The sequence below is a fragment of the Coenobita brevimanus genome, chromosome 51 (assembly GCF_032717465.1).
Source record: "Coenobita brevimanus isolate Jiangsu-jjx chromosome 51, ASM3271746v2, whole genome shotgun sequence".
Lineage (NCBI taxonomy): Eukaryota > Metazoa > Arthropoda > Malacostraca > Decapoda > Coenobitidae > Coenobita > Coenobita brevimanus.
The window spans coordinates 34478152-34550240 of record NC_137004.1 but is presented as its reverse complement, the minus strand read 5'-3'; the positions used below and the strand labels follow the sequence as shown (position 1 = coordinate 34550240).

At 41.5% G+C, this 72089-nt stretch overlaps 3 protein-coding genes across 3 annotated transcripts; 1 reads left to right on the top strand and 2 right to left on the bottom strand.

Moving 5' to 3' along the window:
* The first annotated feature begins 40808 nt into the window (after nt 1–40808).
* LOC145400107 (hematopoietic prostaglandin D synthase-like) lies at nt 40809–46108 on the top strand. The gene is made up of 4 exons (XM_080272617.1): nt 40809–40962; nt 43259–43442; nt 43698–43824; nt 45891–46108. Exons 1-4 carry the CDS (start codon nt 40830–40832, stop codon nt 46053–46055), a joined length of 609 nt encoding a protein of 202 aa, XP_080128743.1. The 5' UTR covers nt 40809–40829; the 3' UTR covers nt 46056–46108.
* A 6102-nt stretch (nt 46109–52210) lies between these two features.
* LOC145400206 (putative glutathione S-transferase 5) lies at nt 52211–54737 on the bottom strand. Its single transcript, XM_080272721.1, has 2 exons — nt 54609–54737; nt 52211–52375 (listed from the first exon to the last, which is right to left on the bottom strand). Exons 1-2 carry the CDS (start codon nt 54735–54737, stop codon nt 52211–52213), a joined length of 294 nt encoding a protein of 97 aa, XP_080128847.1.
* A 2079-nt stretch (nt 54738–56816) lies between these two features.
* LOC145400205 (hematopoietic prostaglandin D synthase-like) lies at nt 56817–59867 on the bottom strand. The gene is made up of 3 exons (XM_080272720.1): nt 59724–59867; nt 57266–57449; nt 56817–56829 (listed from the first exon to the last, which is right to left on the bottom strand). Exons 1-3 carry the CDS (start codon nt 59854–59856, stop codon nt 56817–56819), a joined length of 330 nt encoding a protein of 109 aa, XP_080128846.1. The 5' UTR covers nt 59857–59867.
* Nucleotides 59868–72089: the final 12222 nt, after the last annotated feature.

Below are 72089 nucleotides of genomic sequence, written 5' to 3'. Positions count from 1 at the left end.
TTTGATTTTCTTTATTCTTTTGGCTATCAACATTTTAAATTTTCCTCGTCCCTCTGACACGTTTCCTCATCTGGCGACAAGCGTTCGATAATGTTCCTCATCTGACGACAAACACTCCTTTAAAATTTTCCCCAACTCCCTGATAATTTTTTTACCTGTCAAGAAAGATATGTTGATTTTCCTCATCAGGCTACAAACGTTCGATAACTTTCCCCACCTCGCGACAAACCCCTTAGAAATTTCCTCATCCCTCCGATAATTTCCTTCATCTCGGGCGACAAACGTCTGATAATTTTCCTCATCAAGCGCACAAACCACCGATAACTCAGCCAGACGAACCATCCAACTCCCCCAGAAGTGAGAGAGCGCCGACGATGCCCAGTGTCGAGTGCTTTAGTTTCATTGCTCTTGTTAAGTGTTGTTTGGGTTAGTTTTCTCTTCAGAGGTTTCCAGCGAACGACGTGCCTCATGGCTGCCGCTGCGGGTTATTATGAAACACGGCGCTTTTCAATCAGCTGCAAAGTTTGAGAAAATATTGACCGCCTGGAGTAAAAAGTCTCCGGAGTTTGATGCATCGATTTCCCGGCTTTTAACCACGGGAAGGTGCTGGAGTGGGATGCCTTCATGTGGTGGCACCGATATAACTGGGTGGCTCCACTGCCTGGTTATACAAACGTGCCTCAACTCCTTTCTTATTCCCCGAAAGAAGGATGGTGAGCTGCAGGAAGAGGGCGACATCAGCCTGCAGTCCACTGGGTTTACATTCAGATGAGCCTGGGGTTGCAACTGCCAACTGCTACTCTTGCTGCTACTACTACCAACCACGGGAAGGTCATGAAACCCTGTTACCCGTGTGTGAAGCTGTAAGTCCGTAGATTTTTATTTTGCGAAGCTGAAGTTTAATAATTCCTTGCTATAAAATGTGTTTCTTGATTTTTTTTTTTTTTTTTTGGTGATATTATGTCCTCAATCAATTTCAAAATGCCCTTCGAAGTCACATTGCTGCATATAAACTTGCTTCGCCAATTTCCCTATTTACTGTGTTCTTGTGCTGTGACGAGGGGAATAGCTGCAGGTGCTTGATTTGCAGAATTAGTTGTATGGAAGTAGAACTGTTATTTTGCTTCACATCCCTGACTTGTATCAAGAATTGTCTGCATAACAGAGATGCAAGAGAAACAAATTATTCATATTATACACACCCTAAATAGATATATCAATGAATATTCAACAACGACTCGTTCCCCTCTCTCTCTCTCTCTCTCTCTCTCTCTCTCTCTCTCTCTCTCTCTCTCACACACACACACACACACACACACACACACACACACACACACAAAACAACTATTAGGAGCTCCATCCTTGCTCGGTTTCTATAATGAAGCAGCGAAATTACTTCAACTCATGCCCACCTTCCCACGCCGTGCACGCCACCCTCATTGCACCCTCAGCTTTATGCATCGAAAGCATTAGTCTCTCGGAAGAAAACATCCACTATTTTCGACGAAGCCAATTTTCACTGTTAAGAGCCCCCATTACCCCATAATAGCGATTTCAGAAGTGATGATTACACGGACTTTTGAATAATTTTTGTTTGAGCACTTTTCGTGTCTAGTTTAATTCAAATTTTCGCCTTTACTAATCTCTTTGACTAATGGAGTTTGTTTTTTTTCTTTTCGTGTAGAGTGGTGATTATATTCCTAAGGGGCTGCTTGTAAATACAGTAGCCTATATCGTTTCGAACACCTATGCGATGTACGAACTTGGTAATATACTCGTACGAAGATTAATATATATAAAACAACATCGACTTTGGCTTCTTTTCCTGTTAAGCGAAAATTTTACAGCACTTTCTCCTCAGCCTGGGATCCCCGAGCTTAGATCAGGGTCTTTGTGGCGTATTTATTCTCTTATAAGATTACTTGATTCTTTGTTTATATTTTTATCGGTATTCGTACGACCACCTAACACTTCGCAGTCAAAGTATATTGTTTCTTAGAGGGAATAAATAGGGAAATACGAAATTATCAATAACACTGATTAATTGGTATGGAGATTTGTTCATTCTGTAAATTGATTAGGATTCTGTATAAGTACAAAATTAGAGTGAATAGAAAAGAAATGAAACTCGTTAAAACAAAACTGTCTGTGGCAATAGTTATCAGCTATGGAGAACTGCTTATCCTGTAGCAGTATCAGGATCTTTTATAATAGGTAAAGATATTTAAAAAAAGTAAATTATTCAGGAGATTGCGTTACCTATGAATTCACTGTGGTCCTTGATAAATTGGAGCGTTATTATTAAAAAGAAAAAATAACGAAAAACCAGACGATCTGCGATATTACTAATATCTGTTTATCCTGTAAACTGGTCAGAATCCTCTATAAAAACGGCGCCTCTTATAACCTGACACAGAGGCCTTTGTGAGGGCGCTACAAAAAGAGGGCTTGACGGGGTGGACTGTAATCTTCACGTCAGCACGAGAGCCAGCAGCGTCAGATTAGCGATAAGCCCCAGCCGCCCCACTCCCGCCTCAGTCTTATTCCAAGCATTAGCCCTTCTCACCCGCGTCCACCAGCAAGAGGCAAGCTTCGTGTTCCTCTTACCAGCCTCCTTCAACTTTGGTCCTCTTGTTTTGGGAGTGGGCTTGTCAGGGGAAAAATTTATTTGGACATACCATACTCATGAGCACGCACGCACGTACTTTTCCTCCCTCTCTCTCTCTCTCTCTCTCTCTCTCTCTCTCTCTCTCTCTCTCTCTCTCTCACACACACACACACACACACACACACACACACACACACACACACACATATAAATATATATATATATATATATATATATATATATATATATATATATATATATATGTATATATATACAACCAATAGACAAACAGACAAACAATTAGTTTCACTAATATCCACTGCATAACCGAAGCAAACTAAAAGTTCCCTTCGCGCACTTCCCTCAGCCCTGTGGGGGGAGTTCGTGGGAGGTGGGCTGAGAACACGATAGCGTTGAGGAAGGTTGAGAGGAGGAGCGAAATGAGGGAGCTGAGAACAGGAGGAGGAGAAACGTGTGAGGTAGGGATCTCGTGAGACTCGTTAGGTAAGGTTAAGCTTGAAGTATAGTGAAACCGAAGAGAAATATAGATGGATAGATAGGTAGGTAGGTAGATAGACAGATAGATGGATTGATGTGAAAACTATCGGAAGGTAAAAAATATATATACGTGTTAAGAAGAGAAAGGATGAAAAGAAAGGCGAAAGAATTTTAGAGCGTAAACGAGCGATGTTAAGAGCATAGAAAAGAAGACTGACGGAAAGAAATATAAAAGAGGAACTAATTAAGGTACTGAAGAGCTAACATTAAGAGGACGTGATGAATATGGTGGTGATTGAAGCTGGATGAGAATAAAGATGTGAGGAACGAAGGTGGAATGAAGGTTGATTATTGCTGGAAGGGAATGGGAAAGTGAAGTCTTGAGAAGTAAGGAAGGTTGAATGATGCTGGTGAACAAAGATGAAGAAGTGAGGAATGGAAATGGACGGAAGGAAATATGAGTAAGGGAGGTGTTGTCAAGAGGGAGTGGAGAAAGGGCAAATGGTGAAAAAATGAAGGGAGGAAGGTTGAGACATGGTGGCAGGAAGAAAGAAATGGGGAATGGAAAAGGAATAAATGAAAATTGGATTAAAGGGGTTTTGCTGCAAGAATATGGAGAAGCGAGGAATGACTATGAAATTAAGGAATGCTGAAAGCTGCTAGTGGGAGTGAATAAGGAAATGAAGAATAACGATGGAGAGAAGGCTGAGAAATGGGGGTGAGTGGAAAAACGAACAATGTCGAAGGAGGCAATTAAGGAAGGAAGGAAGAAAGGAAGGAAGGTAGGTAGGTAGGTCGGTAGGAAGGAAGGAAGGACAGGAGGAAGGAGGGAAGGAAGGAAGGAGGGAAGGGAAACTGAGTAAAGAATGACAGAGAGAATGAGAAAATGAAAAATAGTGACAACGAAGGCTTGGGCAATTAACAACACTGAGAGACCGAAGACAAAACTACAAATGGCAAGTGGTGCTGAGAGAAAATTGATAAGAAAGGAATAGAGACCGGAGGAGAAGTAGATTAGATAAAGGATTGGTGAGGAAGGAACAGGATGACAGGAAGAAAGGGCTCGAGGAATGCGGTCGAGGGAGAGGGAGGGACGGGGGGGAGGGGACAGGAATGATGCTGTGGAGGGAACTGTGGACGTGATGTGCACCTTGATGTCCTCGAGATGTCCCACACCTCGCCACAACCCTGTCTCCCAGGACCTCCCTCTGATGTCATACAAGCTGATGAGTCGGCTTGTGAGACTTTGTATTCTAAGTGCAGCTGTTGGCTTCGTTACGCATTCCTTGTTTCGACTTATTATCCATTTTATACCTTGATATTCTGCTTTATGTCAATCATGCATTTTTAGTGCCGGCATATATTGCATCTATAACACACACGAGAATTTTGAGGTGTAATGTGCAGAATAAGTCGCTGCAGATGAGATGTTACAAAGCCTCCAGTGCCATTCAAACTACCACCCTTTGGCCCGTATCCCAGGTGACATGGGAGGAGTTGCAGCACCTCTCCCTTGCTGATTTATTTTTTCATATTACACGTTAGCATTCTCTCATATGTTAATCATACTCTTAAAATTCCGATACAGTTAGCATCAGTAGCATTCATGAGCGCTGGGCGGAATAAATGACTGAGAAAAAGGCGTTACGAAATCATCAAAGCCACTTATAATACGACCCTTGACTGGTGCTGGTGGCTGTGATGCTGCCGGACGCTAATAAAGAGTGATTACAGCTACAGTAAAGATATCTCAGGATTGAGCCCTAGGATACAAAAGCTTGCCTAATATTTCACCTCTTCTGTTTCTCGCTTCCCTCGCCTGGTTAATACAAAGTTTGCCTAATACCTCTTGTTTTTCTCGCTTTGCTCGCCTGGTTAATATTCCAAAGCTGAGAGAAGCTCGCTGTGTGTCTCTGCCCTTGGGATATTTCTCTCCCATATTATGCATCAGGGAGGACAGTGATGGACTTGCCTTTCACTACGACATTTCCTTTCTTACTAAATTCTTGCCACCTCCAGTCGATTTCATTCAGCTTGGGAAGGGCCTGTCCTGGCGACGAGGTTAGCCATAATCTGTGCTTCACTGCAACGAGTACATTTCAGTTATATTTCTGCCTCCCTCAGACTGCCCTTATGCTGTTTAATAGGGAACCTTCATAGCGAAAAGAGTAACGAGAAAAATTGAAAAGTAAACTGATGTAAAGTTTTCTGACCCTCGAGAATGCCTCCTTCTCTCCATGGCCTCGAAAGTGAGTGAGATTTTATTATGCATATTTAATGAACGGACGATCCCGATACTCGGAGGAGCCGGGGTTGCGCATGTGGCACTAATTTGCTGACGAATCCCATTAGGTGTATGTCAGTAAAACCTCGCTCCGATTCTGTTTTAGGTTACTCCTCTTCCTTCTTCGTCTATCTCCATTTGGATCTTTACGTCCTCGTTTCTGAAACAATTTCGCCTCATTCACCGTTTCCTTCACGGTCTCCTTCACTGTCATCATTTTCTTCACTTCCCACGGACATTCTTGACATACACTGTACTTAACCCTTTCAGGACGGTGACGTGGGTATCTCACAATCTCGAGACGATTTTCCTCAGTTTATCCATATTTTTAACTGGAGGGGTTAGAAAGTCACATTAATCCCTCTACAACTAGGACACTCACTTCAGCTGAGCACAACGTCTGGTAGAGGAAGGGTAATTATATATAAAGGCTTCACCGTATCGAAAGGAGGTTAATGCAATAGGTCCATTTTCCCATTTCTTAAGTCTTATACTTCAATGGTTTCTCTCGACTCGGCATACTGTCAAATGTTTCTTTCTAAATACGGTAGCTAAGAGTAACGAAAGGATTAATATTTTCTTTTCTTTTACGCTCTGAACGCTAAGATTTACAGGAGCTGAACAAAATCGCGTGGTGATTGCCAAGTAAAATACCGACGTGAGTTCATTTCACCGAAAAGAAAACATTCTCCTTCCATCACCTCTCAATATCCACCTCCTTCTTCACCAATTCATTCCTTATCAAAACTTCCTTATTCTCCGACTCCCTTTACATCTCTTCCTTCCCCATCGCCTTCATTTCCTTCGTATTCTCCATCTTCATCTTCATCTCCATGTCAACTTTCCATCTTCTCCATTTTCACCTCCGTCTTCTGCTTTCTCTTTGTCCCTAACATCATTTTTTTTTCTTATTCTCCCCTTTCGCCTTCCATTTCTTTCTCTGTGTTCTTGCCAACATTTACTTCGGCATCTCTGTCTCCACCGCCTCCTTCTTCCTTTCTGTCTTTGCCAATAAATCCTTCGGCTTTTCCATCTCCACCGTTTCCTACCTCTCTGTCCCTGTCAACATTTCCTTTTTACTCTCCATTTCCACATCCTGTTCAGTTTTGTCTCACTCCCAACATTTCCTTGACCCTCAACTTCTTTTTCCCTCTCCCAGCAGACATCTCTTGCTTCTCTATTTCCATCTTCTTTTCTTTCTTTCTGTCCTAACCAAAACTTCCTTCGTATTCTCCATTTGTCTTTCCACCCCTTCCACCGCCACATCCCTCTTCCTCTCTGTCCTTCTCAACATCGTCCTCTGTCTCCCTTTCCACCTCCTCCATCTCCATTTCCATCTCCCACGAGCATCTTCGGCATGGCCTTAATAGGTCCATTTCCCCATAATTCCCGGACACTAAGTAAGTTACCCTCTCCTCCGCTGGGTCCATCAGGGCGAGAGACGGGGCAAGGCAGCTTTTGTGAGACCAATAGGGAAACACGTTCATTCGATTCCCCGGGTATAGGACACTCGGGATATTCAAATTTCCCTGTAAGTTCAGGGGCTGGAGGTGGTGGGGGAGGTTGGGTGAAGGGTCGATGGAAGGAGGGTAGAGGGAAATGCGACTGATAGAGAGACAATGCAAGAGATAATACGAGAACTAGGACAGAGTATAATTAAATGTGTCGGCTGTGAGTGGGAAAAAGGTTCATTTTTCCTGCTTTAAGAATAACAGATGCGTTTTCTTTATTTACTAGCAACATAAGCCCGTTTCAGGCACTGGATCTGAATTATAAGTGACACGACATTCTATGCTTGAAAATACTGAAGCGTTGTCTGACCATCCATGGTTTTTTTTTTTTTTTTTTTTTTTTTTTTTTTTTTTAAATAGTAAGCCGGACAGATCATCGAGGATATGGAGACGTGTTCAGGCTTGCCTCGATCAGCACTGTGTAATAACTGGTAAATGTGCAGCAAATCCACCCTTTAAGTCTAGTGATGTAAACAGATTCACCTAACCCTTCACCAGCTCATTTGGTCACTGTCTTCTTCCACAGTGCTATTAACCATTTGGAGGCGCCGAAATTTCCTCAAGGATCACCAACTGTAATCACACGTAGTGTAGAATTACAGCAACTTTAATATATATTCTCTCTCTCTCTCTCTCTCTCTCTCTCTCTCTCTCTCTCTCTCTCTCTCTCTCTCTCTCTCTCTCTCTCTCTCTCTCTCTCTCTCTCATGCATATAGATAGATTGATTGATTGATTGATTGATAGATACATAGATATAGATAGATATGTATAGATAGAAATAGAGATAGAGATATAGAGACAGACGGACACAGACAGACAGATAGATATAGTTTATTGTTTGCATTAGAGAAGATACCTCCATGTCAGCCACTCGTAACCTCTGTTTCCTATCGAGCCTTTTAGAGCAACACCCACTTAAATTCCTTGCCTAACTCTACTCTCTGCTCTCTTTACTACCCTACTTTGTCTTTTCTGTCGATGCAGCTACAGTAAATCTTCAGCTCTTCCACCAATTCCTTCTATGAAATTTTAGTGGGCATCATCATGTATTTTTTCTTAGTGTTAATATATTCTTGAGCCAGAATTAGAAAAAAATGCACACAGATCAGCATAATAAATTAAATGTGACTGAATCCTTTCATACTCTGACTATATAAGGCTTAAGACTGGAAAGCTTGACGCCTTCAGCCACACTCTCTTCAGAATGAATGTTTAACAGGCCAGCACAGAGAGCAATACCAAAAATCGAATCCCGATAAGGAATTTGTTTTCTTTGGCCCTTCCTGCAGGCGGCGGAGGCGGGGCGGTATTGGCAGGTGGGCGCCGCTGAGTGCTCCCTCCTTCCTCTCTTAGCCACTTCACTCCCATGACCTCTTAGCTCAGTGTATTCTCGCCACCTCCAGACGATTATGCTCAACTTATGAATGACCTCCCTAATTGGAGGGATTAATGAAGGCTGTTTATAACCCCTCCCCCCTCCCTCCCCTTCGAAAAATATATTCCCAGGTGAATGAAATCGTCTGGAACTAGTATGTAAAGTGCGTCATCGGACTGTATGGCTTAACCACTTTTCTAAGCAGACGTAGAGTTCATTTTATTCATGCTGTCCTCAGATGGTTTCATTCGGCTGATGGGCGTGGGTCAGTGATCTTTTGTCCTTCTCTTATGACCCCTGCAGCCTGAGGATGCATTCTGTATGTTATTCTAGCATGATTTTATGTAACTTAGAAAATACTTGTTGAAGGGATTAATGAAGGCTATAAATATCTCCTGCAATACGAACTCTTCCTCCAACCTGAAGTGCATCGTTTGGAGATGGCAAGAATAACAATAATACTTCCTCGGGATGAAGGGTTAACTTCGTTGCCAGTTGGCTTCTGGCACCTGTCACTCAAATAATAACCTGTACATCGTCATGCAGTTTATCTTTTTGAGCTATGCAGCATTATAAGGTCTTTTTCTTACAGTGTTTTAACCCCTGTGAGTTCAGTTGATAAAAGGCGATCTTGTCCTCAAAGAGTTATTGGTGAGACTGAAGGCATAAGTATTGTCAAGACCGGTTTTATGTACGTATGTATGTATGTATGTATGTATGTATGTATGTATGTTAACTAAATCTCTCAAGAAAGTGTAATCTGATCTGGAGCGAATCTGGCATATGAACTGTGGCTAGGTCAAGGACTAAATTGATTCGATGTTGCTGCAGACCTATCAGAACTTAAGGTCACAGATCAATGTCGCATTTCGGACAAGAGGTCACTACTATCTGAACAGTTTTGTGCTAGTTACTGACTGGTTTTAAACTCTGCAGAACTAAAAACCTTTCCATAGTGAATATAATTGTATAGAGACAGCATACACCCCCCCCCCCGAAAAAAAAAAAATGGTGTCCACGTACTGAGAGAATTACATACATATATTTTGTCTGTCCTCCTTTACATGACGTTACATATAATTGGTTCAATATAGGAATGCCAAGATATGAATTAGTTAACGCTTCCGCAATGCACTCTGGGATTGGAGGAGAGAATACTAAGTTTTCACCATAAAAGTCATTCTTCTATACAATCTGCAATCGCTTCTCCTGCAACAATCATACTCAGAAAGAAATTCTCAAGATTTATTGCGGTGAAGGCGCCAACACCTCTACCTCTCCCGCCTCCACCTCGGCTGTTTCCACTTCTTCTGCTGTGTTCGCCTCCACTTCCGCCATTTCCTCCACCACCCCCAGTGTTTCCGCTTCCACCTCCGCCAGTCCCTCCTCCACACCGCCTCCATTGTGTCCGCCTCCACCTCCGCTGTGTCCACCCCAACCTTTGCTATGTCCACTAGTTTTATCCACCTTCACCTCCACTGTATTCGCTTCCACTTCACCTTTCCTGCTTCCACCTCCACATCTCGCGCCTCCACCTCCACCTCCCCCACCTCCGCCGTGTTCGCCGCTCTTTTCTCTGTCCATGATAACTTGACAGGAGATTGACGGATTCGGGCAAAACTGGACCCGGCCTCGGTTTTACACAATGGACTCAGTGAAATCGAAAATTGGTGAAGTCCGACGCATCAAGGCCACCTCCACTATCGGCCGTATCCTCGTCGGCTTAGGAGATATCGTAACACTCTTCTCTCAGCAATTTGTTCTGCCTATATATAGTGACTGCTCCGGTATTTGGGGTTAGCGACACTTGTTCCTTCTGAAATTGACATCCTCATTACCGAGTGCCTTCTCTACCACCCTCCCGCCTCCTGACTTGGTCCAGATGGTTTGCCTTTGCTTGTAAAAGACCCCTACCTCTTTTAGTTCAGATATAGCCCAGTTTTGTCAGATTGTAGGGTTGATTTGACTAGTAACCAAGGAGACACATTGCTATCCCATGACTTAGACTCACTGAAGTTAATGCAAGCACGAATTGGTACTGAAGTTGTGTGGAGGTTCAGTTCCATCAGATGAAAGTAAACCGACTATGACAATCCAGATTGCCTTCTCAACTTTTTTTTAGGATGGCGTTTGTGTAATTGGTAATTGGTAGCACACTCGGGCCACAAACGAGAGCTCCGATCGTAGGACCTTGGAGCAGTCTTTTTTTTTTTTTTTTTTTTTTTTTTATACCTAAAACTTTAATTTGATTGTAAGCTTGGCGGTTGCGTGTTGCAGTTTAGGGAACGACTGGAACTTAGCATAAGCTGAATGTCTGCTTACATGACCGTAGTGTATTCATGAGACATTCATCTAAACTTTCTTATTTTTTGTTATCTCGGAAGACACTGTAGCACTTCTTCATTGGCGATTTGCTTTGCCTGTAACACCTTAGCATCTTTTCTTATGTTATTAATACAAATCGTGTCGATAGTAATATATGTAGATTACGCGCAAGGGAATATTATGGCGTTTAACGCAATTCGCCAAGTTAGATGTGCTCTCTTCCGCAAAAGGGATTGAGGTTCTGTATAATTCCAGCTCGGACGTGTAAGAGTGATATGTTTTGACATGATGGTCAGTGGAAAAAGAAGAAGTTTGGTAAAAACATACCGTAGATGGAACAGAAAATTGGATATAGAACCAAACACTGCCCTCTTCCTTACCCACACCTATCTCCTAGTTCTTCTCATTAACCACTTTAGTCTTACTCCCTTTCTTTTTCTTTTTTTTTTCCTCTTGCTTTCTTAGCCGCCATGCATTGTTCTCTCCCCAGTCACCCTTATATGTTGCCAGTCTGCCAAAAGTCACTGTTCTTTTTCCAGTCTTTCTTAAATAGTACCAGTTCATCATAAGTCACTGTTCTCATTTCCAGTCTCTTCTCCTCAGTCACCAGTCCCTCTCTCTCACAGTCACCAGTAAACCCTAAACCACTCTTCTCTTCCATGTCTCTCTTAGGGTCACCAGTCATTCCTCCACCACTCTTCTCTTCCATGTTTCTCTTAGGGTCACCAGTCATTCCTCCATCACTACCCCTTTCATCACTCCGCCATTCCTTCTCACTCCATCTTTCCATGTCACTTCCGTTATCCTTTGTCACCCCACTTCACCCACGCTTCACTCTACGTCTTCCTTTGTTGCACCTCCTTCCCTTGTCACTCCACCCCCACTTGTCACTCTACCTCCCCTTATCACTCCACCCCCACTTGTCACTCTACCTCCCCTTGTCACTCCACCTTCCTTTGTCACTCTACATTCCCTTGTCACTCCACCCTCCCTTCTCACTCCTCACCCAATCATCACTCCACCTTCCCTCTTCACTCCGCTTTTACTCCTCACATCGCCACTCGACCACTTCACCATTCCCTCTGTCACTCCACCACCCCAGCCATATAGTTACTCTGTTCTCCATCACTCCATCACTCGCGTCATTTCACCACTTTGCCACTCCATCATTGCTGCCACTCCATCATTCCTGCCGCTCCTTCACTCCTTACACTTTACTCCTGTCACACCATTACTCCATCACTCCGTCAACTCATCCTTCCTCTCTTTCCATTACCTCCTCTAATCGATCATTCCTACCAGCCCATCACGCTTGTCACTCCATCAGTCCACGACCCCATCACCACTATCACTCATCACTCAACTACTCCATCACTCCTGTCACTCATCACTCCTCCACTCCATCTGTCCTATCACTTGATCACTAAGTTGCTTCATTTCTCCTATCACTCCATCAACTCCACCACTCTATTACTTATCACTCCATCATCTCCCCGCATGCCACTCTGTCACTCCGTCACTACCACTTTTAACGTCCACCACTCCGTCACACTCTCTCTTAACTCCACCACTCATGTCCCTCCATCTCCATCCCTCCATCAACCAGGTCACTGAAAACTCGGAGTCCAAATTATCACCAAAGTCCATCATCTCACAAATCTGATATTTTAGGGGCTTTTACCCAGCAACGAAATCATGTATATATTCTGTATCCATTTCACTAGCTGAAGACATTCCCAGAACCACTTGATATTGGATCTTGGTCACGGACGAAGGATTTGTTTTTAGGTGGGGAAAGGGGGGATGCAAGAAGAGAGCTGGGATGCAGAAGGTGGAAGAGGCGAGGAGAGGAAAGGAAAGGAAATTAACGAAAAGGAAAGAAGGGGAGAAGAAATTAACGAAAAATAAATGGGAGAAGAGGAAATTAACAAAAAGAAAAGGAAATGAGAGGAGAAGAAAGGAAGGGAGAGGAGAGGTGAGAGAAAGAGAGATGTGAAGAGAAGGGGAAAGGAAAGGAGACGAAAGGAGAGGAGAGGACAATGAAATGTGAGAGATGAAGTGAGGTAAGAGGATGAAGAGGACTGTGAGATACAAATGGGTGAGGTGATATTATGTGAAATGTAAAATGAGTATGGCGAGGGGTAGGAGAGATGAAGAGAAAAAGAAAAATATTTAAACATTCGCGCAAGAATAAGTAACAATTGAAAGATTTAATATGACACTGGAGATGACCAAGTGAGAAGCAAGTGGAAGTAAGAAGTGGTTACAAAGAAAATTATTCGAAGTGAAGCGTCTCTTGTAAACCCAACACTATAAAATTGTTAAATATTACTTTGTGTTTCGGAATGTAAGTGCTGGCAAATTTTTCGCCTTCAGAGCTGCCGTTTTCAGGAAATTCGTCTGCTAGGGGTCTTTCACCTGAACTTGGCCCAGATTTTCGTACTTTTGTAGTTCCTTCCATGTAGTTCGGTGATAGAAAGACAGTGCTAGGGCTCAACAACCATTCCAGATCACTTCATCGTGACTAGCATCATGTCATAGTCTAGTGTACAGTAAAAATCTTGTTATAATTCAGGGCTGATGATGGAAAGATGGCAGGTTTAGGCCAAGTCAGGGTAAATACAGCACAGTGGGGAAAATAAATGACGACATGGGGTGTATGAGGAACTAATCACTTTATAATGACAACACTTTGGTTTCTAACAAATACAGGAAATGTTTACGGAATTCATGTATGTGATATTATTAGTTCCTCTTTCATACTTGTTTAATTTATTGGGTTCAGTATGAGTGATGTTTCTCTCTCTCTCTCTCTCTCTCTCTCTCTCTCTCTCTCTCTCTCTCTCTCATGCATATACATCGCAGGCAGTGACAGTCGGCAGAACTTATACAGGAGGAATGCTGACAGGAAGGGGAAGGGGGAGAGGGAGGAGGGGAGAGGGAGAGTGGAGAGAATATACCGAAGGGAGGGAGAGAAGTGAGAGATCAAACCAGGGGGAGAGGAAGAGAGAAGAGAGAATGAGGAAAGAAGAGGAGAGAGAGGAGAGAATAAATCGAGGAGAGAGAGGGAAAAAGGGGAGAAAATAAACCAAAGAAACAAGTGGAGGAAATAGGGGGAGAAGAAAAGGGGAGAGGGAGCGAGTAGAAGAACAAGGGGGAGGGAGAGAGAAATGAGAGAATAAAACAAGGGAGTAAAGGCACTGAGTGAAAACAATAAAGAGGAGTAAAGAGATGAAGAAAGATGTACAGGGAGGAAGAAACGATAAACCAAGGAGAAGGGGTGGAGGAGAAGTGGAGTGGGTGTGAAGGAGGGGAGAGAGGAGAGACTGAACGGTAGGGTAAGAGAAGAGAGAAAACTGAGGACAGGGAAGAAGAGGGGAAAGTACTCTGGAGGGAGGAGAGAGAGAGAGAGAGAGAGAGAGAGAGAGAGAGAGAGAGAGAGAGGGAGGAGGAGGAGGAGGCAAATGAAAAGAGAGAGAGAGAGAGAGAGAGAGAGAGAGAGGAGAAAGTGAACTGGGGAGGAAGAAAGGAGGGAAGACAAATGAACTGGAGAAGGAAGGAGATGACTGAGAAGGAGTGAGGGAGAGAATGGGTAACTAGGAAGGAGAAGAAGGTGAATAGAGAGAAGGGATCGAGGGGGAGGATGAGAAGGACGAAATGAGAGGGAAAGGGGAAAGGGTTTGGAAGGAGAAGTAGAGATGGAAGTAGGAGTCGGATATTAATTAGGAGGAGGAGAAAGGGGAGGAGAGAATTAGGGAGGAGGGGAGAAAGAGGATGAGCCAATTGGAGAGGAAGGGAGAAAGGATGAACTGCGTGTGGGACGGAGGAGGGACATGCATGGGGATGGAAGGAGGGGGAGAGAGCAGAGGATGAAATGAGGAGGAGGGGGAGGAGAGAGAGAAGTCTGGAGGAGGGCTGGGGAATCATTCAAGCAGCTTGATCTTGTCACTGGCACATACGCGCGCGCGCATGCATGCATGCATACATAAACACATACATACATACATATTCACACATGCACACACATGCACACCTGTATACGCATGCACAAGCGTTATAAACACGCAAACATGGACGCACTCGCTCAGACAGGCAGTGAGACGCTACTATAAAAGAACAAATTGTATATACACACTCTCGTCCTCGCGCGCACGAACATTCACACACACACACACACACACACACACACACACACACACACACACACACACACACACACACACACACACACACACACACACACACACACACACACACACACACACACACACACACACACACACACACACACACACACACACACACACTTGTACACACAAAAGCATAGATAGCCTGGCACAGACAGGCAGTGGACACAAATTTTCAAGTACGCAATCGTTTACACACACACACACACACACACACATCTGACTAAGTTATCGATCGCACTAATATTACCTCACAAGAATTTTGGCAATTAAACGTTAGTTTGTGGAACTTGCATAACGGTAAAGACCATATAGTACATCACCAAAAACTGGACACAGGTCAGAGTAACACAGGCACACCGACACACATCAGCAGTGAGGACTTGTCAGAAATACCTCCGACTTTTCAAACAGAACTATTTGTTCTCTAGAAGCTCTTGCATTCAACTACCAGCATCACAGTACGTCTTTAAAGCATCATTACCTGAAATCATAGCTGCATTAGCGATAAATACTGTACTATTTTCAAGGTAAAAAAAAAAAAAAAAAAAGAGCCTATATGTGGCGGCGCTGTGTGCCCTATGTGGAGTAGTTGGGGTGTTCGCCTGAAGTTAGATTTCCTCAAATTTTCCTGCACCTTGCAGTGGAACACACCCTTGTCCGACTCAGGTGAGGCACTGTTCACCACAAGGGACTGTCGGATCTGTGCACGGTGTATCTAGGCTACTTTACTGGACCTGCAGGACGGCCCCATAGAAGAAGTTGTTTACTTGTGGTCGACGGGTCTTCTCGACCAGTCAGACCTGGGTCAAGCAGCAACAGGAGCAGCGGCAGAAACAACACCTATTATCAAAATCTAGATTATTTACATGCATAGATAATTCGTATGTGCCTAATCCTGATTATGAAGTAATAAATAGATGCTACTTTAGTTACAATGAAATGCAATAATTTTTCTAAAGACCGGTTCACATGGATTATTTTTTAGCAACTATACATGCCAAAAGTATCACAAACTGCGAAAGTTTAATTATGGTGAAACATGCAGTTCTAAAACGAATAGCATACATGATTAGCGTGATTAACACATTTATGAGCAAGGTAGAGTGAGCTCATTAGAGTCAATGTTAGCGTATGTCCCTCCCACCACCAGGGGCAGGAGAGGGGGGAGATGAAGCGTGGGATGTGGGGGGGAGATGGGAGGAGTGGAGAGGCTGTGGGAGGGATGGAGGGGCGGTAGGAGGGAGAGGGGCAGAGGAAAATGAGGAATGAAGAGTGGGAGGGGGAGGTGGGTGGAGGGGTTGGAGGGGGTGTGGTAATGAGAAGGGGGAGGCGGATAGGGTGGAGGGGGTAGTGAAGGGATTGGAAGGGGGGGGCCGTGGGAGGTGTTGGGAAGGGGATAGGTGAGGAGGGGGGAGGGGATAGGGGAGGGAAGGAGATGGAGGCAGGTGGAAAGATTGAAGGGGTGAGAGAGGAGGGGGTTTCGGGGGAGAAAGAGGATCAGTTGGAAGAGATGGAGGGAGGTTGGGGGGAAAGGGAGGATGACAGGTGGAGGGGAGGCTGAAAAAAGAGGAGGCAAGTGGACGGGATGGAGGGGGAAGGAGGAAGAGGGAGAGTTGGGCGGGGTTGAGAGGGGTGGGAGAGAGAGGGTGGAATGGTGAACGGAGAGGAAGATGGAAGGATTGAGAGAGAGAGAGAGACAGACAGAGACAGAGAGAGAGAGAGAGAGAGTGTGTGTGTGTGTGTGTGTGTGTGTGTGTGTGTGTGTAAGGGAGGGGGAGGCCTGGTGTTATGAAGCTCATGTTTAACGCACCATTAGTCCCGCACTGATTTACCTCAGGCTGGTTCGGCATTCCCCTCCCACCCCCTCCCCCTGGTGGCCTACAACGGTCTATTTTCACCTCACGGCACCGAGCCACTCCAACAGTTTGCATACTAAGCCGTAGCTGCATGACATTCCATGAGCCTTGGTTATGAGGCAAGAATGAGTCTCCTTAGATACTCGTCAAAATCAGTCTGACTACACTTTGGTATATGCTGAGCTGAACCGAAGTAGAAAGCTTTATTAGGTCAGAAAAACGCTTTCTAATCCTGGTCCACGCTCAGGACGCGTGAAAATAGGTGGCATATCGTGAATATTAACCCAGTACTAAACCGACTACGTAAATGTTTCGCATTGTACAGCTACAACATAATTTTCAACATATTTGCGTTAAGTAACGAGACAGTGACCAACGACTTTGAAGGCTAAGGGTTGCGGTATTTGGAGCTCTTCAGACTAGCTGTCTATATATTTGCTAGACGCCTAAATCCTGTAAGGGATACTCACAGACAGATCCCCTCCACATCACTCTTTCTGCCATTTGGCTGTCTTCCCTGCAACTCGCACTCCCCTCAAATATCTCTCCACTCCATCTCTCCTCCCCATCCTTGGACTTCCCCTTCTCCTCTCCCTCTTCTCCCTACTCTCATACACTCTTCTAGTCAGTCTCTCACTAAGGAAACTAGTATTATACAAGAGTTTCATAAATGTTGGACTTGAAAGTGGAGCAACGTTATTGTCTCCGGCTGTACCAAAGACGGCTGAGTATATCCAGGGAAACGGTATTCAGTATGAGCGAGGACTTCCCCTTACTCACCCGGCGGCTGTGGTTAATGTTATTAGGCAGGATGGTATTACAGTTACCTTCCTACCATTATACTGTATGCTCTGTACAGCCCAATGCTTCAGACTATTCTAGCAGTTATGGAGCATTACTACTGGTTAAGCTGGAATATGCAGCATTCTCAAAATTTTAATCAGTAAATGGAACTTTTGTCATCGTATCTCCTCTGTTTTAAGTTTGCTTACGTGTTATGTTCCTAACACTCTTGCGTTTCGTCATTAACACAATTCACATGTACAGTATAATTGCTCTTTTCTCCATTTTAAAGGACAAATACAAGCACAGTATAAATGAGCTTTTCTTCAAATGGTTAATTCCTCAGTAGAGATGCCAATATGGTGTTTGAAATGACAACCATAGGGCTGTTAGAGCCTATCTCGTTACGTCACATCGAGGAGCTTTGAAGAAAAATGACCAAGAAGCGAGATTCTAGTTGGTGTAAAGGAATTTTTGACTGCAGCTTTACAATCGAGGACAATCTTTCTCCATTCCTCCACTGCGTCTGCTTCACGCCTGTGACATGTCTGTCAGTTTCCTCCCTGACACAGCATGGCTAAGAAATTAATTTATGGACAAAGAAATATATCAGGCCTCTCACCCGCCAACCAAACTCAGTTCAGTTCCTGCAAAGTACTGTGACTGTGTTGTGCCATGTTGATTTTTTTTTTCACTTGTGTTGATCCTGTGGTCTCTGGCTCACCTGTTATTCTCATCGCAAAAGTGCAGTACGTCCTCTGATTTGCCCTTTTTGAGGTGTTTTCTGCGGTCATAATCCTACATCCGGTCAGCAGTGGCATGCTACCCCATTGATATTATTATTGTTCCCGGGTTTTGAACCATCCCCGTAGGTCAGTGAGTTACCGGTATCGTGTTAACATGTTTACAGTTTTGTGGACAAATATCTTTCAGTGTTTACTTATTGTAACTGACCGTCCATCCCCACTCTCGTTTTCTAGTGTTTGAGAACCTTCGAGGCGACCTTGGATGTCATTGTATTGGACGCACAGTGACACTCAATCACCTCACGTAATATTAGTAGTCCCCCCCCCCCCCGCAAGTTTTGCACATACAAACAGACTTCAGGTTTAAAGCAACTTCATCATATCTAAAAACTCTCTACAGAAACTTTGTTCATCATTTATTTATTAACCTGTTTCCATGTTTTGTCTCCTATACAGACCCATTCAGTTAATTACGAACAGACACAGCTCTGCCACATTGCGCGAAACTAGAAACCTACCGGAAAACGCGCAGTAGGAGGAAACTGTACAGGCATCGTTAAATATACATATGATCAGTTTTGTCTGATTTTTATTTTTCTGCGAGGCTTACTTTGAGCATAGCCAAGAATATGACTGGATAAAAGCTAGCCTAGGTTTGTCGTATAAGCGATATACCGGTAAAAGCTAGACCTGCGATATTTAAATTCAACATGTTTCGTGCAATATTTAATTAGTTTTCGCATATTTCGTGATTCTTTGTCTAATATTTATGGTTATCAACTTTCTAGCACCTTCTGCACGAAAAGTTGAGCGACCTTTGTGAATATAGTTTGGCAGCTCCTCATTAGTACAGAGTTGACCGAATGGAGCAGCCCTAACAGACATGTTGGCCTGATGAGAAACCTGTTGTTCCGATCTCTGTTTTATTTCGTAACTTTTATCAATCCTGTCTAAATAACCGTTAACTACCTACCAGCTTAGAAAATGAGAGGGGTATATATGTTAGGATTTTGGAAAGGGTCAAATGAGGCTAATATTTCATATATAATGTATTAAGGTACTGTTTATGTATATATGTAAATAAATTTATTTGTGGACATCGTTTGCTCAGTACCTCAGACCTCGTAAGCCATGGTTACCACAGAGAACCCTGATACTCACAAGTGTTATAAAACGCTGCTTTATAATCCTGTGGTGCAAGTTCTTGTACATTTATATTTCAGCTCCTTAGGTTGCCTTCACTTGAAAAATGTAACAGAAACATGTACTATAAATTATGATTATCATGATGCCTAATATCCGCAGAGCAGGATAGATACCGGTAAACATGCTGAAAACAGAATACTAACACTCTCAGGCTCGCACCAGTATACTCCCTCTCAGCTGTTTCGCTTGGTGTCAGCAGGAATGCTACATCAGTTGTCCAGACCATGATAGGTTAGCTGATATTTTTGTTTTTTTGAGGGGTTAGGACGAGTATATGTAAATCAAAATTTTAAAATGAATTCTTGCAAACCTTGAAAAGGTTACGGGCAGAAAAGTCTTTCTGGGAGAAGAGCTGGAAGAGAGAGGTAAGAGTGTAGGGAAACAGGTCAGGTACATTCAAAGAAAAATGTTCGCCTACTGATTCACTGCTTATACTTCACACTTAGGTCATTTCTAACACTTCTCTCTGATCCATCGCGTCAAGGAGTCACCTATAGGTAGAGAAACGCACCAATAGTCTTTCAGCATAAGAACATTAGCCTACAGAGGAAAGTGAGAGGTAGAAGAGGTAAATTGTTAGGTGAAGTTTTGGCTCCAGCTAGGCTGTAAGCACCTGTTTCTTGTCCTCTAGTACTTGAGCCAGCGATATCTCTGGTACTGGAGCTCTCCTAGTGATATCGGGCAGTACTTATCGGTGACTCCATCAGGTGCTGACGCTAAGACCACTTTGCTATTGCCTGCTCACCACGAAGCCGCCTGCATCTGACAGGGACCATAATATGCCATCATCGAGTATCGCGAAGGATCTTCTTCTGGTGGTGCATGGGAGGTGGCACGATGACAGTGACCCATACCTAATACCCACGACAGAGGACGATGCAGAGAATTAGTACCATGTTGGTGGTATTATTTCTTTTGATTACATCTTTGAATGGATGCTTTGGCTAATCTGCTTGATTAGCTCACATCCTCGCACTATCATCTTTGATGGATACTTTGGCTAATCTGCTTCTTTGGTGCTGTTTCTGCCCTTGTTACTATTTGATCGATGCTCTTTACCATGGTAGCGGCAGCGGTGAGTTCAGTTGAGTGTGGATTATTTCTCGTAACGATGTAACAAGTACTGCAGGGTAGACAGTAATGGTAAGACTCGCAACTGTATTGACTATTTCACAGAGGGTATTAGCAATCTTAGTTTTATGGATGGGTTAAGCAAGATGAAATAATCTGGTTTGCCCTAAACGTATATTTTTGTGGAAGCATATTATAGCTAGTCTTGCAGTAATAGTTAGCATTCCTGCTTTTACCGGTGGCACGAGTCCGGTCTTCATAGTTGTGTAACACTCACATGTTCCCGAGGATAGGTTGATGCACAAGATCAGCAGGCTGTCGTTTTGTGCAACTGCCTTGAAGTGTGTACACGTGCAGATGCCTGTAAACACGGGCTTGCGGCCTGTCGATTATTCATCTTTGCTTGAGTGGGAATGTCTGGAAGTTACAGGGAGGAATTTTTTAGTGCGCTGCGAGGTAGGCTGTCGAGCAACATGAGCGGCAGTGGTGGTAAGCGCTGAAACTAAAACTACAGTGTGGCCGGCAGAACCACCTCAATACAATGGTCTGTTGCTACCTGACGAAACTGAGCCACCACCACAACAACTGATATTAAGTCAAAGTTGCACAAAACTAACAAAGCCTTAGTTATTAGGTTGAGATGAGTCTCCTTGGTTTCTGCTCAAATACTGTAGACCCTCGCTACTTTTCCCATTCACTCCAATTTCCTCTTCATTTTAACCATACTAATACAGAGTTTTTCAGAGTTATACAACTGTGATGTCCTGTCCTGTCATTTCTTTATTTCTTAATTTCTACTTGTTTCTTTTTTCACATTTTGATGGGGATATATTTGTATTTGTTCTCTGAAATGTTTAGATCCGTGACACAACTCTATTACTGACAATTGAGCAGAAGATACAAGTGGTGGTTTTGTGGTATGCCGAAAATTCAGTCTCAGAGCACGTGTTGGATTAATATTAGTATGGTTTATCCTCATTAGGGAAGTGAGGCATTTCACATACACCATCTCAATCGAGCATACGATTCAAGATGACATAAGAGGACTGACATTTGCAACTGGCTTATTGACAATGGAGCGCCACTCAGACTGGATATGGCCTGGCTCAGTGATGAAACTCATTTCCATTTCATCCAGATAACATCATAGCCTTCCAGAAATGTTTTGTTCATGCTCATAAGTTTTGCGACCCAGCTCTTGGGATCGCCAGCGGTGGTATATCTTGGATCTGTCCACTACAGAATCATACACAACGTCGATTCTGGCTTGGCTCTTGGTTGCCGATGCTGTCCTGCTACTGTTACCCTTGTTATCTCTCGCCTCTGTGTGTGTATTTACCTAATTTACCTAATTGTGATATACAGGAAATGAGCTACGCTTGTGTGTGTGTGTGTGTGTGTGTGTGTGTGTGTGTGTGTGTGTGTGTGTGTGTGTGTATGTGTGTGTGTGTGTGTGTGTGTGTGTGTGTGTGTGTGTGTGTGTGTGTTCCAATAATATCTCATGAACGGCTTGAGCTATCAACATGAAACCTTCAGGGTATCAAGAGATGGCCAAAATCTTGGCCGGGTCCGAAAATGGGCACTCGGGGTCAAGGTCAAGGTCACTAAAATGGCTGCCAAAGGTCAACTAGTTTTATCACATACCTTTAGCACCATTATATCTCATGAACGGCTTGAGCTATCAACATGAAACCTTCAACGTATCAAGATATGGCCAAAATCTTGGACTTGGCCAACACCATACTCTGGCAGGTGATTAGTATTCGGCTCCCGAATGCTTTCCTTTCATTCTGGTATGTATTTTTGTCCTCAGAATGCTTCATATGTCGAATATCATAGACTGCTGGTCAAACACATATTGTGATACGGAATTCGTGGCAGGGCTCCTGGCGGCACTCTTCATATAGCCTACCGTACAATCTCGTCTCGTACCACAAAGCCAACAATTTTATTTTCTGCTCCACTGTTAGACATGGCTTGAGTTTGGGAGCTAAAAGTGTCGGGAAACAAATACCAAAAGACCACCGCCGAAACCTGGAAAATTAAAATGTAGACAAAGATGTAAAGAAATGATGAGCATCAAAGTAACTTGATTTGGGAACACTCAATAAGATTAATTATCGTACTGCTTTCAAACTCCATCAATAATCTTCATCTCACTTCCTTTAACGTGTGTTTGTGCGTGTGCTTTGCAGATCCTTTCAATTTGCTCGCCACGCTGAAGCTATCTCACTTTACCAGATAAACGCACCAGCAGCATAAACGTTATGAAAATATCTTTGTGTTCCTTTTCCGGTAAATCTCCTTTAGTCACCGTGCCTGCTGTTTGCACAGTAACAGCATATGTGTAATACAGGTGGAAACTTCATTATCGCCTACCTGTACCACGCTTGTATATTTTGCGGGCTGCCTGCGGCACAGAAATTATGGAAGAGTTACGTGTTGTTCCAATAGGTACAAATATACCACAGGAACTGTTTCAGAGGGCAGATTTTCATATTGTCACCATATTAAAAGCAAGTTTTATTGAATGGTCACCAAAATTTGTCAGAATTTGTACTAACAACATAGGTGAATGTAACCTCAAATCTTCAGTGGTAAAAATAATTACAGTGACATAAAGCATGCCGGATTTATTTTTCACTTGTTATTCTTGCAGGGGTGATATTCCCAGTATTTACACACGTGCCTTCAATCAGAAACAAAAATGTATGTCTAAATTAATGTTTCTGTTTAAAGGAAAGTGTGTTTGTGTGATCGCGTGCGAGTGCAGGATTGCGAGCGAGGTTGTGAGGGAGGAGAATGAGAGATGGGAAACAGGGATTGGTGGGAGAAATGGGCGTTGGTAATTTATTCACGTGATATCCTCCGATGTGCGTAACCCAGTAATCAACAATATAATTTTTCACCAAAGCGCTGAAGCCAAAGTATGCAAATAATTCCCACCACACGCCCACACGCGAACACGACAGCTGTGCATATAATTATCATACGCTGAATAATACATAATAACTGGTTGAGCAGTGTGGTATTATCAAGCTTACTGGTGACGTTCATTTGTGCCCCCATAATCAAGCTCATTCTGCAGCTTCTTACTTCTCTTAAGCTTATCGTCTGTTTTTTCTTCTTTTTCTTTCTTTCTCATCTAAAGCTTACCTACATCAGTTGTTCATATTCTGCATAATAAACATTCTGCAGCGTTCAAATCATACCAAAAGATTTCTTCATTCAGCACCTTATTTCCCCAAAAGCTTACCTGAGCCTGATTATTAATTCTCTTAAATTTGCAGTTTATTGTAATTCAGAGCTTAAAATAATGCTTTTACTATGCACTGTCTCCATTCTTGTGCATACTTCTTCCCCAAAACATACCTACTCTAGCAAATCATATTTTTAATTCTGCAGCTTTCTTCTCTTCGCAGGCTTACTTACACCTTCTGTTTATTTCTTTATTCTGCAGCTTACTTCTTCAAAATTTATCTTCTGGTTGCTCTTCGTCATTTTACAGCTGATTTTTCCTCCAAACGTACCTTCAGCTTACGTTATATTTCCATTCTAAAAATTCCATCTCCTCCAAAGCTCACCTACTCCCTCATGTTCTGCAGCTTTTTTCATCCAAAGTTACCTACTCCCTATTCATGTCCTTCAGTCTACAGCTTACTTCTCAAAATTTTATCTCCTGCTGAGTCATCTTCATTCTGCTACCTCCTAACTCTTTCGTGTTTTTTTTTTTCTGCCATGTCCAATCATTACTCATTACCGGCTTATGATTACCTCTGTTAGTATCCCTATTATCAGCCAGAGTTTATGCTACTGGCTATTCATTTTGCCTGTCATTCATGATCGTCATGCTCATCATCGTCAGCCATCAATCACTCATCAGTAATCCCGTCGTCGCTGTCAATCTTCCATCATCATCATCTGTATCCACCCTTCATCATCAGCCATATTATCATCATAACCATCATCATTATCCTCTACATCACTGTTATCTAATGTGATTAGAACACATAATTAGAAACGAGAAAGCAGAGGAGTTAAAGAACCACGAATTGAGTTCCTCCTGATATGGACCAAACATCTTACCAGGTTAACGAGACCGTGGAAGCTCAGACAAGTCACTATAGTTGACAGGTATGATAACATCGTTCCCCAGTAATGCTCTAAGTCCCTCCTCATCCACCTAGCCAATATCTGCCCCCTGATGCACGTGTCTGTCTTACCCAAGTTATAACCTTCCCTTTATAGCAATATCACTTCTCGCTCAGTGTCTAGCTCTCCAAGGCATCTTTTTCTTGTGCTGTATATAATCCCTTCCTCTCCACGTGGCCAATATCTGCTCCTTGATACACATTGTTGTCTCATATATAATTAATTTCCAGTTATACCTACATCACTCGTCAGTCAAGCTCAAACTCACAAACATATCAGGCATAAAAATAGAGACCTTTTATTACACCTTGTTATCTCTTATAAATATGTTATTAGTTTCCCGTCCCTCCCACATCACGTGACTCTCCAGTTCAAACTTTCCAACGTATCAAGCACATCAATAATTGTCCTTTAATATACCTCTCTGTCCTGAGTATTCTGTTAGTTTCCCGTTACTCCTATACCTCCTGTTACTCCAACTCAGACTCTGTAAAATACCACTATACCGTCCTCTGTGTTATTAAGTTCCGGTTATACTTATACCACCTGTTACTCCAGCTCAAGCTCTCCATTATATCACTATGTTGTTCATTTTATGTTATTTGTTTCCCGTTTTACCTATACCACCTGTCATTCCAGATTAAACTCTCTAATATATCACTATAATGTCCTCTATATGTTATCATTTTCCCGGTATATCTGTACCACCTGTTACTGCAGCTCAAACTCTCCAACCTATCAGATATGTCAGATGCCTGTGTTCCCTTGTGCCGCGTCCAGTCCCATCCCGTCCACCTGGTCAATACCCTCACCTTAATACACGTGGCTGCCCTGTCTGATCCCGCCTCTGTCAACAGCATCCACTGCACGTCTTGATATTGACATACGATAGCTCTCAGGCCCCGCAGACGCTCATAATATTTCCCCTCGCGACCCAAAAGGAGAGAGGATCCTGGTTTTCCTCTGGTTCATAAATGTGGATTTTTCTTGAAGTCTCTATTTACTGGGGGCTTGAAGGTGCTGGGTTTTAGCTTGGGGAGAGGGGAATACTAGTTTCCCTGGGTCCAAGAAGCTGGGGAAGAGAAGGGGCTGGGACGACGGAGGTAGGATCTTTAAGTCCAAACATTGATAGGGACATACACTTTTTATTTTTCACAAAGCCTCTTATCCTCCTTAATGGATCTCTTTTATATGATTTGAAAGTCTTATCCAGCTTTTTTTTTTCGGGATCTATAGTTTCAGTTATGTGTGGAATTTATAAACTGGCTAATATAAATTTTCTCATAAGCATCATCTGAAGCATACAGATACCATTACCGATATAAAATTTATGTATGTTTGTGTTTTTCAGAGTTAGACAATAATACAATTTGTATCTGGATCAATCACAATTCAAACAATCTGATGCGACAGTGCGGAGAAAACAGTGAAGCGGGGACGTGTGTGAGAGTCTGAAGGTGGGAGGAGTGAGGATGGATATGATAACTGGGTGTGAGAAAGTGAGGTGTGGAAGGTGATGAAACAGGAGGTCGGGTTGTGTCAGTGAGATGAAGTATATATATAGCAGCACGTGGCAAGGGTTTGACATCCCATTTTCAGCTTGATCGAATGTTGACGGTGTGACTACTTGTATCAAACAGGTATTTGTGGTGTGGGTGAGGCAGGTCGGACGGTTTAGTAGGTGGTGTGGGTGAGGCAGGTGAGATGGTTTAGTAGGTGGTGTGGGTGAGGCAGGTCGGATGGTTTAGTAGGTGGTGTGGGTGAGGCAGGTCGGATGGTTTAGTAGGTGGTGAGGGTGTGGCAGGTGAAATGGTTTAGTAGGTGGTGTGGGTGAGGCAGGTGAGACGGTTTAGTAGGTGGTGTGGGTGCGGTAGATGGGATGGTTTAGCAGGTGGTGTGGGTGAGGCAGGTGGGATGGTTTAGTAGGTGGTGTGGGTGAGGCAGGTGGGATGGTTTATTAGGTGTAACAGGTGGTGTGGGTGAGGCATGTGGTGTGGGTAAAGTAGGTGTTGTGGGGAAGCAGGTGGTATTGATAATGCAGGTGGTATGGATATGGCAGGTGGTGTGGGGTGTGACAGGTGGTGTGAGTGAGGCAGGTGGTATGGGTGAGGCAGATGGTATGGTGATGCAGGTAGTGTGATCTGAACAGTAAATAAAGAAATGTTCCCTTTTGCTGCAATGTCTCATAATGCTTTGCTACCTCCAGGTGACTCTCATAAGGATATCCACATCAGTCCGATATGTATTTTTCATTTATTTCAACAGTATCATCCAGCTCTAAGAGGGACGAAATCAATTAAGGATAATATTCAACCCCTCCAATTCGAAACTCCTGTCGCTGAAGAAAATCATCCGAAGGTAGCTGATGATGATGATGATGATGATGATGATGATGATGATGATGATGATGATAATTAGTGACTGGTAATGGAAGATTGATAGCGACGACGGGGTTATTGATGGGTGATTGATGGATGACGATAATTATCATGACAATCATGAATGACAGGCAAAATGAATAGCCAGCTACATAAAATCGGGGTGATAATGGGGATACTCGTAGATGTAAGTAGAAGCCAGTAATGAGTAGTGACTGGACTTGGTAGGAAAAAAAAAACACACGTGTAGGATTTATAGCACTCGTATTTGTTGATGCTGAAGAGCTGCTAGAAGATTCGTGACGGAATATTGGGCTTGTAGTACCAGTAGTAGAAGTGGTAATATCGCACCACATGGGTCTGAAAGTCATTGGTAACTGTTTTATATATCGTCATGATGTAAAAACAATATCTATGTCCAACTTGATGCCTTTGGATGAGATATTCTCTGTTGGTGAGACATGATCATCAACAGTTATTAGCATATTTATTGTTGATAAAACCTTTCTGTTAATATTTCTGTTCAATCTACCACAAGTTTACAAGAAACAGTTACATAACTATTCACCAAAGAATATGCAAATGCGACCTGAACTTTGCATGTACTTTATTAATGATGGACAAAAAACATGAACACAGCCAAAAAGATATCATTGCACTCATGGCTAGAAGCAGAGACAATAAAATATAAGAGCATGTGGTACCAACATCTCTTAGTTTAGAAGGATGTGCAAGTGACTTTTTTTGGCTGAAGGTGGGTGAACATAAATACTCACTCAACTAGCAGGAAAGAAACTGATTAGGGGATGATGTTAACTCTGGAAAAATAAAAAATAAATAAAGGAAGGAAGGCATCAGAATTCAGTGAAAATGGGAAAACTGATGCCATTATAATCCAGTTAACAAAAAAAAAAAAAAAAAGTATCAGTTTCTTCAACCCGACGACCAATTTTTATTCTAATCAGACCACCACCAGTTATGATCCAATTTATTAAGGCTGTCTGGTAGTAAAGGAGTTAATAGAGGCTATATCTAACCCTTGCAGTCCAAAAATCTATGCTAAGGTAATATAATCGTCTGAATATGTCAAGAACATAATAAATCAGCCATGTTCGTCGACCGCGCGCCTGTGTCCCGACAGTAAACCGTCAGAGGGGGTACAGAAATGAGCGTGGAGAGCAAATGAATGGACGGGATGGGCTGGCATGGTCATGAGTAGTGAGGCTGGAACAGGAAATTATACCCTGAGAAAATAGGTTTACGGATCTTGCAGAACTGGTGGCTTGAACGCAGTGATGGTGTAGTTCAAAATATCTTCCAAGAGTGAAGGTACTGTAGAGGGTAAGGAAAAAAAAAAATGGGTGTTGGGGGACAATGGAATGGGTGGGGTATGTTCGGACTGTGGCTGAGGGTGGGGAGAAGCCTTGAGAGTATACATTATAAACATGGATGCTGTATGATTAATTATTGGAATGCGATTTCAAAATCTTCAGCAACAAAAACAACAAGTAATGCACAAACTGACGCTCATTTCCATAGAAATCTTATGGAAGAGTGACTTTTCTCAAAATTCGATTATTTAAGAGTGACAGGGAGCCAAAAAGCACCAAATTGAGCAAAGAAATTAACCAAGCGTATGAGCCGGCACCTTTAGCAAGAGTCTAAAGGTCGTGGACTGATCATATGCACACTCTAGAATAAGATGGATTACTTTAAATTCTGCATTGATATCAGACAAGTGTATTGGCACACTTTTTTCAGCTGAATGACAACATTAGCAAATTTGTTGGCTCGAACGCTCCTCACTTTCAAGTGTGGATATACCATAATGACGATGATGATGATGATGATGATGGATAATAATAATAATAATGATAATAATAATAATAATAATAATAATAATAATAATAATAATAACAATAATAATTTTGTTAACATTAACATTATTATTATTATTATTATTATTATTATTATTATTATTATTATTATTATTATTATTTATTATTGTTATCAGTATTATTATTATTATTATTATTATTATTATTATTATTATTATCATTTGAAAGAAAACAGCATTGCATATCCCTACTCCAACAATCAATATGTCAACCGAGGTCATGGAGTGTGATTGCGCTACACTCCATCAAGGGCATTAGTTCACGTTGCTGATGGAATATTTTATAAGTACACAAAGACGTCCACAGCCTGGCAAGTGCGAGACAAGGACGTGAAACATTGCCTTCATTAGTCATGTGAGTGGATCAAAAGTCTTACACAGACTTAGTGCTCGATTTCATGGTTCATTAATGAAGATCCGTAACACCTCTTCCTAAGCGATTTCATTTGCTTATTATACGTTACTATTGTCTTTTTTGTTGTTTAAATCATTCTAGTATCGCCATACTCTGCGTAAGTAGGGTACTTAATCATGTTAACCACCTAGACCCAAAAATAAATATTAGACGAAGGGATGCTAGGGAACGTCTTTACTGAATGAAAATACATGCCTTGGTATTCGATTTCATGGCAGGTAATCCTTTCAGTGTCAATCCTTACAGTAAGATGGTACCGTTCATATATTCTTTCTACCATCAGACGATTTTATTCAGCTTGATGGGAAACATAAGTTACGGGGAGAGGATAGAAAATAAATCTACTGTAGGGCTAGAGAAAAGAAAATATATCTGCTACAGGGGGAGAGGATAGAGGCAAGGACATGAGCAAGGAGGATGAGTGTGGGTGTTATTAGACTCGGTGAGTGAGCTTGTCGGTGAGTCAGTGTTTGTATGGGTGACGAAGAGGGAGCTGAGGACATGCTTAAGAGTGAGCGTGGAAGAGTGAGTTAGCGTGGAGTTGAGGAGTGTGGAAGAGTGAGGAAGTGTGGATGAGTGAGGAAGTGTGGAAGAGTAAGGAGTGTGGAAGAGTCGTACATGGGTGTGGAAAAGTATGGAATATTAAGGAACAGTGTGAAGAGTGGGAACGAGTGTGAAGAATGTGGGAGAGTGACGGAAAGTGAGAGTGAGAAAAAAAAATGAAGAAGAGTAAAGAAGGGTGAAGAGAGAGTAAAAGTGAGGAAGTATGGAAGAATGAGGAAGAAGGAAAAAGAATGTGGAAGTGACAAGGAGTGAGGAAGAGTATGGAAGAGTGAGGAGGAGTGATGCAGAGTGAGGAAGACAAAAGAGAAATAAGAAAGAGTATGGAAAAGTCCGGATGAGTGAAAGAGTAAGTGCATATGAAAGAATGAGAGTGAGAATGTGGAAGAGTGAGAAGTGAGTTAAATAGTATGGAAGAGTAGGGAAGAGTGTGGAAGATCGAGAAACGTGAGAAAATGAATGGTGTGGAAGAGTAGGAAAGAGTGAGGAAGAGTGAAATAGAATGTGAAAGAGCAAGGAAGATAGAGGAATTATTTGAAAGATTGAGAAAGTGATGGCAAGCGTGAGGATGAACGTGGCCTCTAGAATCGGGAAGTGTGCTGAGCGTGTCGGTGAATTAGAAGTGTGTGCCACTAAGCGTGAGTGTGTGTAATGGCTGACAGTCGGGTTAAAAACGATGATCTCGTATGACTGATCATTTTTGGCTGAGACTGAGTGCTATGTGTGTCGCGTTTTAATAACGGGGTTTCACACTTTAGTGTAGTGTAGTGTCTCAATGTAATGTACTGGAACTTAAGGCATGGATGTGGGTAGAGAAGTTGGCGCCAAGAGTGGACATAGGAGATTTCGTAGTGCCTCTTCTTGAACGATTTATTTTGCTCATTATATCTCAGTATCCTACTGAATGTTATTCATGCCAACTATGTCTACTGTATATGAGCCATAGATTTTACGTAAAATAATTTTAAGTGTTTGATATGCAAAATAATCGCTGCAGAAGAGGTGCAAAGAAATTCCCATAGCCACTTAAAACAGGACCAGGACCCCATGTGAGCATTTGCGGTATTATTACAACTGTGAGGACGTAGAAACAAAATAGCCCCTGGTACTTGTGTATGGTAGTCAATTATAAAGCACCTGTAAAGATAGGAAATGGTTACAAATATGTCGTTTTATAGTCGCTATCGGCAACGAAATGATCAGACTTCATTTATTATTCAGAGATGCGTTTTATTCAAGATTTCAAAAGGTGGTGGATGAAATTGATCGTGATTATGTTGCCTTCCACCACTTACACCTTGCAATGAATCCGTACACGTGAGAGTAATTTTGGCTGACCACAAAATATACGTGCTTTAATCCCTTCAATACTAGGGTTATTCTCAGCTATATATATGTAAAATCATGCGTGGAGAGTCTGAATGGTAAATCTAGTGAGTCCATGGCAGAGAAAAGGTTAATTTAGATATCTTGTAATCCCCTGGCTGCCAAGATATCTCTAAATCGAACAAGATGATGTGGGTTTAGGCTGCATGATATTTCTGAATGTGTCTTTAGCAGCGGAAGTTAGAGGCATGAATGGTGAACCCGGCTGTGAGTATTTACTTGAATAAGGGAGACAGTTATGTAGAATATACATCAAGTAATTGGCCTTATCTTATTTGTATTTCGTCATACGAAGGAATCAGCACACCATACATTTTAGAGTATATGGCTGTGTTCTGGCAGACAAGGAAGCCGTGTGTTCTTTATGACCTCCGGCTTCGATGCAAAGCTCCCAGATACACCTCAGTCACGTGGAGGAGGAGGCGTTGCTTCTCTGTTAACTGCATTCACATTCAACGTCACACACTTTAGGCCGTATTCTCGCCAGTTTAGGAGATTTATAGAACCTCTTATATAACAATTTCTTTTGCTTGGAACAATATGGAGAATGCGAATAGAGAAGAGGGACAGTTAAACACCTTAGCATATGAATCTGACTGCTAAATATACCTAGTTAAAAATCACAGCCCTTAACCTTCGGCAACAATAAATTCATCATTATGAAGGTCTTAAGTTTCTTCCTAATCTGTGGTTTTAATGCTTTCAGTCCAAGAATATATATATATATATATATATATATATATATATATATATATATATATATATATATATTTATGTATTTTGGCGGACCAAGCGGCGGATCGGATTCGAAGCTGGTCTACGGTGAAACCAAGCTACCCCGTTTTGGCGGACCAAAGGATACGAAGCTCGGCCCAATCCAAGGGCATAGAAACCAAGCGCGTCTTCGTATCTCACCGAAGCGTGATTGGGAGCAGTCTTGGTGGACAAACAAGAAGGAGAAGACTCTGGTGTAGCAGTTCACAATGGCCAGCAATGACAAGTAAATATATCATGAAATTATCCATACTTACATCTGGTTGCTGGTGACAAATACCAACGACATAATCATATAGAGGTTCAGTTGATATAATTAAAAGGGCAGACTGTGAATTGTGAATTAATATTACATCAAGCAGGTTAATTCTCGAGATATTTGCACTCTTGCAGGGGAATGAAAAACAATTTTGATTTGTAGAAACTCTCTGTGATGGTCTTGCCTAATGCAGGTCTGCTGTAATCTCTAGAATGAAAGTACAGGTAAGAATAGGCGAAACTTTGTTATGGCTGGGTGGACGTCTAATGAAAACACCAAAAGTTTGGTAGATATAAAAAAGGACAGGAAGGGGAATTCACTCCAATTATTAACATGGTAAAAGAAAAAAACCTGGGTAAAGTATCAGGTAATTGTTTAGTTCAAAACAGTTGTGTATTTTTTTCTTTCTTTTGAAATTTTTAAGTGAGGCGGGTTTTCATCTTAACACTGTTTGGTTGCAAATGCACATTTATGGGTAAATTTATAGTTTCAACCATCCCTATTTTACAACATTTAACTATCATTTTCCACTATTTCCGACCATTCTAAGGCACTTTTCTTCTCTGGCATTTCCGTCGCAAATTATTTTTATTTTACTCTTGAAAACAACCAACCAATCTTAACCTAACCTGGAGAAGTTCAGTAAAAAAAATTTGCAACAGAAATGTTATAGAGAACCCCACCCCCACCCCCAATTTTGGTAGCTTAGGCCAAAAAGTAGCGTGGAAAAACCTAGAAGGCCGGCTGGTTGAAAGTAAAGATTCCCATTTATGGTGGTAAAATACTTGTCCTGTGTTGAAGATCCATGCTTAAAGTACGGAAAAAAAAAATTGTAAAGCAACAGGTAATTGTTAAGTTCAACACAGTTGTGTACTTTTTTTCCCACCCTTTTATAAATTTTTAAGTGAGCAGGGTTTTCATCATAGGTTTTTCGGTCTAAATGCACATTTATGGTGGTAAAATACTTGTCCTGTGCTCTATCGAAAATGATCAGTTCATTTAAGAAGAGATTGTGGTCTGTTTACACTGCAATCGGCAAGTGTCATTTTTCGGCTTTCTGTTTTGGCGGACAGAAACCAAGCGCCCCTAGACGAGCTTCGAATCCGAAGCTGTAGCTTGGGCCGCCAAAATGCGGCTTTAATATATATATATATATATATATATATATATATATATATATATATATATATATATATGACCAGTCTGCCTACGCCAGACTATTTTTATTAGTTTATGAACATATCGAGCTGAAAGAGTTAGCAACAGCCTCCACTATAAGAAGAATTTTGTTTTGCACTTCTTGATATACATTAATGAATTTCTTTGCCATTCCTGGTATGATGCCTCGTACTGGGTATGTACGTATATATGCAAGTTTCCTTACAGGAAACTCTCACACGTATTTTCAACGCACAGGAAAATATTTTACACAGTATCCATAATGATATCTACAGCAGTCCTTCAGCAGAAGCATAGGAAACGGTCGCCATAATATACACGCTAATTCGCACACAAAGGACCGTGTTCTCGTCAACTTAGAAACTTTGTAGCACCTTCCTTTTTTACTGTTAATCCTTTTTTATACAAAACAGAAACAAAAGCTGCATGCCAGCAAAAAAAAAATCTCACAGAAAAACGGAACAAAAAAGATAAAGTTCAAGATGTGTTGATATCGAGATGCCTAAACACACTGCATTTAAAGGACTGGAGTCATATGCAGAGAGAAATACAGACGGAGAAAGACACTTCTAAAAATGACCTATTATAAATTCGAAGTAACAGGTAAAACTCCTGCATTAAAGAACTGGACAGAAGTGGGGTGAGAGTGATTTACCAGAAGGATGCTACGAGCCCACCGGAATGGAGGAGGGATGCGAGCAGACAGCGCGGGAAAGTAGTGACCATGAAACATCGACAGTAGGGAGATAATTGTGCAACAGTGCGGGAAAGAGAGAGGGTGTGAAGGGAGTCAGTGGGAGGAGGAGAATCGATAAAGGTAAAAGCCCTTCCCTTCACACTGCTTAGAAGAACTCTTTACATCTTAATATTATCTTATGCGTTACTAATATCTTTCCATTACATGCCATGTGCTTAGAGAGATACCAGAGACTCCATAGCGAACGAGATCACGACCCAGAGTTTGACTGTTCTGGCCTCCTCATCACACACATGGCCAACGACATTCTTATCATGCTGCATCAGAACCACCGCCCTGCCCTTCATTATGACAGTGAAACAACCGACTAGATATCCGCGCTGATAAGGTTACAACAGTGCTCTAACTCACATGTTATCAACTGAACAGGGTGTGTTTCCTTTCCATCTACGACCCCATAATTTGCCTTTTTAACGAGCAGATTTTCCGTCTTCTTTGTAGGTGATTAAAGATCTGCATCTTCATCATGCAATCTTGTATATTCAGTCAGATGAGTATGGGCCTGGATCTTCTCAATATAGTCATTTAAGTCAAGGGTGAATACACATCCCTTAATGGCATTATGTGAGCATTAGCGTGGGCGACCAGCCGCAGACCACAAATATCGACTTGATAGCAATAAATTAGTCAGCCCATGCGTTTCAACCATTCTGGATCACATCTACTACTGTAGATCATCAGGCGTCCATGTTCTAGTTATATGGTTGCTATCTTGTGCATTATATGGTTTCCTGGTATACTGTTAAACTTATGGAGGTAGCACTACAACGAGTGAGTGGCTAGTGGGGACCAACACTAACCACAAGTTCGTAATAATTCTTTTCTGAGACAGCTATATGGGCGACAGTGGACACAAGGGGAGATGAAAGACAGCAGATATAAATTCAGATTTTGATCGACACTGCATCAACTGGCTTTAACTGTATCTTAATTTATACGAAAACTCGTCCAGTGATCCATGTTTACAACTCTTGTCAAGTAACAAGAAGAAAATTATGAATTTCAAAGCAGATGAAATAAACTTGAGGAAAGCTGACGAACTGAACGGTAATCTTAGACAAGATTTTGACCGCTGTGAAGAGGAAAATCTCATCTTGTTCCTTTCCTGTACATTTATCTTTAATGCATACACACAGTAGCAAAACACTAGGACGTATCATTAAAACTAAGAGCACGAATGTTTGGATAAACCCCCATTTTTTAACTACAGATTTGAAGCATTTGATGTCTGAGCTTTCCATTTATCCCGTTCATTTTACAAAGAAGAAAATAAGTAATTCCAAGCCCAACGTTTTCGTCTTGACCTCCTGACAAAATTTAAGGTTATATGGCAAGATTATAGAACAAAATGAAAGAGGGCTTTATCAGCAAGATTGAGATCTTGGTCTATTGTGCTTAATTCGTGATGTATGAATAATTTTGTGATTCACCTTCTTGTCAAGGTTTGATCTTTAACTTTTTTCAACGAAAATGTAATAACTTGTTCCTATGATTTCCAGTCAGTATGATAAATTTGGTGCAGTACCACCTGATAGTTTTCATTAATGTTAGGGACAGACAGATGAAAAGATAAACAACCTGAGTAAAAACTTCCTTGGTGAAGGTACATACAGGTGTTCCACAAATAACCATAAAAAATTGTGCCTTGCCTGCACATTTGCTCTCATAGTTTTAATAACAGGGCTCCTTGTTTCTGTGGATATGAGGAGGGCAAGTGTACCTTGGCTTAGGATTATCTCTGTAAATAGCTGAAAGAACTGTTTACATCAACAGTGTATAGCGGTGTGTACGTGCTCCTGTGCACGAAGCATACTGTAAACGTGTATTTCTGTCAGCAACAATATTGCCGTGTGTCGATGAATGTGCACTTTTACCAAAGAAGGCATAATGTGTTTCTCGGCATAACCAGTACCAACTTGTATTGCAGGAGTTACTGTGTTCATGTGTAGGTTTACAGTGTAGGTGATTCAAATTGCAACAAGTACACACGGGAGATATCAAGTATACATGAGTGTGCATTCCTGTGTGTGTGTGTGTGTGTGTGTGTGTGTGTGTGTGTGTGATACGAGCGGAACTCATTAATATAAACCAAACACTGCCTGTGTCTGCCCCCACTCCGAGTCTCACTTCACACCACGCAGGTACTGTATTCTCTCTCTCTCTCTCTCTGTCTCTCTCTCTCTCTGAGACATTTTATCGCTGAGCATGGCCTGCTTTCCCATGAAATTCAATAGGCGTGCTTTAAAAGCTGCAAAATGCATCCTTGGCCAAATGACCTTGATTTTGAAGTTAGTGGTTATAGCAGTGTTCCCAGTCGCCATTCCCTCAATTCTTTCATACTTACACGAAGTTTTAATTATCTGACCATAAGCAATGTGCAGCGTATATTGGTGTTCCAATATTGGCTCTTGGATAACTGGTGCGTTTTATACTTCTAACCTCCGAGAAAATTGAAATATGTGTATCTGATAATGTAGTTTTCACAATTGATTGAGAAGGGAAATGGGGAACGGAGTAACCATTAGTACGATAAGAAAGATATGCTTCTAACTCATTTCATACGATGACGTAGTATGTGCTTATTCTCGCTACCCCCAGACGATTTTTAGTAAGAACTCAGGAAAGATCTGTAATGCTGATGGGGTTAGTGAAGCATGTAATTAACCCTTTTCCAATTCGATGCTTCTCCTAAATAAAACTGGATGTAGTGAGAGTAAAAAATGTAAAAATACGTCATAGGAGTGAAGGAGTTATCCCCTTCACCACTGAGCTATCCTAAGCTGATTAAATTCCTCTAACAGCAGCAACAGGACAAGTAAAGCCACGTCATCGTATTGAAAGTTAACTCCCTCATTTTTTTTTTTTTATTAAATTATTATTGCTACTTCCAGACGATTTATTCACCTTAAAGGAGCTCATTACCAATGAGATAATGAATTAATGATGGGAATTTTACCCCTTCTAATTCGAAAACCTTGTCCTAAGATGGAAACACCAGTAATATTAAATACGTCATTGTGCTGAAAAATGGATACTGAGTACAGCCTCCTATATCCGTATTCTTCTTTGCCACTCTTGATTAGATCATCCACTCCTCTCATTGTTGTCTGCAAATGAAATAATGATACGCGTTTATGCTTTTCTAAAGTTTACCCATACTGTATCGTTTTCTGAGTTGTATTAACATCCTACACGTTCTCTCTCTCTCTCTCTCTCTCTCTCTCTCATCATGCATCCGGTGAGTATTCGCTCTTTTTAAGCTCTCACACATCCATCGTTTTCAGTCTTTTGTAGAATACTGAGTACTTTTTCGCCGTTTTTCATGTTTATCCTCATACCGTTTTCTGCTCTTTGCCGAGCAACCCATAAGTTTTCGTTTTTTTTTTTTTTTTTTTTTTCCGCACAACACATTCTCTTACCAATTTCTACATCATGTCGAACAGCCTGCGAGTTTTCGATTTTTCTAACTTACACACACTCGCATCTTTTTTTTTTTTTTTTTTTTTTCCCTACAGCCTGTGCATTTTCGTCATGTTTCAGTTTACGGATTATTTTCTCCAATTACATCAATAAAAAATTCTGCGACTGTTTGCCCCTTTTGATTCGTTAGTGACATCATTAAATTGTTGAACCTACCACATATTACTCATTTCAGATTTTATACATATTTTTGCTATTACCACACATTTAGCGCAGGTTAGAAGAGTGGCCTAGCAGTGAAGGGATTAATGAAGTCTGTACCTGAACCATCATCCATGTTAAAAAAAAAATATATATTAATTAAAAAAAAAAAATCATAAGCTGAACAGATTTACTGGGACGGGAAGAATATTAATCACCGTGGTAAAGTGGTTATTACACATCCATAATTTTCTACATTTTATCCAATAGCCTTTACACGTTTCATCTTCGCTGTAAGACTCTCCTTGTATTAATTTTCATGTATGGTGGGCAGACACAAGTTAGTGTCCTCCCAAACTCTGACGAATACATGGCGGAAAAATCGAACCATCTGAAACACACAGTAGTACAGATTAGGTTTTCAGTATATTTCGCCAGTTGTAAATTTTCTTTAGACGGAACTGGGAAGAGTTTGTTCATTGACTTCTACTCTTCTGCTTGTTTGATTTTTCCAACGTGTTATGAATTACATTGTTTCATTGTACTTAGGTGTGCGCCAGTGTTACCCTCTCTAGTCACAATTATATTACTCTTCATGCATGCTGTTCCCTTCTGTCTTCCTTCCCACCCCGTTGTGAATTATTTACCTTTCACTATACTTAGGTGTGCGGTACTGGGCTCTGTTGTCGTCGATTAAGGAAGCTCCCTAACACCGTCTCCGTACCTATTTATTTAGCTTATTACACATTGCCGTCCTCTTCCGTGTTACGGTACTTAAATCATTTCATTATCACCCTGCTGTACATAAATAACGTACAAAACGATATTTGCCAGCCATATCTTAAAATAAATCGGTAAGGAAGAGGTGTTAGGGAGCTTCCTCAACCGACCAGAATACGGGACATTCAAGTCACGACCTGGAGAACCATTATTTAACCTGACCCACCTCACACCAGTCATTCTGTGTCCTCGTTGTAAAACTTCCTCCTGCCTTCACATTCAGATTTCCCTCTCTTCCAAAAAGTTAAAAGTTACTCATTTCTTGCCACACTTTTTTTTTTTTTCCATCTTCACGTCTTCCCTGATTTGTTTTTCTTCCTTTCTGTTTTCATTTGCCCTTCCGTCTCCCCCTCACTCGACATGTTCGCCCCTCTCGGTCAACATAAGCTGATTTATTATTCTTCCCCCTCGTCTAATTTCTTGCTTCACTTCCCAATTTTGTATGTCCCTTACCTGCTTTCATATGCTTGCCTGCCTGCCTACCTTTTCCATCCATCCCTCTTTCCTTCCCCTATACATCCCCACCTCTCTCTCTCTCTCTCTCTCTCTCTCTCTCTCTCTCTCTCTCTCTCTCTCTCTCTCTCTCTCTCCATCCTCCTCCTCTTACCACCTCCCCTTCCTCCTGTCTCCCTCCACATCCTCGTCTTCTCTCCCCTCCTCTTAACGTACTCAACTCTGTATCTCTCCTCCTCCTTCTCCTCCTCCTCCTCTGCTTCTTCTTCATCTTCTTCCTCCTCCTTCTCCTCCTCCTCCTCCTCCTCCTCCTCCTTCTCTTCCTCCTCCTCCTCCTCCTCCTCCTTTCCCTGCCATCATGTCTGAGATAAGATTATGTGCATCAGTTTTTACAACTACTTTTTCTGACTGCTTCTCTTCCTCTGTTTTTCTTCCGCTCTCTCTTCTCTTCTTCCTCTCCTTTTTCTCTCTGATTCTAATCCTTCTCACCTCCTCTTAATCTCTGTCCCTCCTTTCCACCTCTTTCCCATTATCCTCCCTTCTTTCCGTCGCTTTCTCATCCTCCCTTCCTCCTTTCTCCCACCTGTCTACCCACTCTATCATTTCTTCCTACTTTACACCTTCCTCATTTTCCCCTTCTCTCCAGTTTTCTTCTTCATTGCTTCCTCCTCTCCACCTCTTTCCCCCTTTCCTCCCTCATCTCCATCTCTCTTCCTCTTTCCCTTCCCTCCTTCTTAATCACCTTTCTCCCTATTTTCTCCTCCCTACCCACTTCTCTCTCTCTCTCTCTCTCTCTCTCTCTCTCTCTCTCTCTCTCTCTCTCTCTCTCTCTCTCTCTCTCTCTCCTCACTACCCGTTCTCCTCCTCCCTTCCTCCCAACTTTGAGATAAGGCCAGTCTCCTATTTTTCCCTCCCAGTTTTCTCTCGCGTCACTCTCCTTCCCCACCTCCACCTCCCTCCCTTGCCTTCATGCTTACCTTGTTTTTTCTGTATAGCCAATTCCTCCATCAAACCTCTCTCTCTCTCTCTCTCTCTCTCTCTCTCTCTCTCTCTCTCTCTCTCTCTCTCTCTCTCTCTCTCTCTCTCTCTCTCTCCCCACCACTCCCTCACCTCTCACACCGTCTTCTTTACCTCCCTCTTTCTCCACCACTCCCTCGCCTCACACACCGTCTTCTCCACCTCCCTTTTCTCTACCTACCACTTCTCTTCCATCTTATATCTTTGAGACAGACTGGCCGTGAGGCCACCCTGACTCACCACCCCTTGGAAGGAACTTCACAACTGCCCACGTGCATCAGGTAATACACTGAACAGGTACCGGGTAACAGGGGAGGGGCTACCGGTGTTGGCAGACCGGCCGTCTTATACCTGCCAGCCCATTAGCGCCAGGGTTCGAATCTTGGTGCGGGCAGCAGGCGTCACTCGACTGTGGTGTCCATCCACCCCTTGTGGGTTGGTAGGTTAAATGAGGACCTACGGTAACACGTAGGGGAGGTAACTGTGGTACCCTAGACGATGCAATGGCCTTGTATCCCAAGCTATTAGATTAATGACCCGCCACAGGCTCAAAGACCTACGTTACGGAGATGAGCGCCGTGACTAATCGCCTCAGCGTCTGCACCCACCTTTATCTTTACTTCTCTCCCCACCACTCCCTCCTCGCTCACATTGTCTTCTCTACCCCGGTCTTCTCTACCTGCCATTTTTCTACCGTAGTACCTCCCATCCCTCTCCACAGCCACCACCGCCACCGCCACCACCGTCATGGCTGAATACAAGCTGATCTACTTCAACTTACGGGCTCGCGCCGAGATCGTGCGCTGGATATTCAAACAGGGCGATATTCCCTTCATTGACGAGAGGGTTAACATTGAGGACTGGCCAGAGAAGAAGAAGAGTAAGTAACCGAGTGAGTGAATGAGTGATGAGTTCAGGGTTGAGTGAGTGGATGAGCGAGTGAGTGGGTGAATGGATGAATAGGCTGTTAAGCTCTCAGTTGAGTGAGTGAGTGAAGAGATGGTTAGATTCCTCAAGTCAAGTGAGTGAGTGAGTAGATGCTTAGAGGTCAGAGGTGGGTGAGTAACAGAGTGAGTTTGGTGGGTGGTTAGAGTTTATGAGTGGTTCTGACGGGAGTGTAAAAAAAAAAAAAAAAAAAAAAAAAAAATCCCTCCGAGAAGAAAGAAAGAATGGGTTATCATAGACCTGGGTGATTTCGTAAGATGAATCTATGGTTCAAGAATTCTGGAAGTTTAGTGAGCAAATGCATATGTGATTCTGAAATAGTGACATCCCTCTCTCCACCGAGAAGAATGAATTATTTAAGAGGTTGGTGGGCGGAATGACTGAGCTGAATGACATGGGAGAATGACTGATCTAAGAGTGAGAGGAGTTAGTGAGTTAGTTGGGTGTGCTGAAGCAGGGCGACACTGACAAAAGAGTCAAGAGAGAGGGCTGGCTGAAGAAGAGTGGAGTGAGAGTTGAGCGAGCTGAATGCGAGTTAAGTGACTCTGACAGTGGATTAATATCGGGGACTAGCCAGAGAAGAAGAAATTGGGGGATATAGTGATCTGAGCCGAGTTGAATGAGTGAATGAACTGAGTGCATGAGTGGGTGAATAAACTCGCTGTCTCCATACCATTCGCAATATTAAGTTTTGGAGATTTTTTTTTTTTTAATTGGAATGTTAGATGTAGACATCGTCAGTTTTTTCAATCACTAGGGTCTCCAAAGCTGAATAAAACTTCCTGATAGCAGCAGATAACTAATTAACGGTCATCGTAGTGAAGGGGTTAACATTCTTTTCTAACACTAAGATGTTTCATTTTAGAGAGAGTGAAATGAGGAGTGAGAGATAGTGAGAGATTATGAAACTATTATTAGACTGACAACACACAGGAGATAAACATAACGGGAGAAAATGCACAATTAAAATTCATTCATCTTAACTAGGAGGGGGCTTTTGTCCTTTTGCAGCTTATATCCCGTAGCTCAGTGGCAGAATAACACAATACTCAGCATCCTCTACACAGCATTTCTTAGTGACTCGCACCATGTTCTAGTGTTAATCTCTTGCTATATCTCAGCATTCAAGATGGAGAGAGAGCCCTTTTATACCTGATTAAAGTGAACAGAGGTAAACGAGTCCAAGGATGGGTAAGGAAGTGCGTGTCTGAGGAGCGATGAAAACAGAGGGCAGCTTCTTTTTGTCTGTATCTGTCTATCAATCTATTGCCAGGCGCCTTCATTCGGTAAGGGGTGGCCACAGACAAATCGCCTCCGCATCACCCTGTCCTCTGTCATATGGCTGCCTTCCCTCAAACTAACACTCCTCTCTCAGTAATCTCTCCACTCCAACCGTCCATCTCATCTTTGGTCTTCCTGTTCCTGCTCTCCCCCTCCATCTTACTCACATTTTTCTTGTCAGTTTGTACTATAAGTGTCGTGCTGGTGTTTAAGCTCGCATCTCTAGTATTTCATTCCAGTTTACTCCACGCGATTTTTCCACAGCTTAGAATGATTCATTGCAGGTTTCAAAAGTTAATACTGTAATCATTAAGTCTCTCATGATAAGGGACAACTCTAGCACAAATTTCCGGAAAACACCAGACGATTTTATTCAGCTAATCGCGAGTCACAAAAACCTAAGTGTGTCCACATTCACTTGCCTAGCCCCACAGTTATCACTGGGGGTAAGCTTCCGATGCTGATCGTAAAAGTGTTAAGTAGTTTGATCTAGTCAAAACCAGACTATAATATTCATTTGAAACTGAGTCATAAGAGCTTGGATGTGTTATTGCAGTAAACTTCCTCTTATTTGTATGTGCATTATCTGTACCACGTCGTTATTCGTGTCGCGTCATTATAACGGCAGAGGCAGTGGAGGAAATTTAATCATAATCATCATCTCTTTGTCACTACCACGCAGGAAAAATAAATGTCTGACCAGCACTACTGAATGTCCAAGTACTGCATATGCTAGTATTATATGTTTGTTAATATTCTGTATTCATGTTTTGGATAAATATAGTGAGTTTTTATAAGCTATGAAAATTTTGAGGGCTGTTGTGCCAGTTATTGCGGGGTTTGGGGGGTTCCGAAAATTAGTACTGCATTATTCGCCAATTCCACTTCCTTGTCTAGATTTCGGCTCTAGTGCGGGTATTAGGAAGCTTACTTTATTTCCTTCCCCCCAGCCATCCCCGGAGGTAAGCTTCCGGTGTTTATCGTGAACGAGCACACACTGCCGCAGTCCCTGGCCATCGCTCGCTTCGCCGCCAAGAAGGCCAAACTAGTGCCTGAGAATGACCTGGAAGCTGCCTTCATCGACGCCCTCGCCGACACCATATACGAGATCATGGCAGAGTTCTACAAAATTCAGTGAGTTTTGAGTGACTTTCTTTTATTTTTTTTTTATTTTTAGGAATGGTGGAAGCTTTTAAAGTAATGGTGTAAGACTTAAGTGTGTGTGTGTGTGTGTGTGTGTGTGTGTGTGTGTAAAGAATGGTGAGGGGCTTTTTAGCAGTGGATGGAGTTTAAGTGACCAAGAGTTTTAAGTGATGGAGTTTGATTATGAGAGAGACGATGGAGATGGTGACGAATGATAACTAAATTACTTTGCCTTTTCTCTTCTAGTATGTCGAAGAAGACTGAAGAGGAGAAGAAGGCACAGAAGGAGGAGTTCTTGCCCAAGAGTGTGCTGCCCGCCATGGAGAAGCTGGAGAAGAGGTTGACTGGCAGGGAGTGGTACGTCTCAGACAACGTAAGTTACTGAGGTAGAGTGGTGAATTATATAAGAAGGATGTGAATAATTGGTTGGATGAATAATCGTATGTAAGACGGTGAATAAGTGAGACAAGAATAATAGGGAAGATGGTGAATGATAAGGAGAATAATGAGTGATAAGGACGATGTTGGCTAAGAGAGGGTGATGAATTTGATGAATTTTTAGAGTGTCGGTGAATGATGAGGGAAATGTTTAATAATGGGCAGGATGATGACCTGTAGGGAAATGGTGAATAACAAGGAGGAGAGTGAATAACAGGGACGGTGGTGAATAATAGAGAGGACGGTGAATAATGGATAGGAAAGTTAATAATGGGGAGGAAGGTAAATAATGGGGAGGAAGGTAAATAATGGGGAGGAAGGTCAGTAATGGGGAGGATGGTGAATTGTGGGGAGGGTGATGGGTAATAAGAATGTGAATAATTCTTACGACGAGTTTGAGCGTCAGGATAGGTATGAGGATGGAGATAGATGTATGAGTGAAGATGGGTTGTGTGGGTGAGGATGAGTGTGTGTGTGTGTGTGTGGATGGATGGATGGATGTGGATGTGGATGGGTGTGTGGGTGAGGGTATGTCTGTGGGTGAAGATGGGCTCTGGGGAGAGGCCTTGAACCCACACGAGTAGTTATTAATTCCACGATAGTTATTGTGGTGTAGTGATAAACAGTATCAACAGTGTAATATTTTTTTTTTATGTTGCAGTTCCTAATACTGTATTGTCTAAGACCCAGTTCACCTTTTCATTCCCATGACGTATTTATTACATGTAATTCCTCCTACTTTCAAACTGTTTATTAAATTGGTGTAGACTTTTCGAATTGGGGAGACACAGCATTCCTAACTCCTCTAACTATAAATGCTGTTTCATTTGGAGCTGAAAGAATGATTACGAGAACAGTGCGTCATGGAAGTGAAGCAGTAAAAAAAAAAAAAATCTTGTTTTTAATCCAGCACATACCTAACTCCCTTCCATCACATATCAATTACTTTTCACACCCACACCACATCAGTCCCACGTCACCTTCTCCATACCTCCCTTAGACGCGCTTGACGATAACCCACACACACACACCACAAAGCCAGCCAGGAGACAGGACGTGTGTGCTGGGCAATGCCAAGGTCCTGTCCTCCCCCATTACTGTTTTTTAACCAGCCCATACCCTACTGACCGGGCTAATGTATGGCCCGGCCTGCACTATAGGTTCAGGGAATCTTTGAACGAACGAACGATAACCCACCTCCGCAGCATGACACTTAATTAGTCTCTGGGTAACCTGTTTATCAAATCACACAGGTCCCCCCCCTCACCCCCCCACCCCCCCCCACACACACAAAAAAAAAAAACCGCTGCAAATTTTACCCTTTCATTATCCGTCTCATGACCCGTAGAACTCTCTCCTTTGTCCCTTCCACGCTATCACCTAATGCATCCCGCTTACCTTGATTCTGTATAACCTGCATACCACTACGATTGTATATTTTTCAGTACCCTTCCCCTTCCCCTTCAGTTTCATCTGTTTTATTTCTCTTCTCGCGTCCACTAACCTATTCCGCTCAACAAGTTTCTGAGTAACTTGTATATTCTGTCAGTCTGCCCGCCAAAAAACACAAAGCTTTAACGATTGCCAATGCATGTCTTCCATTACCCATCGCCTGACCTTCAGAAGTCATGTCTAGTTATGGTCTCTTACTCTCTTTATGCTGTCCACTAACCTCACTAAACTCAGTCAGAGTCTGGGTAAGCAACATATAAAAACAAGAACACAAAACTGCTACTGCTTCCTTCCTTTACCCCTTCCCTTAAACACTCATCTCCCTTATCTCTCCTACATTTTTCACTAATCCATTCTGCTCGGGCAAATCGGAATAACTTGCATATAAAGTCAAGAACACAAACACTACTAGTCGTTTTCTTTCATTGCCCCTCCCCTCCCCTTCAGCACACACCTCCCGTATCTCATTCCCACTCTCGTTATTTTCCCCCACTCCCGTACGTCTCCCACTCCACCCACCTATCCATTGCGCTGTTTTTGACTCATCAGCTGACCTGGGGTGACCTGGCACTCGGCGTCTTCTTGAACGAGCTGAAGCTCCTTAACCTTGACGACTTGGCCAAGTACCCGGCTCTCAAGGCCCACTATGAGAAAGTTACGTCCCTGCCCAGGATCAAGGAGTGGCTGGAATCACGACCAAAATCTGGAATGTAACTTTTGAATCAACACTTAGATTTAAGTCACAGAGGACCGTATGCTGTGTGGCAAATGAAACTCTCTGACACCTTCTCCTTGTCAGTTTATTTCTGCTTGGCACGTGAATATTCTTTTTTATTCTCTTTATACAAACCATGTCGATACTGGAATGATTTAAACAGTGCAGAAGAGAATATTCATGTATATTATGGAAAATAAATCGATTTGGAAGAGGTAACGAGAATACTGCCCAAAGTTAACAAACTGTCATGATTTGTAACGTCCATATTTTTCATTCAAATCGTCGAAATCGGAGTTGTAATTTTGTCAAAGTTAATTACTTTATGAGCTGTCTGAATCGGAGTCTCTAGGATCGAGCATAATGGAGTGACAATGAGAGTAGCTCAGTAGTCAAACCTAGAAAGCAAATGATCAAAGCTTGGGAAAAAAAAAAAAAAAACTGCATTTGTAGCTCCAGCAATAAAAAGTATACATCATTACTAACCAAAGAACAAACATCTACATCATTCTGGTATGAACAGCGTTTTGCCGAGTTGGATGTATAACGAAAACACGGGAGACTAAAACATCACCAGCATGCTTAAAAATCATCCAAAACATCATAATACAAGCATCATTTTGAACTACCATCTTAATCACCAACACTCGGTAAATTATCAAAAGAATGTATGATAATAAAACGTTCCTACGATGATTAGTATCAATGTCCTTCCCTTACATGTTTCACGAGGACGATGCTTGGGATGTGAATATACGTGACAAAGACTTATAATTACTGTGATTCAGGTTTCATTGGACGATTTTTGAGATGTGTACAGTTTCATGCAGTAATATCGATTCACCTTCTAGTCAAACAATTATGAAATACTGACATATTATTCTAAAGTCTATTGAGTTCCCTAGATCGCTTCACTTGGGTCTGAAAGTCATTGATAACTGTTTTATATATCGTCATGAAGTAAAACAGTATCTTTGAGCAAAACTGTACGTGACGATGCTTTTGGATGAGATACTCTCTGTTGGTGAGATGATTATCAACAGATATTAGTATATTTATTGTTGATAAAACCTTTCTGTTAATATTTTGTTGAATCTGCCACAAGGTTATAAGAAACAGTTACATAACTATTCACCAAAGAATCTGCAAATGTGACCTGAACGTTTGCATCTGCTTTACTACTTACATATAGAGGCTATGAACACAGCCAAAAAGATATCATTGCACTCATAGCTAGAAGCAGAAACGATAAAATATAAGAGCATGTGGTACCAACATCTCTTAATTTAATGGGATATGTTAGTGGCATCTTTTTGGCTGGATGGGGTAAACATAAATACTCGCTCAACTAGCAGGGGAAGCAGTGGTCAGAGGATGATGTTAACACTTAAAAGAATAATGGAAAGCATTTTAATCCAGTGAAGATGGGAAAACTGATTACATTGTACTTCAGTTAAGAAAAAGAAGAAAGATCACATTTCTTCATCCCGACGACCAATTTTTATTTTAATCAGACCACCTCCAGTTATGATCCAATTTATTAAGGTTATCTTGTAGTAGGGGAGTTGATAAAGGCTATTTCTAACCTTTTCCGTCCAGAAATCTCTGCTAAGATAATATAATCGTGTGAATAAACTAAAAAGAAATACGTCATTGCACTGAAGGGATAAAAATAAGACCTTTCACATTCAGGAGGTTGGAAAGGATCTCTCTCGTTACCATTTGTGCACAATACCATCTTGTATATACAACAGTAGTATTTTTGTTTGTGTTCTTCATGTTATGGTTGAGAACCACAACTGAAAGCGGTAGTCTCATGTAAAGACCAGATAGATAATAAGGCATGTTGTGGAGAATTCTTTCCCCTGTAAAATGGTTAGGATCCTTTATAAATATTTCCCCAGATACAGCCATAAAATTTCACATCGAAATCTGGATAAACAACAATCGGCAGTATAACAGTAGTCTCTAGTAAAGTTAGCAATAAGTAAACTGCACCCCGAAACAGTAATATAGCCTATAGGATTATTCCTTACGACTAAAGCTAGAAGTATTTACTCTCAGCTGAATAAAATAGTCTGGCGTTAGGTGGCACAGAATACTAGAACTCTCCCTACCGTGAGAGGAGTAATGTTGAGAGTGTTAAAAGTCTCAGGCTCCTGCGATTCAATCTTAGCTGAATATAATTTTTTAACGTTAGCTGGAATAGACTAATGGAGTTGTTCAAACCTTGCGTGAATTAAAGAAGTTTGAGTCACCAAATCGTTAACTAAATATTTCACCACCGCTTTTACCACTGGCCAACGTGGAAAATGTTCTGTACGGCTCATTCCTCCTTGTGATTCAAAATAGTTGGATTATGAAGCTAATGCGATGGGATAACCAAGCCCCAGATTTCTGACATCGTTCTTAACACTTAACGGAAGAAAAAAAAAAAAAAGTTAGATTTTTATACACGTGACTGTGGACTGGAATGTAACCTAGCCAATTCTTAGCCACTCAGGTGTGTTGAAAAAGAACTCCATAAAATATGCGATCACCAGCACCTTCACTTAGTTGTCGCAATGCATTGATTAGTTGGTTGCACTCCACATTGTTGCCGTCACTGTTACCCTTCAGTACAGTGGTTTTAATTTAGTTTAGCTCTCCGTACTGCCAGACGAATATATTCTGCACAGATGTATAGTAGTGTAGAAGTTGAACCAATCATCATCAAAGCCTCCTGTACGGTAACGTCTGTATTTTTACCATATTTTCTTCATATATCCATGCGATCTTAGTCAAGGAGAGAATTTCTGAGCTTGAGGATTTAGACATGGCCTTCAGTGATCACATGTTCACCCTCCAAAGCTGAAAAGTATGTCTGCTGTATTAAGAATAAAATGTGTTAAGATGGCAAGGGCTCGTATTCTCGTAGGGTAGGGAGACTCCCTATCGCCTCTTCCTAAGCGATTTATTATCCAAACTACCCATCAATATCCTCATTTTTGCTTCTTATATCTTTTTAATGTCGACAGATTCCATGAATAACACCCAGGAATGTAGTAACGGAGCAGGATCAGCAATAAATCGGTAAGGAAGAGGTGTTATAAGCTTGTTAACCGTATGAGAAACCGCCCAAGATGTTAACTCCATCACTATCTTATGTTTACCATCAAGCTGAATAAAATCATCTGATGGTAAAAAGAATATAAGAACGGAGCCATCTTACCGAAAGGATTGACACTGAAAGGATTAACTGCCATGAAATCGAATACCAAGGCGTGTATTCTCATTCAGTAAAGATGTTCCCTAGCACCTCTTCCTCTACGATTTATTTTGGGGTCCAGCTGGTTAACACAATTATGTACCCAACTTATGCAGAGTATGGCGATATTAGAATTATATAAGCAACAAAAAAAGACGATAGTAATGTTTAATAAGCAAATTAAATCGCTTAGGAAGAGGTGTCAGGGAACTTCATTTATCAACCATGAAATCGAACACTAAGTGTCTGTGTAAGACTTTTGATCCACTTATATGACTGATGAAGGCAATGTTTCACGTCCTTGTCTCGCACTTGCCAGGCTGTGGACGTCTTTGTGTACTTATAAAATATTCCATCAGCAACATGAACTAATGCCCTTGATGCAGTGTAGCGCAGTCACACTCCACGACCTCGGTTGACATTAATTGTTGGAGTAGGGATATGTAATGCTGTTTTCCTTCAAATTATGATGATAATAATAATAATAATAATTAGTTATTATTATTATTATTATTATTATTATTATTATTATTATCATCATCATTTGCTACTGTATATCCACACTTGAAAGTGAGGAGCGTTCGAGCCAACAAACTTGCTAATGCTGTCATTTAGCTGAATGATGTGTGCCAATACACCTGTCTGATATTAATGTACAATTTGTTGTAATCCATCTTATTCTAGAGTGCGCACATAATCAGTCTGGGAACTTTAGACTTACTAAAGATGCTGGGTCATACGCTTGGGTAATTTCTTTGCTTAGATTGGTGCTTCTTGGTTCTCTTTCAAACTAAAATAATCGAATTTAGGGAAAAGTCACTTCCATAAGCTTTCCATGGAAATGAGTGTGAGTTGGTGCATTACTTCTGTTTTAGTTGTTGAGAAATGGCATTCCAATAATTTATCATACAGCATCCATCATTTATAATGTATACTCTCAAGGCTTCTCCCCACCCTCAGCCACAGTCCGAACATACCCCACCCATTACATTGTCCCCCAACACCCATTTTTTTTTTTTTTTAGCTTACCCTCTACAGTACCGTCACTTTTGGAAGATATTTTGAACTATACCATCACTGCGTTCAAACCACCAATTCTACAAGATTTGAAAACCTATTTTGTCAGGGTATACTTTCCTGCTCCAGCCTCACTACTCATGACCATGCCAGCCCATCCCGTCCATTCATTTGCTCTCCACGCTCAATTCTGTACCCGCTCTGACGGTTTGTTGTCTGGACACAGGCGCACGGTCGACGAACATGCTTATTATGTTCTTGTTATATTCAGACGATTATATTATCTTAGCATAGATTTTTGGTCTGGAAGGGTTAGATATAGCCTTTATTAACTCCTTCACAACCAGATAACCTTAATAAATTGGATCATAACCGGTGGTGGTCTGATTAAAATTAAAATTGGTCGTCGGGTTGAAGAAACTGATACCTTTCTTCCTTTTTTCTTAACTGGAGTATAATGCCATCAGTTTTCCCATCTTCACTGGATTGAAATGCTTTCCTTTATTCTTTTCCAGAGTTACCTTCATCCCCTGACCACTGCTTCCCCTGCTAGTTGAGTGAGTATTTATCTTCACCCACCTTCAGCCAAAAAGATGTCACTAACATATTCCTATAAACTAAGAGATGTTGGTACCACATGCTCTTTTATTTTATTGTCTCTGCTTCTTTCCATGAGTGCAATGATATCTTTTTGGCTGTGTTCACATTTTTTGTCTATCAGTAATAATGTATATGAAAAAGTTCAGGTCACATTTGCAGATTCTTTGGTGAACAGTTATGTGATTGTTTCTTGTAAACTTGCGGCAGATTCAACAGAAATATAGAAAGCTTTTATCAACAGTAAGTATGCAAATGACTGTTGATAATCATGTCTCACCAACAGAGAATATCTCATCCAAAAGCATTGTCATGTACAGTTTCGGACATAGATACTGTTTTACTTCATGACGGTATATAAAACAGTTATCAATGACTTTCAGACCCAAGTGAAGCGATCTAGGGAACCCAATAGACTTTAGAATAATATGTCAATGTTTCATAATTGTTTGAATCGATATTACTGCCAGAAACTGTACACATCTAAGAATCGTCCAGTGAAACCTGAATCACAGTAATTTTAAGTCTTTGTCACATATATTTCCTTCACATCCCCAGCTTCGTCCTCCGTGAAACAGGTAAGGGAAGGAAATTAACACTAATCGTCGAAGGAACGTTTTATTTGTCATACATTCTTCTGATAATTTACCGAGTGTTAGTGACTAGGATATTAGCTCAAAATAATGCTTGTATTATGATGTGTTGGGTGATTTTTAAGCATGCTGGTGATGTTTTAGTCCCCCATGTTTTCGTTATACATCCAACTCGGCAACAGGCTGTTCATATCAGACTAATGTAGATGTTTGTTTTTTGGTTAGTAATGATGTATACTTTTTATTGCTGGAGCTACAAATGCACTTTTTTTTTTTTTAGTTCTGATTATTTGCTTTCTAGGTGTGGGTGTTGAGCTTCTCTCACTGTCACTCCATTATGCTTGGTCGTAGAGACTCCGATTCAGATAGCTCATAAAGTAAAAAACTTTGAAAAAATTACAACTCCGATTTCGACGATTTGAATGAAAAATATGGACGTTACAAATCATGACAGTTTGTTAACTTTGGGCAGTATTCTCGTTACCTCTTCCAAATCGATTTATTTTCTATAATATACATGAATATTCTCTTCTGCACTGTTTGTATCATTCCAGTATCGACATGGCTTCTATAGAGAGAATAAAAGAGAATATTCACGTGCCATGCAGAACTAAACTGACAAGGAGAAGGTGTCAGAGAGCTTCATCCGCCAAACAGAATACAGTCCTCTGTGACGTAAATCTGAGTGTTGATTCAGAAATTAGGCTTCAGATTTTGGTCGTGTTTCCAGCCACTCCTTGATTCTGGGCAGGGACGTAACTTTCTCATAGTGGGCCTTGAGAGCCGGGTACTTGGCCAAGTTGTCAAGGTCATAGAGTTTTAGATCGCTGAAGAAGAGGCCGAGTGCCAGGTCACCCCAGGTCAGCTGATGGGTCAAAAACAGCGCAATGGATAGGTGAGGTAGAGTGGGAGACGTACGTAAGTGGGAGAAATAACGAGAATGGGAATGAGATACGGGAGGTGTGTGGTGAAGGGGAGGGGAGGGGTAATGAAAGAAAACGAGTATAGTAGTGTTTGTGTTCTTGACTTTATATGCAAGTTATTCCGATTTGCCCGAGTAGAATGGATTAGTGAAAAATGTAGGAGAGATATGGGAGATGAGTGTTTGAGGGAAGAGATAACGGAAGGAAGCAGTAGCAGTTTTGTGTTCTTGTTTTTATATGTTGCTTACCCAGACTCTGAGCTCAGTGAGGTTAGTGGACGGTGTATGAGACCATAATTAGAGATGAGTTCTGAAGGTCAGGCGATGGGTGATGAAAGAGATGCATCGGAAGTCGTTAATTTTTTTTTTTTTTTTTTTTTTTTTTTTTTTTTTTTTTTTGTAGGCAGACTGAGAGGATAAACAACTTACTCAGAAGCTTGCTGAGCAGAATAGGGTAGTGGACGCGAGAAGAGAATAAAACAGACGAAACTGAACGTCAAGGGAAAAGGTACTGAAAAAAATGCAATCGTAGTGGTATGCAGGTTTTATAGAATCAAGGTAAGAGGGATGCATTAGGGCGAGTCCAGGCGTGTGCTCAAACATATGTTGGCAACACAGCTGGCAACATGCTTGGGAACATGTTTGCAGCAGTATTTGGACAGATGTATGCAAACATGTTTTAGTGCAGTTTCAAACACTGGCAGATGGGATAAGTGTGTCCATACGAGTGCAGCTGAGACTTCATCATGATGTTGCCAACATGATCTGGACGCTGCTGCTCCCAACATGTTTGCAGCGTGTTCGTTACTGTGTTGCTTACATGTTGCCAACACTTGTTTCAGCACACGTGTGGACGCGCACTTGGGTGATAGCGTGGAAGGGACAAAGAAGAGAGAGTTCTTAGGGTCTTGACAGGGATAATGAAAGGGTAACATCTGAAGTTTTTTTTTTTTTTTTTTTTTGGTGTGTGTGTGTGGGGGGGGGGAGCTATGTGATTTGATAAACAGGTTACCCAGAGACTAATTAAGTGTCAGGCTGAGGAGGTGGGTTATCGTCAAGCGTGCGTGAGTGAGGTATGGAGATGGTGACGTGGGACTGGAGTGGTGTGTGTGAAAAGTAATGGATATGTGATGGAAGGGAGTTAGATACGTGCAGGGTAAAAACAAGATTTTTTTAACCCCTTCAGTTCCATGACGCACTGTTCTCGTAATAATTGTTTCTGCTCCAAATGAAACGGCATTTAATAGTTAGAGAAGTTGGGAATGCTGTATATCCCCGATTCGAAAAGTCTACACCAAGTTAATAAACAGTCTGAAAGTAGGAAGAATTATATACAATAAATACGTCATGGGAGTGAAAAGGTTAACTGGGTCATAGACAACACAGTATTAGGAACTGTAAAAAAAAAAAAAAAAAAACTTCATTACACTATTGATACTGTTTATCACTACACCACAATAACTATCGTGGAATTAAAAACTATTCGTGTGGGTTTAAGGCCTCTCCCTACAGCCCATCTTCAACTACACACATACCCTCACCCACACACCCATCCACACACACACACACACACACACACACACACACACACACACACACACACACACATCTTCACTCATACAATTATCTTCATCCTTATACCCATCCTGACGCTCAAACCCGTTGTAAGAATTATTCACATTCTCATTATTCATCACCCTCCCCACAATTCACCATCTTCTATTCTTCACCATCCTTTATCATTCATCATCCTCCCCATTATTTACCTTCCTCCCGATTACTTTCCTTCCTCCAATCATTTTCCTTCCTCCCCATTACTTTCCTTCCTCCCCATTATTTTCCTTCCTCCCCATTATTAACCTTCCTACCCATTATTCACCGTCATCTGTATTACTCACCACCGCCAATATTATTCACTATCCTCCCAATTATTCACTGTTTTCTTGTAGGTCATCATCCTACCCATAATTCATCATTCACTAATACCCTAAAAATTTATCAAATTCATCACTCTCTCTAAGCCAACATCGTCCTTATCACTCATTATTCTCCTTATCATTCACCATCCTCCCTATTGTTCTTGCCCCAATTATTCACCATCTTACCTACTATTATTCATCTAACCAATTATTCACATCCTTCTTATATAACTCACCTCTCTACCTCAGTAACTTACATTGTCTGAGACGTACCACTCCCTGCCAGTAAACCTCTTCTCCAGTTTCTCCATGACGGGCAGCACGAACTTGGGCAAGAACTCCTCCTTCTGTGCCTTCTTCTTCTCCTCTTCCGTCTTCTCTGACATACTAGAAGAGAAGAGGCAAAGTAATTTAGCTAAAATTCGTCATCATCTTCATCGTCTCTCTCATAATTCACCGGTCAACAGTAGTATATCATCCTGAAAGTTTTGTGGTGCTCTTGGTGCACGGTTAGGTGCTAATTCTGAAAATCCCATCCGTTTTTTCCTAACACGTCAAGTATTTATGATGAATCTTCATGTTGAAAGCGTACCTTACAATATTCACATATATTCCTTTTTTTAACACCGCTTATGCTATTTTTGCAGCTGTTGTTGTTTATTGAATCAGCTGAAATGTCAAGACAATGCAAAAATAGTCCCAGTTGTTTCTGCTTTGTCTGTGCTTTGTTCACCCCCAAGGGACAGCGACGCAACATCACGAACGATATCAAGAAGGTCTATCATCTGTACTTCGGCTGTGCTCTTGCAGATCAAGACAGAAAATGGGCACCGCATGTAATCTGTACAGCGTGTTCGAATGGACTAAGAGACTGGATGAATACGAGAAAAAAGGCAATCACATTCGCCTTTCCTATGTTATGGAGGGAGCCAAAAGATCATGCTACAGATTGTTACTTCTGCAAGGTCAACATATCCTGGTTTTTTTTTAAGACCAAGCACATGATTGCCTACCCCAGTTTGGAATCCGTTACAAAGACACTGCCGCACAACGATGAAGTTCTTCCCATTTCAATACCACCAGAAAATAGTATCGCCAGTAGCGACGATGAGGACGAAGATGTAGGCCAAACCGAGTCAGATGAAGCAGCTGAGGATGCAGAGTTTTTAGCCGACAATGAAGACACACCTGACCAGTTCTTTCAAGGAGAGTTGAATGACTTGGTTCGAGATCTGGGACTACCGAAGGACAAGGCTGAACTTTTGGCATCTCTTTTGAAAGAAAAATGTCTGCTCAAGAAAGATGTTCGAGTAACATACTTCAGAAAACGAATTGAAGATTTTTCTTCATATTTTTCTGTTGATGGACCACTATGTTTTTGCAACGACATGACAGATTGTTCGCTGCCTTTCACAGGAGCATGATCCTTCTCAGTGGCGCGTATTCATAGATTCATCGAAGAAAAGCTTGAAGGTGGTATTGCTGCACAATGGGAATATGAAACCTTCTTTGCCTTTAGGACATTCAGTGCACATGAAAGAGTGCTATGAAAACATTGCTGCCCTTTTAGATGCCGTGAAATATGACGAATACAAATGGAAGTTGTGTGGAGACTTGAAAGTGATCGGTTTGCTGATGGGACTGAAATCAGGCTTCATAAAACACTGTTGTTTCTTATGCTTCTTGGATTGCCGTGCAACTTCCAAGCACTATGTGCAGTCGACATGGCCACCTAGACAAACATACGAGCCAGGAACTTGGAACATCGCGAATGAGCCTCTGGTTGCTCCCGGAGACATTCTTCTTCCTCCGCTTCATGTAAAGCTCGGCTTAATGAAGCAGTTCGTGAAGACACTGGGCAGAAGAAACACTGAAGCATTGGGATTAGTCGCAACCAAATCCCCAGGCATCACTAAAGCTAAGCTGAAAGAAGGAATATTCATCAGCCCACAGATAAAGGAACTTCTGAGAGACCACAACTTCAGTACCTATCTGGCCGATGTGGAACTGGCCGCCTGGACCTCATTTAAATAGATATGTGAAAATTTCCTGGGAAACAAGAGGTCATCGGATTATGAAGATGGTGTTGAGAAACTTCTCAATTTATTTCCTGCAATGGGATGTCGAATGCCGCTGAAAGTTCATTTGCTTCATTCGCACCTTGAAGTTTTCGAGCAGAACTTGGGAGCCGTCTCTGACGAACAGGAAGAACGATTCCATCAAGATATCAGTGCAATGGAGCATCGCTATCAAGGGTGCAGGTATGAAGGTATGCTCGCGGATTACCGCTGGATGCTGTACAGGGAGAAGCCTGGAACGCAGCATCGAAGGAATTCTAAAGCTCAACGATTTTGAGTAGTTTGACCTTTGCAAACGTGCAATGAAACTCACTCTCTATTATATGACTTGCACGAGTTTCCTGCTTTGTCATTTCAATTTGGATGAAAATACAATGTATTTGTGGACTATTTGGAGACACTGAAATTATATGAGGAATCGACATAGTTCAAAAAACCTCAAATATACTAAGAAAAACTTCGTTTTTATAAGTATAGCAGTCATATCCGTCCAGCGGTAAAATTCAAGCAAAATGATAAACGGTAGTTTCCACAAAATTGTGACGTGCTATGCTAAAATGGACAACATATTCATGATCGTTGTCAAAAATAGGTCTAGAAATGTTATATTTTATACCTGATGAGAGAGAAAATATGATTATGTAGACCTGTGAATCATCCCGTACTTAAACGCCATCACTTAAAACTCATGGTCACTTTAAACTCCCACCACTGCTTAAAAGCCTCTCATCATTCTTTAAACACACACACACACACTTAAGTTTTACACCATTACTTTAAAAGCTTCCACCATTCCTTTAGAAAAAAAAAAAAAAAAAATGCCACCTAAAACTCACCGAATCTTGTAGAACTCCGTCATGATCTCGTATAATGTGTCGACGAGGGCGTCGATGAAGGCAGCCTCCAGGTCATTCTCAGGCACCAGTTTGGCCTTCTTGGCGGCGAAGCGAGCGATGGCCAGGGACTGCGGCAGTGTGTATTCCTTCACGATCAACACAGGAAGCTTACCTCCGGGGATGGCTGTGGGAACGGAAATAAAGTAAGCTTCCTAATACCCGTACTAGAGCCAAAATCTAGACAAGTAGAATTTACGAATAATGCAGGACTAATTTTCGGAACCTCCAAACCCCCCAATAAATGGCACAACAGCCCTCAGAATTTTCATAGCTTATTAAAAACTCACTATATTAACCCAAAACATGAATACAGAATATTAATAAACATATAATACTAGCATAATCAGTTCTTGGACATTCAGTAGTGCTGGTCAGTTATTTTTTCTGCATGGTAGTGGCAAAGAGATGATGATTATAATTAAATTTCCTCCCTTGCCTCTGCCGTTATAATGACGCGATACGAATAACGACGTGGTACAGATAATGCACATACAAATAAGAAGTTCACTGCATTAACACGTCCAAGCTCTTATGACTCAGTTTCAAATGAATATTATAGTCTGGTGCTGACTGGATCAAACTGCTTAACACTTTTACGATCAGCATCGGAAGCTTACCCCCAGAGACAACTGTGGGGCTAGGCAAGTGAATGTGGACACACTTAGGTTTTTGTGACTCGCGATTAGCTGAATAAAATTGTCTGGTGTTTTCTGGAACTTTGTGATGGAGTTGTCCCATATCATGAGATGCTCAATGGTGACAGTATTAACTTTTGAATCCTCCTATGAATCACTCTAACCTGACGAAAAATCGCGAGGTGTAAATTGGAATGAAATACTAGAGACACGACCTTAAACACCAGCACGAGACTGAGAAACTGACAAGAAGAATGTATGTGAGTGAGATAGAGGGGGAGAGAAAGAACAGAGAGACAAAAGATGAGGTGGAGAGATGGAATGGAGAGATTACTGAGAGAGGAGTGTGAGTTACAGAAAGGACAGTCATATGACAGAGGTCAGGGCGGCGTGGAGGCGATTTGTCTGTGGCCACCCCTTACGGAATGAAGGCGCCTGGCAATAGATTGATAGACAGATAGATAGACAGAAAGACGCTGCCCTCTGTGTTTTCATCGCTCCTCAGACTCGCACTTCCCTTACCCATCCTTGGATTCGTTTACCTCTGTTCACTATACTCTGTTCACTCTAATCAGGTATAAAAGGGCTATCTCTCCACCTTGAATTCCGAGATATAGCAAGAGATTAACACTAGAACATGGTGCGAGTCACTACGAAATGCTGTGTAGAGGATACTGAGTATTGTCTTATTTTCCCATTGAGCAACGGGAAATGAGCTGCAAAAGGACGACAGCCTCCTCCAAGTTAAGATCAATGAATTTTAACTGTGCATTTTATCCCGTTATGTTCATCTCCTGTGTGCTGTCAGTCAAATAATAGTTTCATAATCTCTCATTCTCTCTCACTCCTCATTTCACTCTCTCTAAAATGAAATCGCTTAGTGTTAGAAAAGATTATTGATCCCTTCACTACAATGATCGTCTAGAGTTAGTTTTTGCTGCTATCAGGAAATTTTATTCAGCTTTGGAGACCCTGGTGATTGAAAAGCCTGACAATGTCTACATCTAACCCTCAAAATAAAAAAAATAAAAAATGCAAAACTTAATACAGCGAATCGTTTGGAGACAGCGAGTTTATTCACACACTCATTCACACAGTTCATTCACTCACTCATTCAGCTCGGCTCAGATCAGTGTATCCCAACTTTTTTCTTCTCTGGCTAGTCCCCGATATTAATCCACTGTCAGAATCACTTACTCAACTCTGATGCAGCTCGATCAACTGTCATTCCACTCTTCTTCAGCCAACCCTCTCTCTTGACTCTTTTGCCAGCGTCGCCCTGCTTCAGCTGACTCATCTCACTCTTAGATCAGTCATTTTCCCATCTCATTCAGCTCAGTCATTCCGCCCACCAACCTCTTAAATAATTCATTCTTCTCGGTGTGGAGAGAGGGACGTCACTACTTCAGAATCACATATGTATTTGCTCATTAAACTTTCAGAATTCTTGAACCATACATTCATCTCACGAAATCACCCAGGTCTATGATAACCCATTCTTTCTTTCTTCTCGTTTTTTTTTTTTTTTTTTAAACCTTCCCTTCAGAATCACTCACTAAACTCTAACCACTCACCCAAATCACTCTGCTACCCACCTCTGAACTCTAAGCATCTACTCACTCACTTGATTTGAGAAATCTAACCATCTCTTCACTCATTTACTCACTCAACTGAGAGCTTAATAGTCTATTCACCCACTCACCCACTTACTCGCTCACCCGCTCACTCAACTCTGATCTCAGCACTGTCACTCAGATACTTACTTTTCTTCTTCTCTGGCCAGTCCTCATGGTTAACCCTCTCGTCAGTGAAGGGAATATCGCCCTGTTTGAATATCCAGCGCACGATCTCGGCGCGAGCCCGGACGTTGAAGTAGATCAACTTGTATTCAGCCATGACGGTGGTGGCGCTGGTGGTGGTGGCTGTGGAGAGGGATGGGAGGTAGAAAAGTGGCAGGTAGAGAAGACCGGGGAAGACAAGACAATGTGAGCGAGGAGGGAGTTGTGGGGAGAGAATAAAGGTGGGTGCAGACGCTATGAGGCGCTTAGGCGCGGCGCTTACCTCCGTAACGTAGACCTTTGAGCCTGTGGCGGGTCATTAATCTAATAGCTTGGGATACAAGGCCATTGCATCATCTAGGGTACCACAGTTACCTCCCCTACGTGTTACCGTAGGTCCTCATTTTACCTACCAACCCACAAGGGGTGGATGGACACCACAGTCGAGTGACGCCTGCTGCCCGCACCAAGATTCGAACTCTGGCGCTAATGGGCCGGCAGGTATAAAATGGCCGGTCTACCAACACCCGTAGCCCCTCCTCTGTTACCTGTTCAGTGTACTACCTGATGTATGTGGGCAGTTGTGAAGTTCCTTCCAAGGGGTGATGAGTTGCACTGCCTAGTCAGGGTGGCCTCACGGCCAGTCTTTCTCAAAGATATAAGATGGAAGAGAAGTGGATAGGAGAAAAAAAAATAGAGACGTGGTAGGTAGAGAAGAGGGAGGTAGAGAAGACGGTGAGACGAGAGAGAGAGAGAGAGAGAGAGAGGCAGGTCTGATGGAGGGATTGGATATGCAGAAAAACAAGGTAAGCCTGAAGGCAAGGGAGGGAGGTGGAGGTGGGGAAGGAGAGTGACGAGAGAGAGAACTGGGAGGGAAAAATAGGAGAGAGACTGGCCTTAGCTCAAAGTTGGGAGGAAAGGAGGAGGACGGGTGGTGAGAAGGGAGAAAGGAGGAAGAGATGATGAGGAGCGAGCGAGAGAGAGAGTAGGGAGAAGGTAAAAAATAGGGAGAAAGGCGATTAAGGAGTGAAGGGAAAGAGGAAAAGATGGAGATGAGGGAGAAAAGAGAGAAAGAGGTGGAGACGAGAAAGCAATGAGGAAGAAGGCTGGAGAGAAGGGGAAAATGAGGAAGGTGTAAAGTAGGAAGAAATGACAGAGTGGGTAGACAAGAGGGAGAAAGGGAGGAAGAGTGAGAAAGCGAAGGAGAGAAGGGAGGAAAATGGGGAAAGAGGTGGAAAAGAAGGATAGGGATTAAGAGGAGGTGAGAAGGATTAGGATTAGAGAGAAGGAGAAGAAGAGAAGAGGGAGCGGAAGAGAAAGAGAGGAAGAGAAGCAGTCTGGAAAAGTAGCTGTGGTAAAAACTGATGCACATAATCTTATCTCATACTCAGACATGATGGCAGGGAAAGGAGGAGGAGGAGGAGAGACACAGTGTTGAGTATGTAAAGAGGAGGGGAGGAAAGACGAGGATGTGGAGGGAGAGAGGAGGAGGAGAGATACACAGTTGAGTACGTTAAGAGGAGAGGAGAGATGACGAGGATATGGAGGGAGAGAGGAGGAAGAGGAGACGGTAAGAGAGAGAGAGAGAGAGAGAGAGAGAGAGAGAGAGAGAGAGAGGTGGGGATGTATAGGGGAAGGAAAGAGGGAGGGAGAGACTGGGAAGGTAGGCAGGCAGGCAGTCATATGAAAGCAGCTAAGGGACATACAAAATCGGGGAGTGAGGCAAAAAATAAAACGAGAGGAAAAAAAAAGAAAATATCAGCTTATATTGACCGAGATGGGCGAACATGTAGGAGTGAGGGGGAGACAGAAGGGCAAAGGAAAACAGAAAGGAAGAAAAACAAACCTGGGAAGGCGTGAAGAAGGGGGAGAAAATAGTGTGGCAAGAAATGAGTAACTTTTAACTTTTTGGAAGAGGGAAATCTGAATGTGAAGGAAGAAGAAGGTTTTACAATGAGGACACAGAATGACAGGTGTGAGGTGGGTCAGGTTAATTAATGGTTCTCCAGGTCGTGACTTGAGAGAACATCCCCTATTCCGGTTGGTTAAGGAAGCTCCCTAACACCTCTTCTTTACCGATTTAAGATATGGCTGGCAAATATCGTCTTGTACATTATTTATGTAGAGTATAGTGAAGTTAATGAATGTACAGCGAGTTTAGATGGTGAGGAATTGGAAAATGTGAGTACGTTTATATATTTGGGTAGTGTGATGAGTAAGGATGGAGGTTTGGAGGGTGAAGTGCTTGAAAGAGTACAGCAGGGAAGAAAGGTTGCTGGTTCCTTGAAAGCAGTGATAAGAAACAGGGAAGTGAGCATGGAAGTGAAAAGGTTACTGCATGACAGTATTGTGATACCAACTCTAACGTACGGAAGTGAAGCTTGGACATTGTTGGAAGGACACAAGTCAAGAGTGAGAGCAGTGGAAATGAGTTATTTAAGAGGAGCCTGTGGAGTCACGTGGAGAGACAGGCTGACGAATGAGGATATAAAGGAACGTTGTGGTGTGGATGTGGATATGATAGGAAGCGTTATGAGGAACACACTGAGGTGGTTTGGCCATGTGGAGAGGATGGAGGGTGAAAGACTGACGAAGAGAGTGTATGTGAGTGAGGTGGAGGGGGAAAGAGGGAGGGGGAGGCCGAGGATGAGATGGAGGGATGGGGTGGAGAGGTATATGAGAGAGGGGGGTGTGAGTTGGGAGCAGGGCAGTGAAATGGCGGGGGACAGGGCGACTTGGAGGCGATTTGTTTGTGGCCACCCCAAACGGGATTGAGGCGTCTGGCAATAGATAGATAGATAGATAGATAATGATACTGAAATGATTTAAGTAACTAGAAAAAGGACGGCAAGATGTAATAAGCAAAATAAATTGGTAAGGAAGAAGTGTTAGGGAGCTTCCTTAATCGACGAGAAGAGAGCCCAAAACTGTACCGCACACCCAAGTACAATGAAAGAAAGGTAAATAATTCATAACGGGGAGGATATGTAGAGAGAAGGGAACAACATGCATGAGGAGTAATACTGCTACTTCCTGTGTATTGTCAACATTTCCTCAGTTAACTTGCAACATCATTTCCTGTTCCCAGGCTTGCCTGGAGCTCTGTCTATCTATCTATTTATCTATCTATCATGTTTTCTATAATTAATTGTATTTATAATATGGAGTCCTAACAATACTATTGTGGCTAGAGAGGGTAACACTGGCGCACACCTGAGTACAATGAAATACAGTAATTCATAACACGTTGGAAAAAACAAACAAGCAGAAGAGCAGAAATCGATCAAACAGCTCTTCCCAGTTCCTTCTAAAAAAAAATTTACAGCTGGCGAAATATACTGAAAATAATCTCTACTAGTGTGAGTTTCAGATGGTTCGATTTTTCCGCCATGTATTCGTCAGACTTTGGGAGAACACTAACTTGTGTCTGCCCACTATACATGAATGTTAATACAAGGAGAGTCTTATAGCGAAGATGAAATATATAAAGGTTATTGGATAAAAGGCAGAAAATTATGGATGTGTGATAACCTCTTTGCCACGGTGATGTGTTTAATATTCTTCCTGTCTCCCAGTAAACCTGTTCAGCTTATGAGTTTTTATTTTTATTTTCTTAACACATGGATGATGGGTCAGGTACAGACTTCATTAATCCCTTCACTGCTAGGCCACTCTTCTACCCTGCACTAAATGTGTGGTAGTAGCAAAAATATGTATAAAATCTGACGAGTGTAATGTGTGGTAGTAGCAACAATTTAAAAATTTCACAATCGAATCAAAAAGGGCAAATACTCGCAGAATATTTGATTGATAAAAAGGAGAAAATTATCTATAAATTGAAACATCACGAAAATGCACAGGCTGTTAAAAAAGAAAAAAAAAAAAAAAAAAACGATGCGTATGTGTGAAAAATCGAAAACTCGACAAAATGTGGAAATCCGTAAGAAAAAAAAAAAAAAAAAAAAAAAAAGGGAAACTCATAGGCTGTTCGGTAAAGCGCAGAAAACTATATGAGGGTAAACATGAAAAACGGCGAAAAAGCAAGAACCGATGGATGTGTGAAAGCTTAAAAAGAGCGAATACTCACCGGATGCATGATGTGTGTGTGTGTGTGTGTGAGAGAGAGAGAGAGAGAACGTGTATGATGTTAATACAACTCAGAAAACGATACATTATGGGTAAACTTTAGAAGAGCATAAACGCGTATCAATATTTCATTTGCAGACGACAATGAGGTGTGGATGATCTAAACAAGAGGGGGCAAAGAAAAATACGGATATGGGAGGCTGTACTCAATAGCCACTTTTCAGTACAGCGACGTACTTGAAATTTTATTTTTGTTATTTCCAGATGATTTTATTTACCTTATGACTGAGTTTTCGAATCAGAAGGGGTAAAATTCCCTTCACTAATTATCTCTGGTAACGAGCTTCCCAAAGCCGAATTAAGTCGTCTGGAGATAATAATAAACTAAAAAAAAAAAAAAAGGATTAAGGGAGTTAACTTTTTCAATACGATGACGTGGCTTTATTTGTACTGTTGCTGCTGTTAGAGGAATTTATTCAGCTCAGGATAGCTTAGTGGTGAAGGGGCTAATGAAGACGATACTTATCCTCTTCACTTCGAAAGGTCCATCGTAAGCTGAATAAAGGCGACTGAAGGTAGCAAATATGAAATAAATACAAATAAAATAAATAAACGTGATAAGTTAGCAAATCGACTGTACAAAACCAAGAGTCATGGTGATCGCATAATTCCCGGCGTTGCCAGTAACAGCATAACTCCATCATTCCCATGGCGTATTTTTACATTTTTTATTATTTTTACATCCAGGCTTATTTAGGAGAAGCATGAAAATGGAAGGGGGTTAGTTACAGGCTTCACTAACTCCATCAACATTAAAGATCTTTCACGAGCTTACTCTTAAAAATCGTCTGGAGGTAGTAGTAATAAACACAAAACACGTCATCGTATGGAAGGAGTTGGAAGCATATCTCTCTTATCGTATTTATGGTTACTCCGTTCCATATTTCTCTTTCCAATCAAATGTGAAAACATTATCAGATACTCATTTCAATTTCCTCGGAGGTTAGAAGAAAGTATAAAACGCACCAGTTATCCAAGAGCCAATTTTGGAACACCAGTACATGCTGCACATTGCTTATGGCCAGATAATTAAAACCTCTTGTAAGTGTGAAAGGAAAGAGGGCATGGCGACTGAGAACACTGTTATAGCAACTAACTTCAAGATCAAGGTCATTTGGCTCAGGACGCACTTTGCAGCTTTTAAAACACGCCTGTTGAATTTCCTGGGAAAGCTGGTCATGCTCAGTGATAAAATGTCAGAGAGAGAGAGAGAGAGAATACGGTACCTGTGCGGTGTGAAGTGAGAGTCGGAGTGGGGACAGACACAGGCAGCGTCTGATTTATACCAGTGAGTTCCGCTCCTGTCACGCTACACAAACACACACACACACACACACACACACACACACACACACACACACAGGAATGCACAGTCATGCATACTTGATAATTCCCGTGTGTATCTGCAGCATTGTGAATCACCTACACTGTAAACCTACACATGAACACAGTAACTCCTGCAATACAAGTTGGTAATGGTGACGCCGAGAAACAGATTATGCCTACTTTGATAAAAGTGCACATTCATCGACACACACCAATACTGTTGCTGACAGAAATACACATTTACGTTCGTACACAGGATCACGTACACACCGCTATACACTGTTGATGTAAACAGTTCTTTTAAGTAATTACAGAGATGATCCTAAGCAAAGGTACTCTTGCGCTCCCCTCATCCACAGAAACAAGGAGCCCTGTTATTAAAACTAAGAGAGCGAATGTGCAGGGAAGGCACTAATTTTTAAAGTTATATCTGGAACACCTGTAATTACCTTCACCAAGGAAGTTTTTACTCTGAATGTTTATCTTTTCATTTGTCTGTCTGTCTGTCTGCAACACGATGGAAAACTGTTAGGTGGTATTGCACCAAATTTAGCATACTGACTGAAGACAATCGTAGGAACAAGTTTGTAAATTTCGTCAGAAAATGTTAAAGATCAGGCCTTGACAAGAAGGTGAATCACAAAATTATTCATATTTCACGAATTAAGCACAACAGACCAAGATCTCAATGTTGCTAATAGAGCCCTCTTTCATTTCGTACCATAATCTTGGCGTATAACCTTAAATTTTTGTCAGGAGGTCAAGACGAAAACTTATCATATATGATGTTGAACTTGGAATTACTTATTTTCTTCTTTGTGTAATGAATGGGATAAATGGAAAGCTCAGACATCAAATGCTTCAAATTTGTCATTAAAAACTGGAGGTTTATCCATACATTCGTGCTCTCGGTTTTAATGATACGTCCTAGTGTTTTGCTACTATGTGTATGCATTGAAGATAAATGTACCGGAAAGGAACAAGATGAGATTTTCCTCTTCACAGTGGTCAAAATCTTGTCTAAGATTACCGTTCAGTTTGTCAGCTTTCATAAGTTTATTTCATCTGCTTTGAAAGTCATTCCTTTCTTATTGTTACTTGACAAGTGTTGTAAACTTGGATCACTGGACGAATTTTCGTATAAAGTAAGATACAGTTAAAGGCAGTTGATGCAGTGTCGATCAAAATCTGAATTTAAATCTGCCGTCTTTCATCTTCCCCTGTGTCCACTGTCGCCCATGTAGCTGTCTCAGAAAAGAACACATAGATATTATGAACTTATGGTTGATATGGGTCCCCTGTATCCACTCACTCGTTGTAGTGCTACCTCCATACGTTTATCAGTATACCAGTAAACCATATAGTGCACAAGGTAGCAACCATATAACCAGTGCCTGGACGCCTGATGATCTAGAGATGTGATCCAAAAGCGTTGAAACTCATGGGCTGATTATAATTTATTGCTACCAAGTCGACATTCGTGGTGTGCGGCTGGTTATCCACGCTAATGATGACAAAATGCCATTAAGGGATGTGTGTTCACCTTTGACACTAAATGGCTACAGTATATTGAAAAGTTCCAGGCTCATACTCTTTTGATTGGGTAAAATAAGACTGCATGATGAAGACAAAGATTGCTTCATTTTTGCATGAAGATCTTTAATCACCCTCAAATAACACGGAAAATCTACCTGTTAAAAAGGCAAATTATGGGGTCGTAGATGGAAAGGAAACACACCCTGTTCAGCTGATAACATATGAGTAAGAGCACCGTTGTAACCTTATCAGCTCGGATATATAGTCAGTTGTTTCACTGTCATAATGAAGGGCAGGGCGGTGGTTCTGATGCAGCATGATAAGAATGTCGTTGGCCAAGATATGTGTGTAATGAGGAGGCCAGAACAGTCAAACTCTGGGTCGTGATCTCGTTCGCTATGGAGTCTCTGGGATCTCTCTAAGCACATGGCATGTAATGGAAAGATATTAGTAACGCGTAAGATAATATTAAGATGTAAAGGGTTCTCCTAAGCAGTGTGAAGGGAAGGGCTTTTACATTTATCGATTCTCCTCCTCCCACTGACTCCCTTCACACCCTCTCTCTTTCCCGCACTGTTGCATAATTATCTCCCTACTGTCGCTGTTTCATTGTCACTACTTTTCAGCACTATCTGCTTGCATCTCTCCTCCATTACGGAGGGCTCGTAGCACCCTTCTGGTAACTCGCTCTCATTCCACCTGTGTCCAACTCTTTAATGCAAGAGTTTTACCTGATACTTCATGTACCATTTTGTAACATGTCAGTTCTGTTACTGTCATTCTCCGTCCGTATTTCTCTCTGCGTATGACTCCAGTCCGTTAAATGTAGTGCGTTTAGGCATCTTGAAATAAACGCATCTTGATCTTAATCTCTTTTGTTCCGTTTTTCTTATTTTTTTTTTTCAGGCTTGCAGCCTTTTGTTCTTTCTTCTTTGTATGAAAAATATTAACCACTGAAAAGAAAGGTGGTACAGAGTTTTCCAAGTTGACGAGAATGCGGTCCTGTGTGAGCGAATTAGCGTGTATATTATGGTAACCGTTTCCCATGCTTCTGCTAAAGGACTGCTGTAGATATCATCATGGATACTGTGTAAAATATTTTCTTGTGCGTTCAAAATCCATGTGAGAGTTTCCTGTAAGGAAACCTGCATATATACATACCCAGTACGAGACACCATATGAGGAATGGCAAAGCAGTTCATTATATCAGGAAGTGCAAAACAAAATTCTTCTTTTAGCGGAGGCTGTTGCTAACTCTTTCAGCTCGATATGTGCTTAAACTAATAAAAATGGTCTGGCGTAGGCAGACTGAGTGTATATATATATATATATATATATATATATATATATATATATATATATATATATATATATATATATATATATATATATATATATATATATTCTTGGACTGAAAGCATTAAAACCACAGATTAGGAAGGAACATGAACACTATCATAATGAATTTATTGTTGCCTTGGTCCAGGTCTCTGATTTTTAACCAGATATGTTTAGCAGTCACATTCATATGCTGAAGTGTTTAACTGTCCCTCTTCTCTATTCGCATTTCGCTCTCATCTCCATATTGTTCCAAGCAAAATAAATCGTTAAAGGAGAGGTGCTAGAAATACTCCTAAACTGACTAGAATACGACCTAAAGTATGTGACGCTGAATGTGAAAGCAGTTAACAGAGAAGCAACGCCCCATGGAGGATTAATGTGAAAGTAGTTAATAGAGAAGCAACGCCCCCTCCTCCACGTGACTGAGCTGTATTTGGGAGCTTTGTATATAAGCCGGAGGTCATAAAGAACACACGGCTTCCTAGTCTGCCAGAACACAGCCATATACTCTGAAATGTATGGTGCACTGATTCCTTCGTATGATGAAATACAAATAAGATAGGGCCTATTACCTGAGGTACATTCTACATAACTGTCTCCCTTATTCAAGTAAATACTCACAGCCGGGTTCACCATTCATGCCTCTAACTTTCGCTGCTAAAGAATATCATGTAGCCTAAACCATCTTGTTCGATTTAGAGATATGTTTGCAGCCAGGGGATTACAAGATATCTAAATTAACCTTTTCTCTGCCATGGAGTCACTTGATTTATCATTCAGTCTCTCCACGCATGATTTTATATATATATATAGCTGAGAATAATCCTAGTATTGTGGGGATTAAAGCACGTATATTCTGTGGTCAGCTAAAATTACCCTCATGTGTGCGTATTCAGTGCAAGGTGTAAGTGGTGGAAGGCAACATAATCACGACCAATTTCATCCATGAGTTTTTGAAATCTTGAATAAAACACATCTCTGAATAATAAATGAAGTCTGGTCATTTTGTTGCCGGTAGCGATAATAAAACGACATATTTGTAACCATTTCCTATCTTTACATGTGCTTTATAATTGACTGCCATATAGAAGTATCAGGGGCTATTTTGTCTCTTCGTGCTCTCAGTTGTAATAATACTGCAAATGCTCACATGGGGTCTTGGTCCTGTTTTAAGTGGCTATGGGAATTTCTTTGCACCTTTTCTACAGCGATTTATTTTGCATATCATAGGCTACACTTAAAATAATTTTACGTGAAGTCTATGGCTCTTATAGACATAGTTGTATCAATAACATTCAAGAGGATACTGAGATGTAATGAGCAAAATAAATAGCTAAGGAAGAGGCACTACGAAATCTCCTATGCCCACTCTTGGCGCCAACTTCTTCTCCCACATCCATGCCTTAAGTTCCAGTACACTACACTGATACACTACACTACATTCTGATACCCTGTCATTAAAATGCGATACACAGAGCACTCAGTCTCGGCCAGAAGTGATCAGTCATACGAGATCATCATTTCTTACCCGAATGTCAGCCATTACACACACTCATGCTTAGTGGCACACACTCTTGATTCAGCAACACACTCAGCACACTTACCAGTTCTAGCAGCCACGTTCATCCGCACTCTACTTTACTCTTCCACACACTTTCTCAGTCCTTCAAATAATTTCTCTGTTTTCCTTACTTTTTCACATTCTTCTTACTCTTCCTTATTCATTCCTGCTTTTCCACACTTTCATTTTCTCACTTTTCTCAATCTTTTAGACTCTTTCTTACTCTTCCACACTATTTTTCACACTTTCTTACTCTTCCATATTCTCACTGTCATTCCTCCACATGCTCTCCCTCTTTCACCCTTCCTAACTTTTCCACACTTTTTCTTATTTCTCCTTTGTCTTCGTCCCTCTACATCACTCTTCCTCACTCTTCAATACTCATCCTCACTCCTTGTCACTTCCATATTCTTCTTCTCTCTTCCTCACTTTTACACCATCTTCACCCTTTTTTACTCTTCTTATTTTTTCCTCACTCTCTCACTCTTTGTCACTCTCCGATATTCTCCACACTCGTTCTCACTCTTCCTCACTCTTCACACTGTTCCTCAATTTTCCATATTTTTCCACACCCATGTACAACTCTTCCACACTCCTTGCTCTTCCACTCTTCCTTACCCTTCCACACTTCCTCACTCTTCCACACTTCCTTACTCTTCCACACTCCTCATTTCCACACTTCCTCACTCTTCCACGCTCACACTTAAGCTTGTCCTCAGCATCCTCTTCGTCACCTATACAAACACTGACTCACCGATAAGCTCACTCACCGATTCTAATAACACCCACACTCATCCTTCTTGCTCATGTCCTTGCCTCCATCCTAACCCCTTATAGTAGATTTATTTTCTATTCTCTCTCCCTATAGTAGATTTATTTTCTATTCTCTCTCCCTATAGTAGATTTATTTCCTATTCTCTCTCCCTTTAGTAGATTTATTTTCCGTTCTCTCTCCCTATAGTAGATTTATTTTTTATTCGCTCCCTATATTAGATTTATTTTTTTCTCCTTTCCTTTAGTAGGTTTATTTTCTATTCTCTCCCCCTATAGTAGATTTATTTTCTATTCTCTCCCTTTAGTAGATTTTCATCTGACAGAACTGAATCATTCACGGCTTCAGTGCTGAGTCGGAGTTGCATGCGCCTCAGTGATGAGTTAAGAATGAGTCTTCTTGGTTACTAGACAGATTTATCCTTTAATCTGACTACACCTGGTCATCGACTATGCTAAAAGGGGATACGATCTTTGCTAGGTGAAAGCAAACCGACTGTAACACCTTTTCCTCAGCGATTTTTTTGCCGTACTACACATTAATTTTCGCGTTTAAGTTATTCAGGCCGTTCTAACATCGATATTATTTGCACGTTCCAAGAAAATCCTTACATGCCCCGTCCAGAAAAAAATCTCTGAGATGTTATGGGATTTCCGTAGCCAACGAGAACACGGTCTCAAATCTCATTCTTAGCGTTTTCAATACCATAGTCCCTTCATCTTAACTTGGCCCAGATTTTCGCTCGTTTGTATGAGTACCATATTTCACGTAACTCGGTGGCATAGCAGGTAAAGACAATACTACGGCTATACAATCTTTGTAGCACTTCTTCGTGACTAGCACCATATTCTAAAGTTAATGTACTGTTGTAGCTCAGTATTAACGATGGAGGGATGAAACCTGTTGGCCAAGATTAAGTAAAAGGGGTACAGGACTTCTCTCGAGTGAACGAAATAGTTGTGTTTTGGCCTTGATATACAGTAATAGCTAGGTGTGCAAGTAAAAAACAATGATTCGAGAATATTTTAAAAACATATTGGTATCAGGATGTCTCTCAGTTGAACAAAATTTAGTGTCCGCCTAGGGAAAACACACACACACACACACACACACACACACACACACACACACACACACACACACACACACACACACACACACACACACACACACACACATTCATCATCAAAGCCTCCTGTACGGTAACGTCTGTATTTTTACCATATTTTCTTTATATATCCATGCGATTTTAGTCAAGGAGAGAATTTCTGAGCTTGAGGATTTAGACATTGCCTTCAGTGATCACATGTTCACCCTCCAAAGCTGAAAAGTATGTCTGCTGTATTAAGAATAAAATGTGTTAAGATGGCAAGGGCTCGTATTCTCGTAGGGTAGGGAGACTCCCTATCGCCTCTTCCTAAGCGATTTATTATCCAAACTACCCATCAATATCCTCATTTTTGCTTCATATCTTTTTAATGTCGACAGATTGCATGAATAACACCCAGGAATGTAGTAACGGAGCAGGATCAGCAATAAATCGGTAAGGAAGAGGTGTTATAAGCTTGTTAACCGTATGAGAAACCGCCCAAGATGTTAACTCCATCACTATCTTATGTTTCCCATCAAGCTGAATAAAACCATCTGATGGTAAAAAGAATATAAGAAC

Coding starts and splice junctions, on each gene's coding strand:
- LOC145400206 (XM_080272721.1), bottom strand. CDS start 54,737: ATGTCAGAGAAGACGGAAGAGGAGAAGAAGAAGGCACAGAAGGAGGAG. Junction 52,376..54,608: donor AGTGGTACGTCTCAGACAAT/GTAAGTTACTGA, acceptor TTGACCCATCAG/CTGACCTGGGGTGACCTGGC.
- LOC145400205 (XM_080272720.1), bottom strand. CDS start 59,856: ATGGCTGAATACAAGTTGATCTACTTCAACGTCCGGGCTCGCGCCGAG. Junction 57,450..59,723: donor CTGGCCAGAGAAGAAGAAAA/GTAAGTATCTGA, acceptor CCGTTCCCACAG/CCATCCCCGGAGGTAAGCTT.
- LOC145400107 (XM_080272617.1), top strand. CDS start 40,830: ATGGCTGAATACAAGCTGATCTACTTCAACTTACGGGCTCGCGCCGAG. Junction 43,443..43,697: donor GCAGAGTTCTACAAAATTCA/GTGAGTTTTGAG, acceptor TTTCTCTTCTAG/TATGTCGAAGAAGACTGAAG. Junction 43,825..45,890: donor AGTGGTACGTCTCAGACAAC/GTAAGTTACTGA, acceptor TTGACTCATCAG/CTGACCTGGGGTGACCTGGC.